At 43.8% G+C, this 72,089-nt stretch overlaps 10 pseudogenes; 1 reads left to right on the top strand and 9 right to left on the bottom strand.

Annotated features, from left to right (window-relative positions):
- Positions 1-38,171: 38,171 nt before the first annotated feature.
- Positions 38,172-38,290, bottom strand: LOC134947429 (5S ribosomal RNA; annotated as a pseudogene).
- A 1,016-nt stretch (positions 38,291-39,306) lies between these two features.
- LOC134949150 (5S ribosomal RNA) lies at positions 39,307-39,425 on the bottom strand (annotated as a pseudogene).
- A 108-nt stretch (positions 39,426-39,533) lies between these two features.
- On the bottom strand, positions 39,534-39,652 carry LOC134945239 (5S ribosomal RNA; annotated as a pseudogene).
- Positions 39,653-39,758: 106 nt separating this feature from the next.
- LOC134949100 (5S ribosomal RNA) lies at positions 39,759-39,877 on the bottom strand (annotated as a pseudogene).
- Positions 39,878-39,984: 107 nt separating this feature from the next.
- LOC134944116 (5S ribosomal RNA) lies at positions 39,985-40,103 on the bottom strand (annotated as a pseudogene).
- Positions 40,104-40,210: 107 nt separating this feature from the next.
- Positions 40,211-40,329, bottom strand: LOC134949193 (5S ribosomal RNA; annotated as a pseudogene).
- Positions 40,330-40,436: 107 nt separating this feature from the next.
- Positions 40,437-40,555, bottom strand: LOC134945766 (5S ribosomal RNA; annotated as a pseudogene).
- Positions 40,556-40,666: 111 nt separating this feature from the next.
- LOC134948823 (5S ribosomal RNA) lies at positions 40,667-40,785 on the bottom strand (annotated as a pseudogene).
- Positions 40,786-41,966: 1,181 nt separating this feature from the next.
- Positions 41,967-42,086, top strand: LOC134946553 (5S ribosomal RNA; annotated as a pseudogene).
- Positions 42,087-42,700: 614 nt separating this feature from the next.
- On the bottom strand, positions 42,701-42,819 carry LOC134951165 (5S ribosomal RNA; annotated as a pseudogene).
- Between the last annotated feature and the right edge of the window lie 29,270 nt (positions 42,820-72,089).

The raw sequence follows: 72,089 nt of genomic DNA, 5'->3' as shown, positions 1-72,089 counted from the left end.
AACTGGTGTCAAGCCGTGTGTTGCCTTTGTCAAGCTGTAATAAGTAGGGGTAAGGACGTTAACCACCTCGGAACATCCTCCCTTACACGTCACCTGCAGCGCATTCATAATAAGTCAGTGACAAGTTCAAAAACTTTGGGCGACAGCGGAAGCAGTCCACTGACCAGTAAATCCCTTCCTCTTGTAACCAAGCTCGAGCAAACCACCCCACCAACTGCCTCAGTGTCAATTTCCTCCTTACCCAGGAAAGCCAATAGTCCTGCAGGCGATGTCACTGGCAAGTCTGACGAGTCTTCTCCTGCCTGGGATTCCTCCAATGCATCCTTGAGTGTAACGCCTACTGCTGCTGGCGCTGCTGTTGTTGCTGCTGGGAGTCGATCGTCATCCCAGAGGGGAAGTCGGAAGACCACTTGTACTACTTCCAGTAAGCAATTGACTGTCCAACAGTCCTTTGCGAGGAAGATGAAATATCACAGCAGTCATCCTGTTGCAAAGCGGATAACTGAGGCCTTAACAACTATGTTGGTGTTAGACGTGCGTCCGGTATCCGCCGTTAGTTCACGGGGAACTAGACAATTACTTGAGGTAGTGTGCCCCCGTTACCAAATCCCATCTAGGTTCCACTTCTCTAGGCAGGCGATACCGAGAATGTACACGGACGTCAGAAAAAGAGTCACCAGTGTCCTAAAAAATGCAGTTGTACCCAATGTCCACTTAACCACGGACATGTGGACAAGTGGAGCAGGGCAGACTCAGGACTACATGACTGTGACAGCCCACTGGGTAGATGTATTGTCTCCCGCTGCAAGAACAGCAGCGGCTGCACCAGTAGCAGCATCTCGCAAACGCCAACTCGCTCCTAGGCAGGCTACGCTTTGTATCACCGCTTTCCAGAATACGCACACAGCTGAAAACCTCTTACGGCAACTGAGGAAGATCATCGCAGAATGGCTTACCCCAATTGGACTCTCCTGGGGATTTGTGGCATCGGACAACACCAGCAATATTGTGCATGCATTACATCTGGGCAAATTCCAGCACGTCCCATGTTTTGCACATACCTTGAATTTGGTGGTGCAGAATTATTTAAAAAACGACAGGGGCGTGCAAGAGATGCTGTCGGTGGCCAGAAGAATTGTGGGCCACTTTCGGCGTACAGGCACCGCGTACAGAAGACTGGAGCACCACCAAAAACACCTGAACCTGCCCTGCCATCATCTGAAGCAAGAGGTGGTAACGAGGTGTAATTCAACCCTCTATATGCTTCAGAGGATGGAGGAGCAGCAAAAGTCCATTCAAGCCTATACATCTGACCACGATATAGGCAAAGGAGGTGGAATGCACCTGTCTCAAGCGCAGTGGAGAATGATTTCAACATTGTGCAAGGTTCTGCAACCTTTTGAACTTGCCACACGTGAAGTCAGTTCAGACACTGCCAGCCTGAGTCAGGTCATTCCCCTCATCAGGCTTTTGCAGAAGAAGCTGGAGGCATTGAAGGAGGAGCTAAAACAGAGCGATTCCGCTAGGCATGTGGGACTTGTGGATGGAGCCCTTCATTCGCTTAACCAGGATTCACGTGTGGTCAATCTGTTGAAATCAGAGCACTACATTTTGGCCACCGTGCTCGATCCTAGATTTAAAACCTACGTTGGATCTCTCTTTCCGGCAGACACAAGTCTGCAGAGGTTCAAAGACCTGCTGGTGAGAAAATTGTCAAGTCAAGCGGAACGCGACCCGTCAACATCTCCTCCTTCACATTCTCCCGCAACTGGGGGTGCGAGGAAAAGGCTACGAATTCCGAGCCCACCCGCTGGCGGTGATGCAGGGCAGTCTGGAGCGACTGCTGATGCTGACATCTGGTCCGGACTGAAGGACCTGCCAACGATTACTGACATGTCGTCTACTGTCACTGCATATGATTCTCTCACCATTGAAAGAATGGTGGAGGATTATATGAGTGACCACATCCAAGTAGGCACGTCAGACAGTCCGTACGTATACTGGCAGGAAAAAGAGGCAATTTGGAGGCCCTTGCACAAACTGGCTTTATTCTGCCTAAGTTGCCCTCCTTCCAGTGTGTACTCCGAAAGAGTGTTTAGTGCCGCCGCTCACCTTGTCAGCAATCGGCGTACGAGGTTACTTCCAGAAAATGTGGAGAAGATGATGTTCATTAAAATGAATTATAATCAATTCCTCCATGGAGACATTCACCAGCAGCAATTGCCTCCAGAAAGTACACGGGGACTTGAGATGGTGGATTCCAGTGGGGACGAATTAATAATCTGTGAGGAGGGGGATGTACACAGTGAAAGGGGTGATGAATCGGACGATGATGATGAGGTGGACATCTTGCCTCTGTAGAGCCAGTTTGTGCAATGAGAGATTGATTGCTTCTTTTTTGGTGGGGGCCCAAACCAACCAGTCATTTCAGTCACAGTCGTGTGGCAGACCCTGTCGCTGAAATGATGGGTTCGTTAAAGTGTGCATGTCCTGTTTATACAACATAAGGGTGGGTGGGAGGGCCCAAGGACAATTCCATCTTGCACCTCTTTTTTCTTTCATTTTTCTTTGCGTCATGTGCTGTTTGGGGAGTATTTTTTTGAAGGGCCATCCTGCGTGACACTGCAGTGCCACTCCTAGATGGGCCAGGTGTTTGTGTCGGCCACTAGGGTCGCTTAGCTTAGCCATCCAGCGACCTCGGTGCAAATTTTAGGACTAAAAATAATATTGTGAGGTGTGAGGTGTTCAGAATAGACTGGAAATGAGTGTAAATTATGGTTATTGAGGTTAATAATACTATGGGATAAAAATGACCCCCAAATTCTATGATTTAAGCTGTTTTTTAGGGTTTTTTGAAAAAAACACCCGAATCCAAAACACAACCGAATCCGACAAAAAAAATTAAGTGAGGTTTTGCCAAAACGCGTTCGAACCCAAAACACGGCCGCGGAACCGAACCCAAAACCAAAACACAAAACACAAAAAATTTCCGGTGTACATCACTAATATATATATATATATATCATATACTGTATAATAATAACGGACCTGGTGGACACTGTCAGCAGACTGCTAAACTAGTATGAAGAAAAAAAAAGCCACCACAGGTATACAATGTAGATGGATGGATAGTATAGTATTATATTACTTATGGAGGACGAGTGCACTGACGACACAGAGGTAGGTACAGCCGTGGCCTACCGTACTGCTATATATATATATAATATACTGTATAATAATAATAACGGACCTGGTGGACACTGTCAGCAGACTGCTAAACTAGTATGAAGAAAAAAAAAGCCACCACAGGTATACAATGTAGATGGATGGATAGTATAGTATTATATTACCTATGGACGACGAGTGCACTGACGACACAGAGGTAGGTACAGCCGTGGCCTACCGTACTGCTATATATATATATATATAATATACTGTATAATAATAATAACGGACCTGGTGGACACTGTCAGCAGACTGCTAAACTAGTATGAAGAAAAAAAAAGCCACCACAGGTATACAATTTAGATGGATGGATAGTATAGTATTATATTACTTATGGACGACGAGTGCACTGACGACACAGAGGTAGGTACAGCCGTGGCCTACCGTACTGCTATATATATATATATATATATATATATATATATATAATATACTGTATAATAATAATAACGGACCTGGTGGACACTGTCAGCAGACTGCTAAACTAGTATGAAGAAAAAAAAAGCCACCACAGGTATACAATGTAGATGGATTGATAGTATAGTATTATATTACTTATGGACGACGAGTGCACTGACGACACAGAGGTAGGTACAGCCGTGGCCTACCGTACTGCTATATATATATATATATATATATATATATATAATATACTGTATAATAATAACGGACCTGGTGGACACTGTCAGCAGACTGCTAAACTAGTAGTATGAAGAAAAAAAAGCCACCACAGGAGTATTTTTCAGGCAGACAAACGTATACTGGACTGGTGGTCACTGTCAGCAAAACTGTGCACTGTACTCCTGCTATAACTGCTCCCCAGTCCCCACAATTAGGCAGTGTGAGCAGTGCACTCAGCACAGATATATCATGCAGCAGTGCAGCACACTGAGTGAGCACAGATATGGTGGAGTATTTTTTTCAGGCAGAGAAACAACGGATTAAACTCACTGGTGGTATTATAATCAAAACCCTGCACTGTACTCCCTAACAGCTGCTCCCCGTCCCCAATCCTCCCCACAATTATAACTAAGTCACTCAGTCTTTTCTACTATAACGGAGAGGACGCCAGCCACGTCCTCTCCCTATCAATCTCAATGCACGTGTGAAAATGGCGGCGACGCGCGGCTGCTTATATAGAATCCGAATCTCGCGAGAATCCGACAGCGGGATAATGACGTTCGGGCGCGCTCGGTTTACCCGAGCCACACGGGAGAATCCGAGCACGGCTCGGACCCGTGTAAAAAGGCTGAAGTTCGGGTGGGTCGGTTTCCGAGAAACCGAACCCGCTCATCACTAGTATAAAGTACATGAAAAATACAAAGAATATATAATAAATTTTTTCTTTGTATTATTCTAATCATTTTTATAGCCAAAGCTCTGGAGTAAAAAGTAGGGGTGTGCACCGGGCCATTTTTCTGGGTTTTCTGTTTTTGTTTTGGATCTGGATCTCCTTTGTGTTTTGGATCTGGATTGGTTTTGCCAAAACCACCCTTGCTGGTTTTGGTTTTGAATCTGGATTTTATTTGAAAAAATCATCAAAACAGCTAAAATAACAGAATTTGGGGGTGTTTTTGTTCCTACAGTATTATTAACCTCAATAACGTTCATTTCCACTCATTTCCAGTATATTCTGAACACCTCACAGCTCACAATATTGTTTTTAGGCTAAAGTGTTGCACCGAGGTAGCTGGATGACTGAGCTACTGTAAGCGACAGAAGTGCGTGGCACAAACACGTGGCATTGCAGTGGCAGACAGGATGGCAGTTTTATAAACTATGCCCAAAAAATGCTCCTAAGAGCACATAATGCAAATAAATAAGGTGCAAGATGGGTTTGTCCTTGGGCTCTCCCACCCACCCTAATGTTGTTTAAACAGGACATGCACAGTTTAACAAACCAATCATTGTTACACCTGTGGCTGAAATTATTAGTTTATTTGGGCCCCCACAAAAAAAGAAGCATTTGATCTCTCTCTGCACAAGCTGGTTCTACAGAAGCAAGATACTGTCATCATCCTCCGATTCCTCACCCCTATGTGTGTGTACATCATAGACTTCACAAACTAATAATTCGTCCCCACTGGAATCCACCATCACAGATCCCTCTGTACTTTGTGGAGGTAATTTCTGGTAAGGGTCTTCCTCGTGGAATTTGTAATTAATTTTGATGAACATCATCTTTTCCGCATTTTGAGGAAGTAACCTCCTATGCCGATCGCTGTCAAGGTTCCCGACTGTGCTAAAAACTCTTTCTGAGTACACACTGGAGGAAGGGCAACTTAGGTAAAACAAAGACAGTTTGTGCAAGAGCCTATATAGTGACAGTAGACATGTCAGTAGTTGTTGGCAGCTCCTTCAGTACAGACCAGATGTAAAAACTTGTTCCTGACTGATCTGCATCACCGCCAGTGGGTCCCTTAGGAAAATTATGTTTTTTCCTTACAACCGCAGTTGCCGGTGAAAATGATGGAGGACATGTTGCCGTGTCACCTTCTGCTTGAGCTGACAATTTTCTCACCAGCAGGTATTTGCACCTTTACAGATTTGTGTCTGCCAGAAACAAAGATACAACATACGTTTAAACCTAGGATTAAGTATGGTGGTCAAAAATAGTGCTCTGATTTCAACAGATTGATCACCCTTGAATCCTGGCAAAGTGAATGAAGGGCTTCATCCACAAGTCTGGCATACTTAGCAGAATCGCTTCAATTCAGCTCCTACTTCACTTTCTACAGCTGCTTTCGCAAAAGCCTGATGAGGGGAATGACCTAACTGAAGCTGGCAGTGTCTGAATTAACTGCATGTTGGCAAGTTCAAAGGGTTTGAGAACTTTGCACAACATGGAAATCATTCTCTACTGTGCCTGAATCAGGTGCATTCCCACTCCTTTCCTTATGTCATAGGTGGATGTGTAGGCTTGTATGGCCTTTTGCTGCTCCTCCATCCTTTGAAGCATATAGAGAGTAGAATTCCATCTCGTTACTACCTCTTGCTTCAGGTGTTGGCATGGCAAGTTCAAGAGTGTTTGCTGGCACTCCAGTCTTTGACACGCAGTTGATGAATGTTGAAAATGGCCACAAATTTTTCAGGCCACCGACAGCATCTCCTGCACACCCATCATTTAAAAAAAAATCTGCACCACCAAATTAATTGTGGTGAGTAAAACATGGGATGTGTTGGAATTCACCCAGATGTAAAGCTTTCACAATATTGGTAGCATTGTCAGATATCACAAATCCCGGTAAGAGTCCAAGTGGGGTAAGCCATTGTGCATTGATGTACCTCAGTTTCTCTAAGAGGTTCTCAGAGGTGTGCCTCTTACTGAAACCAGTAATACACAGCGTAGCCTGCCTAGGAACAAGTTGGCATTTGTGAGATGCTGCTGTTGTTGCTGCGGAAGGCAATATATGTCTGTGGTTAAGTGGACAGTGGGTACAATGGCATTTCTGAGGGCACTAATGACACTTTTTGTAATGTCCTTGTACACTTTGGGAATTGCTTGCCTAGTAAAGTGGAATCTAGATGGGATTTGTTGTCAGGGACACAGTACGTTCATCATCTGTCTAAATCACATTGCACTAATGGCGGGTACTGGACACATGTCTAACACCAGCATAGTTGTTATGGCCTCAGTAATTTGCTTTGCAACTGGGTAACTACTGTCATACTTAATTTTCCTCGCAAAGGACTGTTTAACAGTCAATTGCTTTGTTACAGTAGTACAAGTGGTCTTCCTGCTCTCCTTCTGGTATGAAGATCAACTCCCAGCAGCAACAACAGCAGCAGCAGCATCAGCAGCAGGCGTAGCACTCAAGGATCCTCCAGAGGAATCCCGGATAAGAGAGGAGCCAGTCATGCCTATGACATGGCCTACAGAAATACCTCCAATCCTGATTGAGGAGGAAATTGATGAAAAGGGTTTTGGTGGTGTGGATTGCAGGCACTTGGATACAAAAGAAGAAAGGGAGCTCGGTTTCCCTGGTCTGGTGACACTCCTAGCCAAAGTTTCCTAACTTGACAATGACTTGATGAATGCTCTGCAAGTGATGTATAAGGGAGGATGTTCCTAGGTGGTTAACATCCTTACCCCTACTTATTATGGATTGACAAAGGCTACACATGGCTTGACACTTGTTGTCCGGATTTACTGAGAAATAATTCCACACGAAGAGGTGGATAATTTAGTATTTTCCCCAGGCATGACAATGGGCTTTTTCATCCCATGGCAAATAGCTGTCTCCACTTGTGCCTTATTCAAACAAACCACATCACCATCAGAATCCTTATCTTCAACTTCCTCCTCAGCGCCATCTACATCAATATCCTCCTCATCCTGATGTATTTCTACAGTGACATCCTCAATCTCAATGTTAGCACGTGGACCGGTGCTGCTCCTCTCAGCACTTGCAAAGGGCATGAAAATGGAGGAAAGAGCCTCCTCTTCAGGTACAGTACGGTTAGACATGGCAACCGTAGACCCACTTGGACTCTCCTTGGGAATTTGTGATATTTTTGAATGCATACTTGGTTCCTGTGCCTTTACAAGTTTCCTTTTTTTTAACTCTTATACAGGGAGGAGGGCTTATATTATCAATATGAGCTGCAGAACCACCAGTCATAAATATTAGCCTTTCCTTGCCACTTCGTGTAGTGAATGGCATATTGCCATTTTTATGTTTCTCTTCAGCTAACTTTAATTATTATTTTTTTATCACCTTCAAATATTTATTCTTTGACTGTACGCCATTGGTCAATGGCCTTAGCCGATGACGGAATTGCATTGTTATCATGACTAGTGGCAGCAGCTTCAGAACTAGTAGTAGTAAGTGGTTCCTTATATTTCACTTATTTTACCTCCATTTCTCACGCACTGAGTGATGCACCAATTGAAAAATATTTTTTGCTCTGGATCACACACAGAGGTTATATAGCAGTAGTGTATGGCAGCCACTGTAATTGTAGTCATAGAGACACACCAACTGAAATATATTTTTTGCTCTTGATCACACACAGAGGATATATAGCAATAGTGTACGGCAGCTGCTGTAAAGGTAGTGAGAGTGACACACCAATAGATATGCTGTATATTTTTTGCTTTGGACCACACACAGATATATAGCAGTAGTGGATGGTAGTACTTGTAGTCGTCACTGAGTGACGCATCAATAGAAATATATTTCTTTCTCTAGATCACACACAGAGGATATATAGCAGTAGTGTATGGCGGCCGCTGTACTAGTAGTCAGAGTGACACACCAATAGAAATAGATTTTTTGCTTTGGGTTCACACACAGATATATAGCAGTAGTGTACAGCAGTACTGGTAATCGTCACTGATTGACGCACCAATAGAAATAAATTTTTTGCTCTGGATCACATACAGAGTATACAGTATATAGCAATAGTGTACAGCAGTACTGGTAGTCGTTACTGAGTGGGCACCAACAGAAATATATTTTTTGCTCTGGACCACACACAGGATATATGGCAGTAGTGTATGGCAGTACTGGTAGTCGTCATTGAGTGACGCACCTATAGAAATATATTTTTTGCTCCGATCCACACACAGAGGATGCATAGCAGTAGTGTACGGCAGCCACAGTACTAGTAGTCAGAGTGACGCACCAATAGAAATATATTTTTTGCTTTGGATCACATAGGATATATAGCAGTAGAGTACAGCAGTACACAGCCCCTTATAGACAAGGAACAACACCTGGTCCTATGCACAGCCACAGTTTGCTATATGCAGTGCACTGTGTACTATACAGAGCCCTAACACAGTGATAGTCACATCACACCTACACAAGCAGCACCCCAGGTAAACTCAACTCTCCTGATACAACCCCTCTACTCTCTCCTGCTCCCCTTCCTTAACCTGCCTATCGGATTACAGCACAGAATACAGCACAGAAGGAACATGTCCTTAATGTGCACTCTCCAAGTCCGAAGTGAAGATGACGATGATCACCGGGACTATATATAGAATCCAAAACCCGTGAGATCCGTCAGCGTGATGATGACGTTTTGCCTCGTTTTCAGATCCGAGTGAGGTGCGAAAGCCGAGTCTGACTCGGAACCAGGCACGAATCTCAAAGTTCAAGGGGGGGGGGGGGGGGGGGGGGTTCGGTTCTCAGAGAACGGAACCCGCTCATCCCTAGTAAAAAGTCTACGGCAGGTGAGGCAGTGTCTCCCCTACCTACCCTTTATGCACATCTCTGATCAAAACTCACCAAATATACAGGAGTTTATACTGCTGCACCTGTGTATAATGCCCAGTTGGGGTGTGGTATGGTAGATAAAATAGACATACAGTAGGTCGACAGTGTCTAGGTCGATCACTATTGTTTGACAGTAAGTAGGTTGACATGGTTTTTAGGTCGACAGAGACTGTAGGTCGACATGTACTAGGTCGACATGAAAAAAAGTCGCCATGAGTTTTTTACAATTTTTTGGTGTCATTTTCGTAGAGTGATGAGGAACCCCAATGAGTGCACCGTGTCCTCTCGCACCGTGTCGCTTCCGGCAGGGTGCCTCGCTCCGGTACCGATGCATTTGGCACAGGTTCCCATTCCCAATTGTAGTCCACGTGGATCGTAAAGTATGAAAAAGTTCAAAACATGAAGAATTTTTTTTTTAAAAAACTCATGTCGACATTTTGTTATGTCTACCTAGCACATGTCGACCTTGAAGCCATGTCGACCTACTTATTGTCGACCACTAGTGGTCGACCTAGACACTGTCGACCTAAGTCTTGTCGACCTAAAGACCGGATCCCGCCCAGATGTACCCTTTGGCTCATATATTGCGTGTAAATCTGGCTCGAGCACTAGCTAGTGCCTCCTGAGCTATTTAGCTCACCTCACATCCCTGGTGTGTCCAGTGCACATGGACCCTCGGGGTTCAGGGGGGCCCACACCGCACACCCTGCACCCATTATTTTCAATATTTACTGATAATGTCGATATTATCTTAAACCATAAAGCTATACCTTTAAACACACTTTTACCATGGAGCCGCTGCGGCCGCTAGACTTAATACACATGCTACGTACTTTGTACGCTACTTGCGTACAGAGTCCTGTACCGTGTACGGACTTAGCGTACAAAACGCTGTGCTGGGGGTACAAAGTACACACAGCGTGCACACACTCTCGATATACTTTAAAGCTTATTAGTAATGCAATGTAATGATATTATTACACTCTAAACCTTATGCAGCAAAGCACTGCAATGATGTTACACCTTAAACCTTATGCAGCGCTGACGGTACAAAGTACCCGCAGCGCGTACACACCTTATCAATACACTCTTAAACCTTATACAGTTAGGCAATGTAATACGCTTTAAACCCTAGCAGGGAAAAGAGGACACAACACCGATTTGTAGTTAAACACTGGGCTCCTACACCTCAGCGTATATATCTGGAAGGGGATAACAATCCAATTTATACACTACAATACAACAGAGTAAATGGCCACAGTCAATGTACATACGTGAGAATATTCGCTTGCGCAACCTGGTCCAGTCTTCCGCTAATCAGGTAGATAGCGTTAAGAGTCTTCTGACCGGCCAGGCAGCAACAGGCTTTTTATACACTACTTCCAAAAGCGATACAATGGATACTGTAATCCCTTTGTCCATTGGACACAGAGATGCATCTTTACATTACAGGAGAGGTCATAGGTTGATTTGAAAAGGTAGGCGATGTCTTTCTCAACTGCTCTTGTGGGTGGTCTCCTCTGGATTCCTGCCGCATACATAATATACAGTAAATACAGTTTAAACCTATATTCTACTTCTGCACATAACTATATGCAGGAACATGCGATCTTCCTCTAACCAACACCGGAATGTTACCCTTAAAATACCCTACAGCTGGATACCAGACATCACCTTAAAACCTTAGTCTGTCCCTTCCTGTCATGCAAAGGCGAATCCCTTAGTCCTGGAATCATTTAAACTGTTGATACTTGCTGATGTGGTGCGGGGGGGCTATGTGTACAATGTGCACTATATGGATTAAATATGTAAAGTTTTGATAACCCTCTATGCGCTCACAAACTCCGCCGTAAATACCCATACCACGCTCAGGACCGCGGGAGCGACCATTCGCAAATTGCGGATATGTGCACGCACGGCGGAACAAGTGCACGCGCAGCGGGCATGTGCGTGTGGTTAGTACGTAATGTGTGTACTGGAATATTTTTCGACTTTGACAGTCCACCCTTTGGCAGTCAACAATATCTAAACACTAAACAGAAAAATATATATAATACAATATCTACAGATGATTGGATGGTAGGAGGAGAAGTGTAGGCAGGAAATGTATGACCTAGTGGGATAGTAAAAGCATGTATGTATGAATCCATGTCTGAGGGGCATGTATCATCGTGCCGTATATTTTCTAGATAAGCTTCGAGGTATTGCGAAGTATACATTAAATCCTTCTTATCCCGTATTAAGGGTCTGTAAGTGGGCCAACAAACACTACCGAGCTCTTTTCGGCTTCTTGTTCCAACAAATGGGGTGCACATTTAGTCGATGATACATGGAGGGGGAACATATGTCAGTGCTAATATATGTGGATATCACCTGTCGACTATGTGTGTCACTAACTGAAGGTTGTAGAGATGAAGATAAGACACATATCTAAAATACATTCCCATAACACTTTCATAAACATTCTTGGGTGTAGTCGATGTCTTTTCCGGATCGATGTATCTGGGCAAAGGGGGAGACAAAGGAAAAACGAGTGAAAGAAACGGGCCATGGAATTCATTTGCAATCCTTAACATAACATTGTCTCTTTGGATGGGTCGTAAATTAAATCTGCTGCTGTAACAATGCCCCCGCTCCTTAAACTCATCAAATTTGTGCCGTGCTTGCGCTGCATTAGAATTCGAACACACCTGAATATCAAGCCAATAATTATGACGACTTCCAGGATACAAAGGAGAAACTTTCCTACACTCATAATAACATTTTGAGCCCACTCTTCTAATCCTGAGAACCAATTTCGTGGGTTCAACCATGAGACCCAGCCGGTCAGTTCATTACTCACAGCAGTCAGGGTAAGGTTGTGTCTCCTTCGGAACTCCCACTTCAACTGCAATATATCATCTATCTTTTGATCGATAATTTCTGTGGGGTTGTCAGTGCTGTTTGTAATATACATGCAGCACTTCACACCATATTGAGTTGCCAAAGTGACACAGTACCCACCTGTCACAGCTGTGATATAATTAAGGACCATCCTGTGCTGGATCAGTTCCGTTTTGTAAGCTTGCAACTCCCTACCCGTATACCTGAAGGTGTCGTCATACATCTCAGTGATATTATCTATCAAGTTCGCTAGCTCATGGATATACCTATAATTTATAATTCCTCTGGCAGTACGGGTGATGTCTAATGCGAGAAGGAATTGAATCCCGGTGGATTCGTGGATCAAATCAGAGGCTACGTGCTCTGTCCTATCTATGAGGTGTCTCTTGACGATGTGTTCCTAGTGAGTATGAGTATAAGGAGCCTGAGCACTGCAGTGAACGTCTTTCATCTTATCATGGGTTATGGTCATGACCTCTGGCAACACTCTTCCAACATAACACAATCCCTCTGAGTTTGGGGCAAGCCACTTATACGCCTTCCTCCCACATATGAAATAGGCATCATCGGGGAGAACATATGGGACAGAATATGACATTACCATATTACAAACTTTCCAAGTGAAAAACCCAATCCCTAGTTATCCCATCTACTCAGTACAAGTATCAGGCTGGATGATATGAGCACAGTACCCTGGTGATACTTCTCCAACCCACATGGTCTGGCTTCCCCGAGTATATCTATACCGAAAATACCTTCCACTGTTGGCTATTTGGCGTACAAGTTGCGAGTCTATGGGTATCTTATCATCTCTATGCGAAAAGGCCATGGTCTGGTTATTCCATGTCACCTCCCAATTTCCTGGTTTTCGGTAATTGGAAATGTTGAAGCATAATAAGGATCTATCTACATGATACTGGTGGAGCTTCAAACTAGGTGGCCTAGAAATATTAAATTTCTTGTCCACCGGTCTGCCACCCCGTAATTTGAGTACCTCATCTATTGCTAAAGGGTACGGTACTAATCCTGACTTGCTCTGACCTTGAGGTACTTGTGAACACACCCAGCATTCTGTTTAGTTTAAAACCTTACCCACTAGTGAGTGGTAATCACTTAATGGATGATGGTCCATGTTGATATTAAGGCTGGACTGACATCTCTGGATGCACCCATCCTCAACTATGTTCTCACAATTCCTACAAATGCAATTTTCCTCAGCCAATAACCCTTCACAGTGCTTCCGAGCTCCCTGACTACCAGATCGTTTTATGATACTCGCCTTTGCTCGAGTGATGTGTTGCTCTTGGAATTCTACAAATCCGTCCTCGCTATCAGAACCCATTCCAGATCCTTTCTAGACCTCTCTGGGACTCTCACCGAAACAGACTGTTCTGGTCAACAACAGGGTTAACAGGAAAACCCGGAACGCAGTCTCTTGTGGTAGTTCCATCTTGTTAAGGGAAGAAAAAGGAAACAAGAAGGGGGGGGGGAAAGGGAAGGAGAGAAGGAGGGTAGTGGGAGATGGAGAAAATAATAAAAAAGATAAACTGGTGCGACAACCGCCTCTTGGTTTTGTTGTTCTCTGTGCTCAGGTGCCGTGACAACAGTCCTGCCTCTCAACTTTCCCGGAACAGACACTCCAGTGATACGATGTTCTCTACACTCTGCTCTTTGTCACGGGTTCTCTCTGGGTCAGCGACCTTCTTACAGTGGGACGAGTGGACCCAAGTCTCTCTTTCGGCAACCTTTAATGCTGTCGTGCTGGTTAGTAAGACTTGGTACGGTCCTTCCCACCTGTCAATGAGGCAACCTGAGCGTAGAAAATTTCGAATCATTACGTAATCCCCAGGCTCAATGTCATGACAATTACTGTTTGGCAGGTCAGGAATCACCAGCTTTAGATTTTTGTTTTGATTCCTCAGCTTTTGGCTCATCTTAACCAAATATTTTACAGTCACTTCGTTATTGCATTTCAAATCATCCTGGGGGTCTATCATTACATAGGGCTGTCGACCAAAAAGAATCTCAAAGGGTGATAGGTTAAGGTGGGACCTGGGAGTGGTTCTGATGCTGTACAATACTAGTGGCAAAGCTTCTGGCCACAACAATCCAGTTTCAGCCATCACTTTGCTCAGCTTATTCTTAATAGTGCTGTTTACTCTCTCCACCTTCGCACTCGCCTGTGGGCGGTACGGAGTGTGCAGCTTGCTATTAATTCCCACCAGTTTGCACATAACCTGAAAGACTTCACCTTTAAAATGGGTACCCCTATCGCTTTCAATTATTCTAGGGATACCATATCTACACACAAATTCCTGCACAATTTTCTTTGCAGTAAACGTGGCAATATTTGTGGCAGCAGGGAATGCTTCTACCCAATTGGAAAACACATCAATACAGACTAACACATATTTTAAATTCCTACAGGGTGGTAACTGTATGAAATCAATCTGTATTACCTGAAAAGGGCCGTCTGTCGGTGGGATATGGGATGGTTCTGTTGGTATTGACTTTCCAATATTCTTCCTCAAGCAAATAAGACATGTCATTGTTTTCTTACCCGCATGAGAAGAGAATCCTGGCGCACACCAGTAGGCTCTCACCAGCTTACACATACCCTCTTTACCCAGATGAGTCAGACCGTGTGCCGCCTCAGCTAAGCTTAGAAGATATGCTCTGGGGGCCACTGGCTTACCCTGTCCCTCTGTCCAGAGTCCTGAGGACTCCTGGCCATATCCCTTTGACCTCCAGACCGCCTTTTCCTGTGGAGAACACAAATTTTGCATTTCACTTAATCTTTGTGTGTTGATGGTGTTGAATATCATCAGTGATGTGATATCTGTTTGTATGGGGGTGCTGGCTGCTGATTTAGCAGCTTCATCTGCCCGGCTGTTACCAAGTGAGATTGGATCTTGGTTGTAAGTATATGCTTTACACTTGATAACAGCCACTCTGTCTGGTTCTTGTATCGCTGTTAGAAGCCTTTTTATGTGGGATGCATGCGCTACAGGAGTGCCAGCTGCCGTCATGAAATTTCTGAGGCGCCATAGGGCCCCGAAATCATGCACTACTCCAAAGGCATACCTAGAATCTCTATATATATTGGCTGACTTACCCTTGGCCAATTCACACGCTCTGGTTAAGGCGACCAGCTCAGCAACTTGTGCTGAGTGCGGTGGGACCAGGGGTTCAGCTTCTATGATACCTCTGTCATCTACGACTGCGTATCCAGTACACAAGTCTCCCGAGTCTGTCTGTCTCTGGCAACTACCGTCAGTGTAAAAGGTAAAATCTACGCCTTCCAGTGGGTTGTCACTAATGTCGGGTCTTGCAGTGAAAGTCTGGTTCAGATATTCCATACAATCATGCGTGTCAGTATCTGCACTAAATCCTCCTTCACCATCATTCTCATCCTCCACCCTTTGTGCCTGTCCAGGCACACCCGGCAGATAAGTTGCAGGATTTAGTGCGCTGCATCTCTTTATGGTGAGGTTTACAGGAACCATTAGTGCTAATTCCCACCTTGTAAACCGCGCTGATGAGACATGTCTGGTTTGGGCGGAGTTCAGTAAGGCTGACATTGCATGAGGCGTATGGACTGTCAGGTTGTGTCCTAACACTACGTCTTCGCCTTTACTCACTAGCAAAGCTATCGCTGCAACACTTCGCAGGCATGTGGGGAGAGACCGTGCTACGGTGTCCAACTGTGCACTGTAGTAAGCTACCGGCCTGCTGGCATCACCATGTCTCTGGGTTAGGACACCTGCCGCACACCCAGCACTTTCCGTACCGTACAATTCAAAGGGTTTCCCATAATGGCATGCCTAATGCAGGTGCCTGTGATAGGCACTGTTTGAGTCTCTCAAATGCCAGTTCGGACTCATCTGTGTGCGAGATCCGATCTGGTTTGTTTGAAGAGACCATTTCTTGCAAAGGTAAAGCCAGTATGGAGAACCCTGGGATCCAGTTTCGGCAGTACCCACACATTCCAAGAAAAGTGCGGATCTGTTGCTGGGTTTGTGGCAGAGTCATGTTGCGAATCGCCTGTATTCTATCAACGGTAAGGTGTCTAAGGCCTTGCGTCAAGCAATGCCCCAAATATTTTACCCTGGTCTGGCACAACTGCAACTTATCCTTTGAAACCTTGTTTTCCGTATTAGAAAGGTGAAACAGAAGCTGTTTTGTGCCTTTCAAGGACGATTCGAGTGAATCAGAACACAGCAGTAAGTCATCTACATACTGTATTAATACTGATCCGCTCTCAGGTTGAAAGGATTGTAAACAGTCATGCAGAGCCTGGGAGAAAATACTTGGGCTGTCAATGAAACCTTGGGGTAGGCGAGTCCAGGTGTACTGTACTCCCCTGTATGTGAATGCAAACAGGTATTGGCTGTCAGGGTGCAGAGGGACGGAAAAGAAAGCAGAACAGAGGTCAATGACAGTGAAAAATTTTGCAGTAGGGGGAATTTGCATGAGGCTATATAAAAAAGGATGGGTGTGGGAAATGGGCGCTGAAATGAAAAGAAAACTGGTGGCTGATGATTCAGCCAGGGATGTTTATTGTTGGGTAAGAACTTGGTGAATACTTATCTGGATGGTGGATCCGATGGAATTCTGAGCATTCCTAGGAAGATGTTTCTCTCCAGAATAAGTGGATGCGTGAACCAAAATGATATAAAAAACAAAAAAATAATATTTTGAGTTATGGTTTCTCAAAAATATATGTATATGATTTATATTCCTGATATTGGAACAAAATGGATTGTATCAGCATATATGATCATACCTCACTTACATATAGTGAGTGAGGTTTTAAACGCATAAAGGTTTCTTTTGAAATATGGTACCGTCTGATTTCTAGCGTACCTAACTTACAGTAAAAACAGCAAGTTAGGTACGCTAGAAATCAGATGGTACCATATTTCAAAAGAAATCCACTTATTCTGAAGAGAAACATCTTCCTAGGAATGCTCAGAATTCCATCGGATCCACCATCCAGATAAGTATTCACCAAGTTCTTACTCAACAATAAACATCCCTGGCTGAATCATCAGCCATCAGTTTTCTTTTCATTTCAGCGCCCATTTCCCACACCCATCCTTTTTTATATAGCCTTGTTTAGTTTTTGGATTTTTCTTGGGATTAATCCAGGTGTGTTGGGGATAGGCAGCAGGAAGTCCACATTCCAAGGAGCGCCTCATAGATTCTACCAAACCCTTTTTGTTCGGAATTTGCATGAGGATGACAGCTGGATTTGGCACTACTGGGAATTGGCTCTCAATTATTTTGTTTATCCCTCTTAGATCCTGCACTAGCCTGTAACCCCTCCCCCCACTCTTTTTCACAGGGAAGATGGGACTAATGGCAGTGCTGGATGTCCTGACTAGGATTCCCTGTTGTAGCAAGCACTCTATGACTGGGTACACTCCTAATTCCACCTCTGGCTTCAGAGGATACTGTGGGATTTTTGGAGCTATCCTACCATCTTTTATTTGCACTACTACGGGAGCTACATTCGCCATCAATCCAGTGTCTTGTCCATCTTTGGTCCAGAGGGATCCCGGTATTTGTGAGATAATTTCCTCCACCTTGGATGAGCACCTGTCTATACCAGCAGAGTGTGACATTAGCCTTTGTGGGGTGTCTAACATATCCTGCACTTCCTGAACGTGATTCTCGGGTATATCCAAGAAGACACCCTCAGGAGTACAATATATGACACACCCCATTTTACACAATAGATCTCTTCCCAGTAGATTAGTCGGAGCCGATGCAGCTAACAAAAAGGAATGCTTGGTCTGCAAAGGCCCTATCGTAATCTCCGCAGGTCTACTCGAAGGGTAGTGTTGTACTACTCCTGTTACTCCAATTGCCGAATTTGTTTTACCCGTGGTTTTTATACCTACCGTTGAATTTAACACTGACCTGGCCGCCCCTGTATTTACAAGAAAAGGTAGTGATCTACCAGCTACATCAACTGTGACCTCAGGTTCACTACCAAGGCTAGCAATCAACTTCACTGGCTGCAGACTACAGGTGTGGCCCAACCCCTATTGTATATTGTGACCCTCCCGCAGCGCACTGGCAGCTACAATATGTGAGGGGGGTAGCTGAGAATTTTCAGAGGTCTGCCAGTCCCTCCTAGGTGGGTACCTCCTTGTTTCCCCTGCATGCGGCTCATAACTTCTCCTATGCGATCCCTGATCCCTATCATGTGTATTATAATGTGGTTCATATCCTGGTCTAGGGGGTCGATATACCTTATGTGTGCTTTTATAACTGCAGTTCCGTGCAAAATATCCTTCCTTCCGGCAGTTATAGCATACTACTACATGCGACTTACCATCAGGGGTCTGGGGTTTTGGCTGATGCGGTTTGGATGTAAGGGCATTTATACTTACTGTCATCAGCTTATCCCCCTGTGACTCCCTGTGCTTAATGACGTTCCGATCGTGCTCGATAGCAGACTCTCTTAATGCAGCCACCGAGATACCTCTCCAGTTAGGTAGAGTGGTTTGTACCCTTGTTCTTAATGTCTCTTTTAACCCGTCCATTAATACTGACACAGCTACCTCCCTGTGATGTACATTTTCCTTAATGTCCTCGACCCCAGTGTATCTAGCCATTTCCTGCAGTGCCCGGTGGAAATATTTAGATGCCGTTTCACCTTCTTTTTGTCTTATGGAAAAGATTTTATTCCATTTGACAACAGTAGGGAAATATACTCCTAATTGCAGATTGATCTGTCGTACATTCTCCTGAGTGTACTCATCAGTGAGAGGTACTTCTACATCTAATTTACAATCAGTAATGAATTTCGCGGGGTCAATATTGGAAGGTAAACATACTCGTAGCACTGTTCGCCAATCTTTGTTTGTGGGTTCAGTGGCGTTACCTAATTCTTTAATAAACCTCTGGCATGCGACTAGATCCTTTCTGGGATCGGGAAATTCAGACATAATTGTCCTCAATTCTGTCCGGGACCAAGGACAATGCATAGCAATGTTCCTGATGGGAGTGACTCCCTGAGCGTCAGTCTTCCCATTGGGGATTGCGATCACCCTGACAGGATTTAATTCATTTACATCATTCTGAGTTGACTCCACAACCTGAGGTGCTGTTTTCTCTGCATAATGTATGGTACCGTACTTACCTGTGGACATGACCTCACTTATCCCTCCGCTAGGGGGCCTTACAACTGATCTTACTGGTTGGGCCGTGCCCACCTGAGTGTTCTGTATGGTGGCTGCTAGAGACAGTGCCGATATCGTGCCGGGCTCATGTTCTTGTTCACAGCCCTGAGGAAAGTTTAAAATGGGATACAACTTGCACGGGTTAGCATTAGCATTAGTATTTTTATCAACTATACTCTTATCAGGTACCAATATGCCATTGTCTGTAGCCACTTTCTCCCCTACAATATACGGTGGTGGTGGTGCGGTAGCCATCATTTTCCTGCTAGGTTTGGAACCTGCTGCGTAAGCTAGTTCCCTTTGCATATCGCCCTCTTGCTGCCATAAATTTAAACAATCTGTATGTCTAATCCTTTGTTTTCTGGATTTTATTAGACATATCCTACTCCTTAAATTCTGCAATACCTCTGGTTCAAAACTACCTATCCCAGGAAATGCTTTATCCCCCACAGTCATTCGTGTCCATTCATCACAAAAGGTCTCAGTGTGGGGACCATACTTCCCCCACATTACCAACCAAGCTGACCCCCTGGGTCTCAATTCTGCTGTCCGAACCCTGACTGAGGAACGTCCCTGTGTTGTGCACTTGGCTCCCATTGTGGACCCTTTTAACACGGGAACATTTCCTAAAATGCTCCAAACACAGTAGTTTAACGGTGGAAGTCCTCAAAGTTCTTCCACTAACTTCTTCTGCTCCGAGTACCACGGATCCACCCTTTTTAGCAGACACGTGTAGCCAATGCAGGCCCTACTTCGGCCTATATCCCCTGGGCCTTTAGGAGTAACTTACCGTACCCAGTGAATATCTGCCTAAAAGACAATTTTTACACAAATCACGCTTGCATGTGCTCTACACAACGCGTATGATGATGAGATTTATGCACAAATATGCAAAACTTTGTATCACGTTGCGCCACGTATTGCTCACACAACCGTGCGGTCCAATCGTACCGCTTATAGACACTTGCTATCTATAAGTTGTAGGATCACTGGAGTCTTCACACTGTGCTCCAAAACAGCCGGAGTGTAATACCAAGAAAACAACACCTTTAAAAAGCTTTATCACACTCCGTTGCATGTATTCACCTAGACCGTGCTCACCAAGTTCACTGAGTTCACCGAGTTCACCAAGCGGGGTTCAATACATTCACACCTTTTTTTTCAGCCCACACTAACACTCTATAGTTTTCTGATCAGAAAAATATCATTTCCTGTTAACTGATAGCTTTCCCCAGAGGTAATACAGTAGAAAAGGTTTTATTTAAACTAACTTTTGGATACCGAGCAATTTGTGCTATTGTAGCGTGGCTACTGTCCTGCCCCTAAACTAAACAATGCTATTGTGTAATTTGTACTTAGCCGTCGTACCCTTACGCACGTTGCGTAAACACGCGACCGTGCGTATTTCTTTACGTTGCGTATGCAGTCCCGTACTTTGTCCGAGACATGTGTACCAAAACCGTACGTCCGCAATAGTACAAATCCCACACTTCTATAAATGTAAGCGATATTACCTATAATCGCTCACTTAACACAACACAGTTTCTTTCTGTATAAACCTGTTTAACTAGGCCAGACTGTATTTGTGTTTTACGTTTACTTCCTTAATATTTAGTCTATATTTTAACTATATAGCAACAAATTTCTCCGTACAGGTCTAAATGAATCTAGTAATCAGTATTTATGGCAACAATGCGAGCAGGTATACAAATACAAAGTACAGGTATATGCTTGTGTTGTGTTCGCATTTGGCACCAAACAGAAATTCACAGACCTTTTAAAAAAAAAATGAATAGCTTTGCGTATTTACTTTACGGGTCCCACCAGCATCCTTACAAACCATGCAGAGCAGACACCATCTAATCAGCAATAAGATAGGGTTTCCAGTGTATCCACCAACCAGGAGAAGGCTTACGTGGGATACCTGTCCGCCCTTTGCTGATAAAGTCAGCTTTAACCTGCTAGGCTGCGGGTATGAGGAAAAACCGGACGATGCCCCCAATTGATAATGTCGATAATATCTTAAACCATAAAGCTATACCTTTAAACACACTTTTACCATGGAGCCGCTGCGGCCGCTAGACTTAATACACACGCTACGTACTTTGTACGCTATTTGCGTACAGAGTCCCGTACCATGTACGGACTTAGCGTACAAAACGCTGTGCTGGGGGTACAAAGTACACACAGCGTGCACACACTCTCGATATACTTTAAACCATATTAGTAATGCAATGTAATGATATTATTACACTCTAAACTTTATGCAGCAAAGCACTGCAATGATGTTACACCTTAAACCTTATGCAGCGCTGACGGTACAAAGTACCCGCAGCGCGTACACACCTTATCAATACACTCTTAAACCTTATACAGTTAGATAATGTAATACGCTTTAAACCCTAGCAGGGAAAAGAGGACACAACACCGATTTGTAGTTAAACACTGGGCTCCGACACCTCAGCGTATATATCTGGAAGGGGATAACAATTTATACACTACAATACAACAGAGTAAATGGCCACAGTCAATGTACATACGTGAGAATATTCGCTTGCGCAACCTGGTCCAGTACTCCGCTAATCAGGTAGATAGCGTTAAGAGTCTTCTGACCGGCCAGGCAGCAACAGGCTTTTTATACACTACTTCCAAAAGCAATACAATGGATACTGTAATCCCTTTGTCCATTGGACACAGAGATGCATCTTTACATTACAGGAGAGGTCATAGGTTGATTTGAAAAGGTAGGCGATGTCTTTCTCAACTGCTCTTGTGGGTGGTCTCCTCTGGATTCCCGCCGCATACATAATATACAGTAAATACAGTTTAAACCTATATTCTACTTCTGCATATAACTATATGCAGGAACATGCGATCTTCCTCTAACCAACACCGGAATGTTACCCTTAAAATACCCTACAGCTGGATACCAGACATCACATTATGACCTTAGTCTGTCCCTCCCTATCATGCAAAGGCGAATCCCTTAGTCCTGGAATCATTTAAACTGTTGATACTTGCTGATGTGGTGCGGGGGGGGGGGGGGGGGAGCTATGTGTACAATGTGCACTATATGGATTAAATATGTAATGTTTTGATAACCCACTATGCGCTCACAAACTCCGCCGTAAATACCCATACCACGCGCAGGACCGCGGGAGCGACCATATGCAAATTGCGGATATGTGCACGCACGGCGGAACAAGTGCACGCGCAGCGGGCATGTGCGTGTGGTTAGTACGTAATGTGTGTACTAGAATATTTTTCGACTTTGACATTACTCTCCGGAGTTCCGCAGCACAGCAGCAGCGCTGCAGAAGTCACAGGGGAAATAATTTGGTGCCCAGAGCTACAGTGCAGTTGGCTAGAGAGGAGAGGGCCCAGATGGATCCTGCACATGGGCCTCCTGCTCTCTAGATGCGTCCCTGACTCTAAGAATTCAGTTTGAAACAGTATATATCATATAACAGTATGGGCAATATTAAAAATTAATAGCAAATGTAAAAGAGCATGATATATTATCTCCTAATAACATAAAATGCATAGTTTCACATGAAATATTCCAAAACATGATCTTTATACTGTAGGTATGCTCCTGATATTTGTTCCTTCAGACTAATGTTCCTAGTTATTTTCTATACTGTATTTAGATTTTTCCAGTTTTCTCAAGAGGTAAAAGAGCAGCCTGGGTGATTCTTGCAATAATAGCTGCAAGTTTTCAAATTGATTTACTTTAATTTATATCTACAGAAACACATCATGGGACCACAGAAATATTACAGTTAGGTTTTTGGAATTTATGCTTTACAATTACACATTCCTCGAAAATGTAGAATAACGTGAAGAACAATCATGTCATTAATTGAGGTCAAGCCACAAGAATAATAAAAAATCAAATCCGTAAACCTATAAATAAACATACACAGAAAGATTTCTCAGCAGAACATTAAGAACATTTTATGCAGCTACTTGCTGTCAGCAAAATAATTTAATAGTGTATTTATTAGAATTTCTTATATATCCCCATCATAATCTGCAGCACTTTATTATCATTATTTTTATTATCTTGTATTTATAAACTTCTAATATACTACTCAGTGTTGTACTGTACATTGAAGATTGTGGCGGGTGTGCGTCATAGAAACAAATAGCATGCAATGGCATTAAACAGAAGGTAAAGCAATAATCTCACAATCTGAGAGGCTGGGGAATACTTTATTCATAAGGTACAGTAGCGGAATAACAATTGGTGGGGATAGATAATTATAGATACAGTCACCATACTAATTCTTGGCTTCAGGTAGTTGGTGGATACAGTTACTGTCCTAGGGCAGTTGATACTCATAGGAAAACTGTCAGAATCAGACAGTTTATAACCATACTGTATGTAAAGTGCTCTGGACATGTTGTGATTACAGGCAGCGTGCTACCTCCCAGATATGTTATGATCTCAGGCACTGTGCTTAAATCTCGAGCCAAGCAGTCGGTAATTGCAAGCACATCTCAAGTTCCTGGTTTTAGACAGATGGTAACTTAATTGTGTCACTTTTGCACTAGGTTGACATGGGCATTAGGTCGTCATGTACTAGGTCGACAGGTGAAAAGGTCGACATAAGTTTTTGGACTTTTTTGGTGTTGTTTGCTTCATAAAGTGATGGGGGACCCCAATTAGTGCACCGTGACCTGGCAAGTAAATCTCCGGGTTTCACACCTAGAGCTATTTAACAAGACTGCCTACTCCCCGCACGGTAAACCAGGGGTTTACATGGGCTAACCCATTGTTTCCATGTAATATGTAGAATTAATAGGTTTCCCAGTACCGTAAACCCCAATGAGTGCCTTTTATCTTGGACTTTTTCACACAGCTCCTGAATCTACATGAAAAAGTCCACATCTGGCTCTTTATGCACTTGGTAAATCCTGCTAATTGAATTTACTGATGTGGATAATTACCACGTGGCTAATTGGATTCCCCCCTATACAAGGGCGTAGCTACCATAGGTGTGGCCAGTGCAGCTGCTATGAGGCCCAGCACTGAGAGGGCCCCCCCTGCCCTGTCAAAGTTACATGTGTTATATAAATGTTTCACCATTGGGTGGTACATAGGGGCCCTTACAAACGTTTGCCTTGGGGCCAACATTATATCAAGGTATGTCCCTGGACCTGCTCATTGTAATGTGGAAATGAACTTGAGGGCATTATAATGTTACATAATATGAACTGGGGCACTGTAATATGGCACAGTATAAAATGGAGGCACTGTAGTGTGGCATAATATGAACTGGGGAATGTGGATTGGGGGCACTGTGTAATGTGCTGTGTACTGGCAGACCTACAATGTGACATAGTCAGGGCCGGTTCTAGACCTTGTGGCATCCAGGGCGAAAGTTTCCATTGGAGTGCCCCCCCAATAGACAAAACAGGGTTAGTACACGCTGTAGACGTGTGCCAAAAATAGGGGCGTGGCTTCATAGGTCATAGGGAAGGGGCATGGCCACAGTTGTGCCCCCTGTATCTGTGCCCTCAGTAGATTTGCCCCCTGTAGCTGTGCCCTCAGTAGTTGTGCCCCCTGTAGTTTTGCCCTCAGTAGCTGTGCCCCCTGTAGTTTTGCCTCCTGTAGCTGTGCCCTGAGTAGATTTGTACCCAGTAGATTTGCCCCCTGTAGCTGTGCCCTCAGTAGTTGTACCCCCTGTAGATGTGCTCCATGTAGTTTTGCCCCCAGTAACTGCGTCCTCAGTAGTTGTGCCTCCAGTAGTTTTGTCCTCAGTAGATGTGCCCCCCTGTAGATGTGCCCCTAGTAGCGGCTCTTAATAAAAAAAAACAATACTCACCAGCCACGCTCCTGTTTCCCGACCGCTGCTGCTGTCCTCCGTCTCCGGCCACCGGTCCTCGGATCTATGGGAGAGACGTCATGACGTCTCTACCATAGCACCGCACACTGCACAGACACTAGAGGTCAATTATGACCTCTAGCATCTGCGGCTGCTCCCACAATGCTGTGCGCGATAATGTCAGGTGCACAGCACCAGTAGCGGCTCTTTCCAAGGCAGCGGCAGTGCCCTTAGAACAGCGGCGCCACAGGCAAAAAGTCTGCTTGCCCGTGGCAAGAGCCGCTACTGGACATGTAAACGGGCACTACTATGGTTCATAAAATAAACTAGGGGACTACTAATGGGTATATCATTAACTAAGGCACTAATATGGTTCAGAAAATGAACCAGGGCACTATTATGGAACATAATAATTAATTCCTGCTTCGAAGAGGTGTTTCTCTAGAAGCATTGGGACAGGTGCCCCTTCAAAATTTTGCAAGGGTACCACAAAGTTCTGTCTACACCCCTGCCTCTATATAGCCATTATTTGTATATTACTCTATAGCTTGATGATAGAGTGGATGTAAACACTTTCAGTGGAACCTATGTTTGAATATATTGAGCAATCATTCTGAAAACACACTGATTTTTATATATAATAGTGGATGTAATTATGCCCCCCAAATGATTTAATCATAAATTTTTTAAGTGATATACATTGAAATGTGTCACACTGCTACATGCTAGATTCCAAATGACAGTAAAATTCAAAACTTACAGGTCCATGTACTAAGAGGAGAAAAGGGAGAAAATCTCTGAATGCAGAGAAAATCCCTGTACATACTGTACCGCTTCTCAGTACTGTACTAAAGGGTTTTCTGTGTCTGCAAACTGCTAGTTTTAATAGTAGGTTGTAATGGGTGTGGTATGTTAGATAGACTAGACTTAGGTCGACAATGTCTAGGTCGACCACTTTTGGTTGACAGTAAGTAGGTCGACAGGGTTTCTAGGTCGAAGGGGACTCTAGGTCAACATGAAAAAAGGTCGACATGAGTATTTAAAAAAAATTTCTGGGGCTTGGCGGTGATGCCCTCCACGCAGGACAGCCTGGCCTGTGACTCAGCCACCAAGTTCCCGGTGCCCGCTCATGCCGGCAGATGGGTGGCCCCGATCCCTTTGGGGAACTGCTCGTGTAGGAATAAGATCCGACACGCCACCCTGCACAACGCATCAGCCCTGCTCATCTATAACGTGGGCTTTGGCAATGACACCATCACCATGTCTCACCCAGGTCAGTGTGTGAGTGCTTATGTTCAGCGCCAAGAACATGTATGTATTCCAGCCTGTATTCTGTCACCAGTTACAGCCTTGCACATACACTACTTCTCCCTGTGTACTGGAAACTGCACCAAGTCTGGATGAGCACATTTTACACAGGACAGGACACACTGTCAGCTCTGGATGTGCACATTATACACAGGGCACACTGTCAGGTCTGGATGTGCACATTATACACAGGGCACACAGTCAGGTCTGGATGTGCACATTTTACACAGGACAGGACACACTGTCAGCTCTGGATGTGCACATTATACACAGGGCACACTGTCAGCTCTGGATGTGCACATTATACACAGGGCAAACTGTCAGGTCTGGATGTGCACATTATACACAGGGCACACTGTCAGGTCTGGATGTGCACATTATACACAGGGCACACTGTCAGGTCTGGATGTGCACATTATACACAGGGCACACTGTCAGGTCTGGATGTGCACATTATACACAGGGCACACTGTCAGGTCTGGATGTGCACATTATACACAGGGCACACCTTCAGGTCTGGATGTGCACATTATACACAGGGCACACTGTCAGGTCTGGATGTGCACATTATACACAGGGCACACTGTCAGGTCTGGATGTGCACATTATACACAGGGCACACTGTAGGTCTGGATGTGCACATTATACACAGGGCACACTGTCAGGTCTGGATGTGCACATTATACACAGGGCACACTGTCAGGTCTGGATGTGCACATTTTACACAGGACACACTGTCAGGTCTGGATGTGCACATTATACACAGGGCACACTGTCAGGTCTGGATGTGCACATTTTACACAGGGCACACTGTCAGGTCTGGATGTGCACATTATACACAGGGCACACTGTTGGTCTGGATGTGCACATTATACACAGGGCACACTGTCAGGTCTGGATGTGCACATTATACACAGGACAGGACACACTGTCAGGTCTGGATGTGCACATTATACACAAACCACACTGTCTGGTCTGGATGTGCACATTATACACAGGGCACACTGTCAGGTCTGGATGTGCACATTATACACAGGGCACACTGTCAGGTCTGGATGTGCACATTATACACAGGGCACACTGTCAGGTCTGGATGTGCACATTATACACATGGCACACTGTCAGGTCTGGATGTGCACATTATACACAGGGCACACTGTCAGGTCTGGATGTGCACATTATACACAGGGCACACTGTCAGGTCTGAATGTGCACATTATACACATGGCACACTGTCAGGTCTGGATGTGCACATTATACACAGGGAACACTGTCAGGTCTGGATGTGCACATCAGGGCCATAACTAGGTGTTTGCCAGCGGTGCTTTGCCCACAGCGCATAAGCACTGTAGGTGCAGAACTGCCGGCAACACCACCCCAGCACACGCTGCCGCCACCAGCTACAGCTACTTCTAACATAGGTAGCCGTGCAGTGGGCAGCGCTGCAGCTGAACTTCCATAGCTATGTCATGCTACACCACTCCCTGCTTAATTTTCTGTGTCCATCCCTAGCCCGTCCACATTACTGTGCAGTGAACTTGTGTAAAGAGCCACAGCTTTTGGGCAGCCCTGTGAGGCAAATGAAGACACTAAGCAGCAGGAAACAGTGTGAAGATCCGAAGCGGTGGGCGGCCGCAGGAGGCAAAGGAGGACATTAGGCAGCATAAGGACACAGTGCAAGTCAGCCTCTCCCTCCCTCTCTCCCTCTTCTCACACAGACACAACACCCTAAGGGGGGGGGGGGGCTGGGGTTTTAACAGGGGTTTTAAGAGGCTCTACCTGGCATAATGTGTAGGTACTCTTCCTGGAATGATGTGTATAAGGGGCTCCCTGTTCTAATGTGCAAAAGGGGCTCTACCTGACGTAATGTGTATTAGGGGCTCAACCAGGCGTAATGTGTATAAGGGACTCTACCTGGCATAATGTGTAAAATTGGACTCTACCTGTTGTGATATGTAAAAGGAGACTCTACCTACCGTATTGAGTAGAAGGGGACTTTACCTGCCGTAATGTGTAAAAAAGGACTCTCCCTGCTGTTATGTGTAAAAGGGGACTCTACCTGCTGTACTGTGTAAAAGGGTACTCTACCTGCCGTAATGTGTAAGAGGGAGCTCTACCTGGCGTAATGTGTAAAATGGCACCCTACTTGCTGTAATGTGTACAAGGGGCTCCACATGGCATGATGTGTGATAGGTGCTCTACCTGGCGTAATGTGTAAAAGGTGCTCTACCTGGTGTAATGTGTGTAAGTGGCACTACTGTGCAGCATAATTTGAATAAAGGAAGTACTATACAGCGTAACATGAATTGGTATTATTTTGTGGCCACGTCCCTTCCCCATATATTTTTGCACACGCCTGCGGCACATACTGGCCCTATTTTAAATATGGGGGGAGGCGTCGCTGATGCTGTTTCTTGCACACAGCACTAAAATGTATAGTTACAGCACTGCTGTTTTTATATATATATATACACACGCACACATTATATATATATATATATATATATATATATATATATAGATTCTTGTAAGTAGGCACTCTCCAGTCCATAAATGTGCTTTAAGGAAATTTATTATATCATACTCACAAAGATATAAATGCAAGGCTTCATTATATGCATGTAGACAGAATCACAGCGACGTTTCGGTCCATCAGGACCTTTGTCAAGCGTGTCAGCAATACAAGCCACCAGCATAACAACATAGCAGAGTCATTGCAGCAGAAGTCACATACCTGTTCCCTGGAGACCTCTTATATACCCCCATTACAAATGGCTAGCACAATGTCCTGCTCATTGCAGGAGATGCGCTCCACCTGCGCCGGTCACGGCTTGCGTTCCAGTGCCGCATGTCCGGACCCGGCATGCGTTCCATTGCCGCAAATGCGGAAACGGCTGTGCCAGTACTTCCGGTTCAAAGATATCTCAACAACAGTTTCCCTAGCGACGTCGTCAGACATAGCAACGCTTCCACATAGCAACGCGCAAACAGTGCAAAACACTAAGCCAAACTCATCAGAAGTATACCTATATTATAATGGCTACAGAGCAACAAATGCTAAGGTGGACAAATAATCTAAATAAGATATGATCTCCACTGCCAGGGAGACTAGTATTACTTGATCACATCAGATACATCTAATACATGTAGCCCACCAGCCACCTTTAAAAATTAGGTATACTATATATTTTTTATTCTAAACCATTTCATGGGGTAATCCAAGAGGAATCCAGGTAAAACCTATTTTTACAACAACACACATCACTATAATCATTTAAAAAAGACAAACAACACAAATGATCATGGCGTATAGTGCAATTAACCCATGGCCAAATAAAGTGCGTGCGCGAGCACCCATATAAGAACCTCGGTTCTACATAGTAGGAACAAGTGCACACACAGATAGCCCAGGTTCTTGCTCACAACACCATAACCAGTGAACTAGGTCATTAAAATACAATGAAAGACAGTGGAAAAAATCCACAATGGTATGATGGAGCAAAAACTATTTTATCTCAAAAAATTATTTAGGACAAGCTGTTCATTCAGTCCTCTTGGGGAAATAGTGTCCAACCTAAAGATCCATTCAGACTCTCGTTTATGCAATTTTAATAAGCGGTTGCCACCTCTGATGAACGGTGGAATCCAGTCAATAATGCGACAACGTAACATAGGAATTTTGTGTCCAGCCTCAACCCAGTGTCTGGCAACTGGCTTATCCGAACTTCCTGACTCCAGGGCCTGTCTAATTGAACATCGATGGTTTGCCATCCGATCTCTAAACCGCCGTTTAGTGAGTCCAACATACACCAGTCCGCATGGACAAATAATAAGGTAAATCACATGATCCAAAAGACAATGTAGACGGTGTTTAATCGCAATAGGTGCCCCACTATGTGGGTGTGGGAAAGTGGATCCTGGTATTATTGATCGACACGTTGTGCAATCTAAGCACTTGAAACATCCTTTCTTCGAAGATCTTAACCATGTACCACTTGTTCCCTTGGGTGGACCAGCAAAAGGTCGCATCAGCATCTGTTTTAAATTTGCACCTCTGCGATATGCCATCATAGGCTGTTGCTGGAACTCTCTACCAAATTTAGGATCGGAGGAAATAATGTTCCAATTTTTGTTGAAAGCACGCTTTACATTCAATGCTTTGTCATCATATCTACTGGTGTATATCATTCTGTTCGCTGTTTTAGCTCTGTTAGTAGAAGCCTGCATTGTAATCTTTTGGCGTGCTGTTTTCAACCACCCCTCAATGTTCTAATGAGAGTAACCCCGCTCTTTCAGTCTGTTCTTAACCTCCAGAATCTGTTGTTCAGCCAAAGATTCATCTGAGTTGATTCTCAAAACTCGCATAAATTGAGAAGTTGGTAAACTTGCTTTTAAACTTGGCGAGTAATGGCTAGTCGCATACAATAACGAATTCCTATCCGTCTCTTTCCTATAAAGTGTGGTATTTATACGGTTATCCTTTATCTGGACCGTCACATCTAAGAAGTCGATTGTATCCTTATCAATCTTAGCTGTCAATTTTATTGGTGTCTGTAACTCATTTAGAGTCTCCACCATCTGCCAAAACCCAGTTTCAGTGCCATTCCATAGTAGGAAAATATCGTCTATAAACCTATAGTACTGTACAATGTTGTTTCCAAATGCAGGAAGGATATATTTAGTCTCAAACCAGTGCATATAGATATTAGCATAAGCAGGTGCCAGGTTAGACCCCATTGCGGTCCCTGACACCTGCCTCTACAAACCACCTGCATACAAGAAATTATTATCCTTCAATACCAGACCTAATAGTTCGATCAAAAACTCAATAGGTGGACCAGTGTGTCCAAAGGATATTAAAGCATCACGTATAGAATTCATCCCGGTCTCATGCGGTATTACCGTATATAATGACTTTACATCAAGAGATGCTAAATAAATACCGTCATAATTCACAGTCTGATCACGTCTGATTTTTTCAAGAAAGTCATATGTGTCCCTCAAATAACTGGGAATCTTTAATACTATTGGCTGCAAAAATGCATCAATAAACTTAGCAATTGGCTGTAACACAGACCCTTGCGCCGATATAATCGGCCATCCGGGAGGGTCCACTAAGGTCTTGTGGACCTTAGGTAATGTGTAGATGTAAGGACACACAGGAAACTCAACTGTCAAAAAATCAGCCTTGTCTTGATCAATCCAACCACTACGTACACCTCTATTAATAGCTGCATCAACCCTAACTTTGATTTCACTAATCACTTTAGCAGAGCAAGGTTTATACGTTGAAACATCAGACAACTGTCTTCTTATTTCACTATCGTATTTGTCCCAGTTTTGTAGTACAATTGCCCCGCCCTTATCTGCGGGGCGTATGACCAGATTGTTGTTCTCACGTAATGATCTCAAAGCTAATCTCTGACCTCTAGACAGATTATCATATCTATTGAAACTATCATCATTCCTAATATCAGCTTCCATCACCCGTGAAAAGGTTTTTATACCAGGGTTAGTTGAGGGGGGGTCAAATAAGCTAGGAAATTTAAATTTATTACTACTAGCAGGTTCACTATGACCACAGGGTCCAAAGAATTCCCTAAGCTGAAGTTTACGACTAAACTTAAACTGGTCCACACAAATTTCAAAGGGATCATGTCTCACTGTAGGGATGAAGTTCAAACCAAGTGCCAAGAGAGATGTCTCATCAGGTGTTAATTGATGGTCAGATAGATTAAATATCAATCTCATCTCTGTTTCCTGCGACCTCTTCTCTTTATTACCGCTCCTCCTTGAGTGCGGTCTTCTCCTCTTGGGTATAAGGCCTCTGCCCCACTCTGTACCCCTAAAAAACCGCTCGGTGGGCAATTTCCTGAATGATCAGAGTCAGAAGTGGTAGCAGAGGAGGTAGTATCAAGTGGCTGTTGAAATCTCTGACCACGATTTCTCCTGAATCTTATGGCACTTCTATTATTGCCACTACTATCGCCACTCAGCCACCTGTACACCTGGTGATTTTTATAATCAATCTCAACCATGTTCAACTTCTTCCTCTTAAATGAGACTAGTTCACTTTTATAAGTATCAATCTGATTTTGTAATTTAGTACACCAATTTTCAACTTTATCATTATTTAACTGAGGTAGAGACTGCTGTGGTACATGGTTAAGATCTTCGAAGAAAGGATGTTTCAAGTGCTTAGATTGCACAACGTGTCGATCAATAATACCAGGATCCACTTTCCCACACCCACATAGTGGGGCACCTATTGCGATTAAACACTGTCTACATTGTCTTTTGGATCATGTGATTTACCTTATTATTTGTCCATGCGGACTGGTGTATGTTGGACTCACTAAACGGCGGTTTAGAGATCGGATGGCAAACCATCGATGTTCAATTAGACAGGCCCTGGAGTCAGGAAGTTCGGATAAGCCAGTTGCCAGACACTGGGTTGAGGCTGGACACCAAATTCCTATGTTACGTTGTCGCATTATTGACTGGATTCCACCGTCCATCAGAGGTGGCAACCGCTTATTAAAATTGCATAAACGATAGTCTGAATGGATCTTTAGGTTGGACACTATTTCCCCAAGAGGACTGAACGAACAGCTTGTCCTAAAGAATTTTTTGAGATAAAATAGTTTTTGCTCCATCATACCATTGTGGATTTTTTCCACTGTCTTTCATTGTATTTTAATGACCTAGTTCACTGGTTATGGTGTTGTGAGCAAGAACCTGGGCTATCTGTGTGTGCACTTGTTCCTACTATGTAGAACCGAGGTTCTTATATGGGTGCTCGCACGCGCACTTTATTTGGCCGTGGGTTAATTGCACTATACACCATGATCATTTGTGTTGTTTGTCTTTTTTAAATGATTATAGTGATGTGTGTTGTTGTAAAAATAGGTTTTACCTGGATTCCTCTTGGATTACCCCATGAAATGGTTTAGAATAAAAAATATATAGGAGTATACCTAATTTTTAAAGGTGGCTGGTGGGCTGCATTTATTAGATGTATCTGATGTGATCAAGTAATACTAGTCTCCCTGGCAGTGGAGATCATATCTTATTTAGAATATTTGTCCACCTTAGCATTTGTTGCTCTGTAGCCATTATAATATAGGTATACTTCTGATGAGTTTGGCTTAGTGTTTTGCACTGTTTGCGCGTTGCTATGTGGAAGCATTGCTATGTCTGACGACGTCGCTAGGGAAACTGTTGTTGAGATATCTTTGAACCGGAAGTACTGGCACAGCCGTTTCCGCATTTGCGGCAATGGAACGCACACCGGGTCCGGACATGCGGCAGTGGAACGCACGCCGTGACGGGCGCAGGTGGAGCGCATCTCCTGCAATGAGCAGGACATTGTGCTAGCCATTTGTAATGGGAATATTTAAGAGGTCTCCAGGGAACAGGTATGTGACTTCTGCTGCAATGACTCTGCTATGTTGTTATGCTGGTGGCTTGTATTGCTGACACGCTTGACAAAGGTCCTAAAGGACCGAAACGTCGCTGTGATTCTGTCTACATGCATATAATGAAGCCTTGCATTTATATCTTTGTGAGTATGATATAATAAATTTCCTTCAAGCACATTTATGGACTGGAGAGTGCCTACTTACAAGAATCTATATTTATCAGAAATCACCCATTTAGGGGATCATCTGTGTAGAAGTTCCCCAAAGATGAACTTTTGATGAGAGTGCAGGACTTCCCCATTGGATATATATATATATATATATATATATATATATGTAAAGGAAATCAGAGGGCACTGTGACCTTAATGAAAAAGTCCGAAGTCCGTACAGTTTGTCAGTGAAAGTCAAATGTTCAAATGTAATTCCAACAGGTCTTGATAGAATCCCAATATGGAACTGTTGTTCAATGGAGCTTGAGCCATCAGATATTACACTCAGCAAGGTAATGACCTGGAATATACCCTCTTACCAGAGAAGACACCCAAAACAGCACCAGAGGCCTTTTATTATTAGAATATCTGAAATGTATTCATGACATTCAAAAAAAATATTGAAATTCAATCTTAAATCAAAAAATAGGTGTTACATAGAGCCATCGTTATACTGGAACAAATGTGTTAAATTTCCACCAATCATCCTTGGGTGTGAGCTCAGTGGTGGAAGTCCCAATGTATACAAAAATGGATTCAATCACCAAATACCCTACGTGTTTCATCATTTACACACGACTTCCTCAGGGGTAATATAATCTTAAAAAAGAAATGAGGGGGTGTCATGAAGCTTATTATTCAAATTGTTCTTATAGTGGAGGGTGTGATTCCACATAAAGTGAATATAATACATACCCCAATTATTAATAGATAATAGATTTAAAAAAAAGTTCACTAGTAGAATCCACTGGCTTATAACATCCCTTAGTGGATCAATGAGAACCTATACATGAAAAAAGAAAATAGCAGTGTGACCGGACGGTCCCGTACGAGAGCCCTCACCGCTTTGCGTCCTGTACCCAGTCACAGAATGGAGTTTTAGGTCACACCGGACCTGGCCACATAGGGGATTCCCGCTTAAGGTCAGTCACCGCCTGCTACTGACTCCACCCACAGTGCAGTGGGTGGGTACTATGTTGCCACCACCAGACTCCTGGTAGCCGTGGCGTCTGGAACCATGGTTCTGCTCTGTATGCGTCAACACACTGTCTTGCTACCCCTGTGTGGTGTTGACGAATCCCCATTACTCACTTGACTAGACCTCTACCCAGTAGCAGGCGGTAGGCAGAGCTTGGAGACGCTGGGTATACCCTGGACAGACGGAAAATGGAGCTAGGTTTTGCCTAGCCCTGCAGGTCACAAGATGAAGCGGTTGTCTTGAGGCAGAATATTTTTATTTGCCCAAATAGATCTGAAAAAAAACTCCAACAATACAGCAGATGTTTACAGCAGAAGAAAATGGTGTAATACACCTCTGAAGCTCACAGGCCTCCTCTTTATATACAGTAAAACCACAATGCATTTCAGGGGGTAGTCCCCCCACCCCCCCACCCCACCCCTGTGAGTCCTTTCCATCCAATCAGAATATCTTACAAAATATAAATAAATAAGTTACATTTTAAAAGGATATAACTGCAAAAAAGCTATTTCCTTCTCCCTGTCACACACAGACAAAGTTCTTGTAATTTGAACATAAATCTACATCCTACATAATGCAGCGTAGGAAATCTTAGATCAAACTGTTATTAAACGAAACCCACTAGTTTGCCTTCATAAAACACAATCTGATTAACATATTCCTGTCTCAATCACATCTCCATGCAAACCCAGTTTTTGGGCTTACAACAGGAAAGGCTGAAAACACAAACAGTCTTCTTCCCTAACCTTAGTTTGTATTTCAAAGAAAATGTTTGGCCTGCTAATTGACACTTACTTGTACATAGCAAGTCTAGAGCTGGGACAATTACCATATGACTTGCTATGTACAAGTTGCTGAAGAACAATTGTCAAAGCCCTTTGAATCAAAATAACTCATACTGTACTTTTTACACAAGTGCCCTGTCCATGCAGTTCTATACCTGTACAGTCCATCATTCTCCAACTACGCACAGTGCAGTAATATAACATATTAAGACACATTATTAAACATGCATTTAGTCATGTATAGTGCATGGTACCTGGAACCAAGTGTTCCTTTTTAAAATGGCACCTATTGCCCATTGTCCAATTAAAATGGCGTCTGGCAGCTGAGGGTTAACCCCTTCAGTGCCGTGGCTGGCATTATCCATGTGGCTGGGGGTATTAGAATTGTATAGTATTGCTTTCCCTATTATATTGTGTAATAAATGGTCTATTGTTCAAGTCTCTATTCTCAACAACGACAGATCTCTCAGTTAGCAATCCCTCTCATCGGCAGGTGGTCCTGTACATGGCCCTGTAATTAGAGCAAACAGCTCTGTAATAGCCTCCCCAAACTTGGTGATCACATGGGGATTTCCAAGCTACAGTACTTCTAATAATAAAGTGAACTGGTCATTTGCGGTTACAGTATAAGCTTAACAGTTTGGTTCTATTAGAAGTTCACACACATTTCCTACAGGAAATTATGTCACAATCCATAGGGTATACATATCCAACAAGGGGTTGGATATGTATACCCTATGGATGATCAGTGACTGATCATTTCAACTGCAGTCACTGAAGATGTAGGAACTCTGCTGACTCACATGCTCTTAGATGGATCTTATGTAAGCATGTTCTTTGTTTGGAATTCTTATTATGGTTCATATTGTTTAGTATACTCTGTAAAATTGTGATAATAATTTTGTCTTTATAATGTTTACAATTTGGTGTTTTGATTTTATTTTTTTAATATATACACTTACATATAATTACTAGGTGATTCATCGCGCCCTACGGGTGCTCTTCACTCTGTCATAAGGGGCTACACCTGCAGCCTAGGGGTGAGGGATAGGGGAGGGGACAGAAGGTGTTGCGCTTGGTGGAGTTGTGGGTGTGGGGGGCAGGGGGATGGGGGAGGGTGTCCGAAGGTGCCATGGGTGGGGGAGGTCCATATTGGGTTGGTGAGTGGATGGGGGAGGGTAATGGGGGGTGTGGTGTGTGCATGAGGGAGGGAGGCAGGCGGATGGGGAATGTTGTGTTGAGGTGCAAGGGGTGGTGGAGGGGTGGTGTATTTGTGGAAGGTGGATGCCAGGTATGGGGCTAGCTTGGTTGGGGGATGGCCTCGTGGGGTGCAGCGGGTGTTGCACAGATGGGTGCGTTGTCGTGGTGAGTGGGGTTCATTGTCTGGTAGAGTTGTGGGTGTGTAAGGGTTGTGTTTGTTGCTGTGGTGTGAGGGTTAGGGGTCCATGAGGCATTGCAGTTGGGTGGGGGGTTTGCACAGACGAGGAAGGGGTTTTGTGTGTTCAGGGGGTAGGGGAGGGTGTGTGCATGTTGTGGTGGGAGAGGGGTGGGTGGAGTGTTCGTCTGTGTGAAGGAGAAAAGGGTGCAGTGGTGGGGTGGATGGTGGAGGCTCAGGTGTGGTGGTGTGGCTGATGTGGCAGGTGCGCTTCCCGTCTTCATGACTGTAGCATATGCAGGTACTGGTGTGTGCAAACTCACTGCCTATTGTGTGAGATAATGAGTCAGCTGCAGAGGGAGGGAGCTCCGGCTCTGCAGCAATGTGCTGGGAGCATTGTCCCGTCCTGTCCCTGTTCCGCTGCACCTGGTCTGCCCCTTGTAAAGGGCGGCATGCCTCCACACTGTGTGCCTGTTTCAGGTGATTTGAATCTGGATCAGGCACTCGTGTCCCCAGCCCTGCGGACTGGCTGCCAGCTGCCAGGCATAGCGCTGAGCGGCAGGCAGTGAAGAACATGTTCAGCGGGACGGCGCACGTATAACACACTCACCAATCACCATTGCTGCTCTGACGGAACTCCCTCTGACTGCACTGTTCTACTTCTAACTACTGGTTACATAAATGAATATGTTTCAAAATGGAATGCATCAAGAGAATGGTGTTGGTAGTTTAAAAATACAGACAGCACCTGGTATTCCCAGGTGGTCTCCCATGCAAGTACTAACCAGGCCCAACACTGCTTAGCTTCCAAGATCAGGTGAGATTGGGCATATCCAGTGTGGTTTGGCTGTAGATATGCTTTCTGGGTTCTGTTAGAGCTCTTCTACTTCTAACTACTGGTACATAAATGAATAAGTTTCAAAATGGAATGCATCAAGAGAATGGTATTGGTAGTATAAAAACATCTACAGCACCTGGTATTCCCAGGTGGTCTCCCATCCAAGAACTAAGCAGGCACAACACTGCTTAGCTTTCAGCATCAGATGAGATTGGACATATTCAGTGTAATGCGGCTGTAGATGATTTTTGCTGTTTCTGTTAGAGCTCTTCTACTTCTAACTACTGGTACATAAATGAAAAAGTTTCAAAATGGAATGCATCAAGAGAACAGTGTTGGTAGTATAAAACTACCTACAGCAACTGATATTGGCAGGTGGTATCCCATCCAAGAATTAACCAGGCCCATCAATGCTTAGCTTCCAACATCAGGTGAGATTGGGCATATTCAGTGTGGTGTGGCTGTAGATGAGCGTAGCAGTTTCTGTTAGCACTCTTCTACTTCTAACTACAGGTACAGACTGTAAATGAATACATTTACAAATGGAATATACTAAGAAAATGGTGTTGGTAGTATAAAAACACCTACAGCATCTGGTATTCCCAAGCAGTCTCCCATCCATATATTAACCAAGCCTAATACTGTTTTGCTTCCAAGATCAGATGAGATTGGGCATATCCAGTGTGGTGTGGCTGTAGATGATCTTGGTATTTTCTGTTAGAGCTCTTCTACTTCTAACTACTGGTTACATAAATTAATACGTTTTCAAATGGAATGTATCAAGAAAACAGTGTTGGTAGTATAAAAACAACTGCAGCAACTGGTTTTCTGAAGCAGTCTTCCATCCATGTATTAACCAAGCCCAATACTGCTTTGCTTCCAAGATCAGATGAGATTGGGCATATCCAGTGTGGTGTGGCTGTAGATGAGCTTTGTGGTTTCTGTAGAGCTCTTCTACTTCTAACTACTGGTACATAAATGAATAAGTTTCAAAATGGAATGCATCAAGAGAACGGTGTTGGTAGTGTAAAAATACATGCAGCACCTGGTATTCCCAGGTGGTCTCCCATCCAAGTACTAACAAGGCCCAACACTGCTTAGTTTCCAAGATCAGATAAGATTTGGCATATCCAGTGTTGTGTGGGTGTAGATGAGCTTGATAGTTTTTGTTAAAGCTCTTCTTCATCTAACTACTGGTTACATAAATGAATATGTTTCAAAATGGAATGCATCAAGATAATGGTGTTGGTAGTATAAAAATACAGACAGCACCTTGTATTTCCAGGTGGTTTTCCATCCAAGTACTAACCAGGCCCAACGCTGCTTAGCTTCCAAGATCAGGTGAGATTGGGCATATCCAGTGTGGTGTGGCTGTAGATGAACTGGTGATTTCTGTAAGTGCTCTTCTACTTCTAACTACTGGTACTTAAATGAATAAGTTTAAAAATGGAATGCATCAAGAGAACGGTGTCGGTAGCATAAAAATACCTACAGCACCTGGTATTCCCAGGTGGTTTCCTATCTAAGTACTAACCTGACCAAACACTGCTTAGCTTCCAAGATCAAATGAGATTGGGCATATTCAGTGTGGTATGGCTGTAGATAAATTTTGTGGTTTCTGTGAGAGCTCTTCTACTTCTAACTACTGGTACATAAATGAATACGTTTAAAAATGGAATGCATCAAAAGAACAATGTTAGTAGTATAAAAATACATATAGCACCTGGTATTCCCATGTGGTTTTCCATCCAAGTACTAACCAGGCCCAAAACTGCTTAGATTCCAAGATCAGATAAGATTGGGCATATCCAGTGTGGTGTGGCTGTAGAGCAGCTTTATGGTTTCTGTTAGAGTTCTTCTGCTTCTAACTACTGGTACATAAATGAATAAGTTTAAAAATGGAATGCATCAAGAGAACGGTAATTGTAGTATAAAAACACCTACAGCTCCTGGTATTCCCAGGTGGTCTCCCATCCAAGAATTAACCAGGAACAATACTGCTTAGCTTCCAACTTCAGATGAGATTGGACATATCCAGTGTGATGCGGCTGTAGATGATTTTTGATGTTTCTGTTAGAGCTCTTCTACTTCTAACTACTTGTACATAAATGAATATGTTTCAAAATGGAATGCATCAAGAGAACGGTGTTGGTAGTATAAAACTACCTACAGCACCTGGTATTCCCAGCTGGTCTCCCATCCAAGAACTAACCAGGCCAAACACTGCTTAGCTTTCAAGAGCAGGTGAGATTGGGCATATCCAGTGTGGTGCGGCTGTAGAAGAGCAGTGGTTTCTGTTAGAGCTCTTCTACTTCTAACTACTGGTTACGTAAGTAAAAAAAATAAGTTTAAAAATGGAATGTATAAAAAAAACGGTGTTGGTAGTATAAAAACACCTACAGCACCTGGTATTCCCAAGCATTCTCCCATCCATGTATTAACCAAGCCCAATACTGGTTTGCTTCCAAGATCAGATGAGATTGGGCATATCCAGTGTGGTGTGGCTGTAGATGAGCTTTGTGGTTTCTGTTAGAGCTCTTCTACTTCTAACTACTGGTACATAAACGAATACGTTTCAAAATGGAATGCATCAGGACAATGTTGTTGGTAGTATAAAACTACCTACAGCACCTGGTATTTCCAGGTTGTCTCACATCCAAGTGCTAAACAGGCTCAACACTGCTTAGCTTCCAAGGTCAGGTGAGATTGGACATATCCAGTGTGGTGTGGCTGTAGGTAAGCTGATGTTTTCTGTTAGAGCTCTTCTACTTTTAACTACTGGTACATAAATAAATAAGTTTAAAAATGGAATGTATAAAGAAAATAATGTTGGTAGTATAAAAACACCTAAAAAAAACCAACAAAAAAGAGTTGGAAAGTAGACTCTTGTGTGGGAGCACTCAATTCAGAGGATTGGATATATATTAATCAATTCTGATAAAACATAATTTTATTAATTCATTATTAAAATATGATTATAGGAGTAAATTGTACGTAAAATAGTGTAGCCCAAATAGGCTATTAATTTGCCTTAAAATATTTAGATGCTGCCTATATATATGTGTGTGTGCATTACATAATGTAACCAATTCCATGCACTGTTTCTATATGTCTATCAATGATAAGCCTGAGTTTTATAGCTATCTGATTATCAAAGTGCATACACATATTCCGACTGCTCCAAAAGGTGCTGGACTTATATGGTATCTAATAGGTATTGGGAGGTAACTAGTATATTTCTAAATACGGCAGATTATTGCACGAAGAATCCCAAAGAGGTTTACTGGCAGTAAACCTGCAGCAAATTGCTACTTAATTATTCCTATGTGCATTATCTTCTACTGTGGTGTGTGTGATATAAATTATTAGAGGCCACATATACTATATAGTGTTTACAGCAACAGGTTTGCTATAATTGTCGCCTGATTATTTATCATCATCATATCCCGGCTATGCAAGTGGACGCCCTTGCATAGAATTTTTGTATATGCTAACTGTCCGCATTGTAATTTTGTCTATATGCACAGTGGACGCCCCTGTGTATAATTACTGCAATTGATTAATATTGCTATGATTTCATTTCTATGGGCATAATATAAATTTAGACACTGAACACACGACTGATTCAGTTCACCTCTGATATACAACTCTGGCAATATGGGTATTGGGATTGACTGAACGGGCAGATTAAGAAATTGCGGACATACCCCGCTGGAGATGCCCGATCTCGTCTGATCTTGGAAGCCAAGCAGTGGAGGGCCGGGTCAGTACTCGGATGGGAGACCACCCTGGAACACCCTGGTACTGCAAAAAATTATTCTGCCCGATCTAGAGTGATCCTCAATAATACCAATTGGCATTCGGTTCCGTATGACCTATGATTTAATTCTCTACGACTAATTAATCCTGAATAGGATTGTTGTAGAATAAATGATGGTCATATATTATACAAAGGTGTTACTGTGATTTCAGTAAAACCTATAGCCCAAATATTTGATTTCTGATTTCCGGTTTTTATTGTGGTATTGAAAACCACCTGAATTGCACTTAATACAGTGTTATATTTTCGCGTAGCTACACTATTTTACGTACAATTTACTCCTATAATCATATTTTAATAATGAATTAATAAAATTATGTTTTATCAGAATTGATTAGTATATATCCAATCCTCTGAATTGAGTGCTCCCACACAAGAGTCTACTTTCCAACTCTTTTTTGTTGGGTTTTTTTAGTTGATACTCTTCTTGACTCTAGGGAGCACCACTGATAGCAACAAATATTTGCAAAAAGGATTTTTTCCATATGCACAAAGTTGCTGTATCCATAACGCAATTTAGCGTCATAAATCAGTCTTTCAGAGGGCATTAGAAATTTATTGTAAGACTAGTGCGGTCCCAAAAAAAGCTTTTTTCTCAGTATAAAAACACCTACAGCATCTGGTATTCCCAAGCAGTCTCCCATCCATGTATTAACCAAGCCCAATATTGCTTTGCTTCCAAAATCAGATGAGATTGGGCATATTCAGTGTGGTGTGGCTGTAGATGAGCTGGTGGTTTCTGTTTGAGCTCTTCTACTTCTAACTACTGGTACATAAATAAATACGTTTAAAAATGGAATGTATCAAGAAAACGTGTTGGTAGTATAAAAACACCTACAGCATCTGGTATTCCCAATCAGTCTCCCATCCATGTATTAAACAAACCCAATACTGCTTTGCTTCCAAGTACAGATGAGATTGTGGTGTGGCTGTAGATGAGCTCTGTATTTTCTGTTAGAGCTTTTCTACTTCTAACTACTGGTACATAAATTAATAAGGGTCTGATTTTTTAAACCTGGTGAAGTGATAAATTGATTGGTGATAAGTACCAGCCAATCAGCTCCTAACTGACATGTCACAGGTTGGGTTTGAAAAATGACAGTTAGGAGCTGACTGGCTGGTTCTTTATCACTTTTCACATTATCAGTTCACTAGGCTTAATAAATCTGCCCCAATGTTTCAAAATGCAATGCATCAAGAGAACAGATTTGGTAGTGTAAAAATACATTCAACACCTGGTATTCCCAGGTGGTCTCCCATCCATGTAATAAGCAGGCACAACACTGCTTAGCTTCCAAGATCAGGAAAGATTGGGCATATCCAGTGTGGTGTGGCTGTAGATGAGCTGGTGGTTTCTGTTAGAGCTCTTCTACTTCTAACTACTGGTACATAAATGAATAAGTTTAAAAATAGAATGCATCAAAAAGACGAGAAGAGGTGGCTCCTTCTACCATTTGCACGCCCTCTGCAAGTGCTTGAAGGAGCACCCACAGTCCAGTTTCTGATATTCAAATTGAAGATGTCACTGTTGAAGTACACCAGGATGAGGATATGGGTGTTGCTGGTGCTGAAGAGGAATTTGACGATGAGGATTCTGATGGTGATGTGGTTTGTTTAAATCAGGCACCGGGGAAGACACCTGTTGTCCGTGGGATGAATAAGCCCATTGTGATGCCTGGGCAAACTACCAAAAAAGCCACCTCTTCAGTGTGGAATTATTTCTCCACAAATCCAGACAACAGGTGTCAAGCCGTGTGTTGCCTCTGTCAATCTGAAATAAGTAGGCGTAAGGATGTTAACCACCTAGGAACATCCTCCCTTATACGTCATCTGCTGTGCATTCAGCGGAAGTCAGTTTCAAATTGTGAAACTTTGGGAAAGAGCATAAGTAGTCCACTGACACCTAAATCCCTTCTTCCTCTTGAACCCAAGCTCCTGCAAGACACAGCACCAACTCTCCCAATGTCAACTTCCTCCTCAATCAGGAACGTCAGTACTCCTGCAGTCCTTGTCACTGGCAAGACTGAGGAGTCCTCTCCTAACCAGGATTCCTCCATAGGATCCTTGAGTAGTACGCCTACTGCTGCTTATGCTGCCGCTGCTGTTGCTGCTGGGAGTCGATCGTCATCCCAGAGGGGAAGTCGGAAGACCACTTGTACTACTTCCAGTAAGCAATTGACTGTCCAACAGTCCTTTGTGATGAAGATGAAATATGACAGCAGTCATCCTTTTGCAAAGCGGATAACTGAGGCCTTATCAGCTATGTTGGTGTTAGACGTGTGTCCGATATCCGCCATTAGTTCAGTGGGACTTAGAGAATTGTTTGAGGTAGTGTGTCACCGGTATCAAATCCCATCTAGGTTCCACTTCACTAGGCAGGCTATACCGAGAATGTACAGAGACGTCAGAAAAAGTGTCCACAGTGTCCTAAAAAATGCAGTAGTACCCACTGTCCACTTAATCACGGACATAAGGACAGGTGGAACAGGGCAGACTAAGGACTATATGACTGTGACAGCCCACTGGGTAGATGTATTGCCTCCCACAGCAACAACAACAGCGGCACCAGTAGCAGCATCTCGCAAACGCTAACTCATTCCTAGGAAGGATACGCTATGTATTACTGCTTTCCGTATGAGGCACACCACTGACAGCCTATTATAGAAACTGAGGGACATCATTGCACAATGGCTTACCCCAATTAGACTCCTGGGGATTTGTGATATTGGACAACGCCACCAATATTGTGCGTGCATTACATCTGGGCAAATTCCAGCATGTCCCATGTTTTGCACATACAATTAATTTGGTGGTGCAGAATTTTTTTTAAAATGACAGGGGCGTGCTGTAGATGATGTCGGTGGCCCGAAAAATTGTGAGCCACTATCGACATACAGCCACCACATGTTGAAGACTGGAGCGCTATCAAACACAGCCATCACCTGAAGCAAGAGGTTGTAACGAGGTGGAATTCCATCTTGTGCAAGGTTCTTGCCACACGTGAAGTCAGTGCAGACACTGCCAGCTTGATTCAGGTCATTCCCCTCATCAGGCTTTTGCCGAAGCAGCTGGAGAAATTGAAGGAGGAGCTAAGAAGTAGCGATTCTGCAAAGTATGTGGGACTTGCGGATGTAGCCCTTCATTCGCTTTGCCAGGATTCAAGGTTGGTCAATCTGTTGAAATCAGAGCACTACATTTTGGCTTTCATGCTCGATCCCAGGTTTAAAGCCTACATTATATCTCTCTTTCCAGCAGACACAAGTCTGCACAGGTTCAAAGACCTGCTGGTGAGAAAATTGTCAACTCAAGCGGAACGTGACCCGTCAACAGCTCCTCCTTCATTTTCTCCTTCAACTGGGGCTGCGAGGAACAGGCTATGATTTCCTAGCTCACCCGCTGGCGGGGATGCAGGGCAGTCAGGAGCGAGTGCTGACATCTGGTACAACTGAAGGACCTGCCCACGATTACTGACATGTCTACTGTCACTGCATATGATTCTGTCAACATTGAAAGAATGATGGAGTATTATATGAATGACAGCATCCAAGTAGGCATGTTAGACAGTCTGTACGTATACTGGCAGGAAAAAGAGGCAATTTGGATGCCCTTGCACAAACTGGCTTTATATTACCTAAGTTGCCCCCCCCCCCCCCCCCACCAGTGTGTACTCCGAAAGAGTGTTTAGTGCAGCCGGTAACCTTGTCAGCGAACGGCGTAGGAGGTTACTTACACAAAATGTGGAGAAGATGATGTTCATCAAAATGAATTATAAATTCCTCCAAGAAGACCTTGACCATCAATTGCCTCTAGAAAGTACACAGGTACCTGTGATGGTGGATTCCAGTGGGAAGAATTAATACTCTGTGAGGAGGAGGATGTACACAGTGAAAGGGGTGAGGAATCGGAGGATGAGGTCGACATCTTGCCTCTGTAGAGCCAGAGTACAGACACAGGCGCTCCATTTATCTTTCTTCCTGTTGCTGAAATGATTGGTTTGTTAAAGTGTGCATGTCCTGTTTATACATCATAAGGGTGGGTGGGTGGGAGGGAGGGCCCAAGGACAATTCCATCTTGCACCTCTTTTTCTTCTTTGCATCATGTGCTGTTTAGGGTCTAGTTTTTTTAAGTGCCATCCTATTTGACACTGCAGTGCCACTCCTAGATGGGCTAGGTGTTTGTGCCGCACACTTGTGTCGCTTAGCTTAGTCATACAGCTACCTCATTGCACCTCTTTTACTTCTTTGCATCATGTGCTGTTTAGGGTCTAGTTTTTTTAAGTGCCATCTTGTCTACAACTGCAGTGCCACTCCTAGATGGGCCAGGTGTTTGTGCTGCACACTTGTGTCACTTAGCTTAGTCATACAGATACCTCATTGCACCTCTTTTTCTTTTTTGCATCATGTGCTGTTTGGGGCCTATTTTTTAAATCTGCCAATCTGTATGCCACTGCAGTGCCACTCCTAGATGGGCCAGGTGTGTGTGCAGCACACCTGTGTCGCTTAGCTTAGTCATACAGCCACCTTGGTGCAACCTTTTGGCCTAAAAACAATATTGTGAGGTGTTCAGAATAGACTGGAAATGAGTGGAAATGAATATTATTAAGGTTAATAATACCGTAGGAGCAAAAGTACCCCCAAATTTTGTGATTTTAGCTGTTTTTATGTTTTTTTAAAAATCATCCAGATCCAAAACCAAAACCAAAACTCAAAAGGGTGGTTTTGGCAAAACCAATCCAAATCCAAAACACGAGCGAGGAATTAGAACCAAAACCAAAACACAAAACACGAAAAGGGCCCGCCACACATCTCTAATATACATCCAAAAAAATGGTAACCCAGTAGACCACATCGGGCTATACAAAATATATCCATGCCAATAAGAAGAGGTGCACTCACCAGGGACTTTTCAGTAGGTTTCTTTTACTCAAATCACCAGTGTAGGCAAAAACATAACGTAACCTTTCTCAAGACATCCCACCAGTAGAAGAGACAGGACATGTACACTGCTCAAAAAAATAAAGGGAACACTAAAATAACACATCCTAGATCTGAATGACTGAAATATTCTTATTAAATACTTTGTTCTTTACATAGTTGAATGTGCTGACAACAAAATCACACAAAAATTATCAATGGAAATCAAATTTATTAACCCATGTAGGCCTGGATTTGGAGTCACACTCAAAATTAAAGTGTAAAAACATACTACAGGCTGATCCAACTTTGATGTAATGTCCTAAAAACAAGTCAAAATGAGGCTCCGTAGTGTGTGTGGCCTCCACGTGCCTGTATGACCTGCATTGTCTTGCATTAGGAGGAACCCAGGGCCAACCACACCAGCATATGGTCTCACAAGGGGTCTGAGGATCTCATCTCGGTACCTAATGGCAGTCAGGCTACCTCTGGCGAGCACATGGAGGGCTGTGCGGCCCCCCAAAGAAATACCACCCCACATCATTACTGACCCACTGCCAAACTGGTCATGCTGGAGGATGTTGCAGGCAGCAGAACGTTCTCCTTGGCGTCTCCAGACTCTGTCACGTCTGTCACATGTGCTCAGTGAGAACCTGCTTTCATCTGTGAAGAGCACAGGGCGCCAGTGGCGAATTTGCCAATCTTGGTGTTCTCTGGCAAGTGCCAAACGCCCTTCACGGTGTTGGGCTGTAAGCACAACCTCCACCTGTGGAAGTCGGACCCTCCTACCACCCTCATGGAGTCTGTTTCTGATCGTTTGAGTAGACACATGCACATTTGTGGCTTGCTGGAGGTTATTTTGCAGGGCTCTGGCAGTGCTCCTCCTGTTCCTCCTTGCAAAAGGCGGAGGTAGCGGTCCTGCTGCTGGGTTGTTGCCCTCCTACGGCCTCCTCCACATCTCCTTATGTACTGGCCTGTCTCCTGGTAGAGCCTCCATGCTCTGGACACTACGCTGACAGACACAGCAAACCTTCTTGCCACAGCTCGCATTGATGTGCCATCCTGGATGAGCTGCACTACCTGAGCCACTTGTGTGGGTTGTAGACTCTGTCTCATGCTACCACTAGAGTGAAAGCACTGCCAGCTTTCAAAAGTGACCAAAACATCAGCCAGAAATCAAAGGAGCTGAGAAGTGATCTGTGGTCACCACCTGCAGAACAACTCCTTTATTTGGGGTATCTTGCTAATTGTCTATCATTTCCACCTGTTGTCTACTCCATTTGCACAACAGCATGTGAAATTGATTGTCAATCAGTGTTGCTTCCTAAGTGGACAGTTTGGTTTCACAGAAGTGTGATTTACTTGGAGTTACATTGTGTTGTTTAAGTGTTCCCTTTATTTTTTTGAGCAGTGTATATGTGTGTGTATGTATATATATATATATATATATATATATATACACAGGTTGAGTATCCCATATCCAAGTATTCCGAAATACGGAATATTCCGAAATACAGAATTTTTTGAGTGAGACTGAGATAGTGAAACCTTTGTTTCCTGATGGCTCAATGTACACAAACTTTGTTTAATACACAAAGTTATTAAAAATATTGTATTATAAGACCTTAAGGCTGTGTGTATAAGGTGTATATGAAACATAAATGAATTGTGTGTATGTACACAAACTTTGTTTAATGCACAAAGTATATTATAACATTGGCTAAAATTACCTACAGGCTGCGTATAAGGTGTATATGAAACATAAATGCATTCTGTGCTTAGACTTGGGTCCCATACCCATGATATCTCATTATGGTATGCACTGATTCCAAAATACGGAAAAATCCGATATCCAAAATACTTCTGGTCCCAAGCATTTTGGATAAGGGATACTCAACCTGTATATATATATTACACACATGAGACAGAGACATATATATATTACACACACTTATATATACATACAGTATATACTGTACATATACACATATATATATATATATATATATACACAGTATATATTGTTAAGTTTGATTAAATTACAAGGGAAAGCAACACATACGTACACTGTGGTTTGAGCCGCTACGGCCGCTAATCATATACATATAACCGCTATATTGTTTATATACATTGCATATACACGCCGATCCAGGACTCAGTCAGTCTTGGCAAGATGATCTCAGAGTATAGAGACTGAAGCCTGGATCAGGAGACCTCTCTTTTATACAGTTTGTCCAAATACAGTACAATGGGAAATGTAAGCTCTTCTTTCATAGGTCAGAGGGCAAGTTATTTACAGTACATGAGGGGTCATAGGTTGGTTTGTATCAGTGGGCGATGCTTGGTCCAGGGTGCACGTGCAGATGTTCGTCTCTGGTTTCCCACCGAATATCATGAGTACAGTATAATAGCAGTTTGTGAATATTCCCATTCTGCATATATCTATACGCAGAAGTATGTGATATACTTGAAACAGCCACCGGAATGTAGATCATAAAATACTGCAGATCTGGATACCAAACACTAAGTCCTAACACTGCTCCATCCCCTCACAGCATGTAGAGCTGAATAGCTCCGTTGCTTTACCTTTAAAATGTATGCAAGTCGCTGACAATGTATATGGAGACTATGTGTAAATTATGCGCTATATGAATAAGATATTATATATGTTTTTGTGGCTTTTCTGTGCGAATGCGTATGCTACCGTATATACTCTTGCCATGCGTTTATATGCAAGGTGCGTAAACCTGTGTATATAACTTGCGTGTATGCATACGCATGGCGGTAATGCACACGAACAGAGGCCACTATGTTTGGAGTTTGTATGTTGTGTGTATGTAATTCTTTTGACTCTGACAGTCCACCCTTTGATAGTCATCTAAAACTATCACTAAACAATTCATTATTCATATTTCATTTTTCGTATGCACAACATTTGAGTACCTTTCAAGAGGAGGAAGAATTGTAGGTGGGAATATATCTAATTTGTACGACCTAGTGGAATAGGTAAAGCATGTATGTATGGGTGTGTGTTTGAGAGGAATGTATCATCGTGCCGTATAAGTCTTAGTTCTACAAAAGCTTCAAGGTCATACAAAGTATTCATTTATTCCTTCTCATCCCGTATTACGCGTCTTTAAATGGTCCAACAAACATTTACCGAGCTTTTCCAGACAAGGGCATTCCTTGCTGCCCTCATCTTGTTTGTGTTATTAATAAATGGGAAGCACGTTTACCTGAAGATACATTTTGGGAGATGTATGTGTATGCCATTATGTGTGGATAATGTTCCTGCATCAGCTATGTGTATTATTAACTGGGTATTACAGAAATTAGGGTAAGTCAACATGTATAAAGCCTATGATGTCTGTCCTGGACAATTAAATACATACACATTCACCTACATCAGGGTACACTGATGTCATATCCGGTTTGAGATTTTGAGGGGAAAACACAAACAAATGGTGAAATAAACAGACCATGAAATTCATTTACATTCCTATCACAGTACTGTTTCTATCATTGGATCGCATACTAGATCTGCCGCATTTACAATGCACCCACTCCTTAGACTCATCAAATTTGCATTGTGATTTGTTCTTGTTCGCCGTGTCAAAATCTGAACACATTTAAATATCAGGCCGATAATTATGACGACACCCAGGATACAGAGAAGAAGCTTTCCCACATTTGCGATTATCCCTTGTGCCCACTCTCCTAACCCCAAGAACCATTTGAGTGGGTTCGATCATGAGGCCCATCCGGTCAGTTCATTACCCACAGCCGCTAAAGTGAGATTGTGTTTCTTTCTAAACTCCCATTTTAACTGCAATATCTTGTCCATCTTTTGATCAATGATCTCTTTTGGATCCTCAGTACTGTTCGTAATATACGTACAGCACTTCACACCATACTGAGTTGCTAAAGTAACACAATACCCACCCATCATGGCCGTGACATAGTTTAAGACCATTCTGTGTAGTACCAGTTCCTTTTTGTAGGCCTGTAGTTCCCTACCCGTATACCTGAAGGTGTCGTCATACATCTCGGCGATATTGTCTATCAAATTCGCTAGCGCTTGGATATACCTATAATTTATGATTCCTCTGGCAGTATGGGTGATGTCTAATGCGGGAAGAATCTGTATCCCGGTGGATTCGTAAATCAAATTAGAGTCCGCGGGCTCTCCCCTGTCTATGAGGTGTCTCTTAAAAATGTGTTCGTAGTGGGTGCGAGTATAAGGAGGCGGATAAATGTGGTGAATGTCCTTCAATTGGTCATGTGCAATGGTCATGATTTCTAGTAGTACTCTGCCTATGTAACATAACCCTTCAGAGCTCGGAGTTAGCCACTTGTACGCCTTTCTTCCACATATGAAATAAGCGTCATCTGGGAGCACATAGGGGACAAAATGCATTACTATCATGTCACAGATAATTCTCACAAAGAAACCTGTCCCCAGTTTTTCCATCTGTTTGACACAAGTATCAGGCTGGATGATGTGCGTACAATATCCCCGTGACACTTTTCCAGCCAACATGGTTTTGGTCCCACATGTATACTTGTATCGGAAGTACCTCCCACTTGTAGCTATCCTATGTACAAGTTCAGAGTTGATGGGTTCCTCATCAGCTCTGTGTGAGATGGTCATTGTCTGATTGTTTCAAGCCACTTCCCAATTTCCTGGTTTCCCGAAATTGGTTACATTGAAACAAAGTAGGGATCTGTCTATGTGGTACTGGTGGAGCTTTAGGCTAGGGGGTCTAGATATATTGTATTTTCTGTCTACCGGTCTCCCCCCATGCAGTACCTCATTTACTGTTAATGGGTATGGCACTAACCTCGATTTACTCTGTCCTTGAGGTACTTATGAGCATACCCAGCATTCTGTTTGGTTTAAGACCATACCCACTAGTGAGTGATAGTCACTCAAAGGATGTCCGTCAATATCGATATTATCGTTTGACTGACATCTCTGGATGCACTCATCTTCAACTCTGGGGTCGCAGTACTTACATATGCAGTATTCATCAGACAACAACCCCTCACATTGCTTCCGAGCTCCATGACTACCGGATCTCTTACTTATACCAGCTTTGACCAAAGTGATGGACTGATCCTGGGATCCTATGAATTCATCCTCTTCATCAGAACCCATTCCAGATCCTTGCTCAACTTCTCAGGTGCCCTCGCAAAAACAAATTGTCCTGATCAAAAATAGAGTCACAATCAAAATTCGGAATAGGGATAATACAGTCTCTTGATGCAAATCCATTTTGAAAAGAAAAGGGGGTGGGGGTGTTGGAGAGAAGACAAAATAAGATAACAGTCGTTGATCTTGTTTTCACCACGCTCAGGTGCAGTTCAACAGTTTTGCCTTTCAGCTTTCCCGGAACAAATTCTCCAGCGAAATAAGGTTTTCTTCACCTTTCTCTTTCTCACAAGCTTTATTCGGGTTAGCGAGCTTCTTGCAATGGGATGCGTGGACCCAAGTCTCTCTTTCGGCAACCTTCAGTGATGTCGTGCTGGTCAACAAGACTTGGTACAGTCCTTCCTACCTGTCTATTAGGCAACCTGAGCGTAGAAAATTTCGAATCATCACATAGTCCCCAGGTTCAATTTCATGACAGTTACTGTTTGGTAGGCAGGACTCGCCAGTTTCAAATTCCTTTGCTGATTTCTCAATTGCTGGCTCGTCCTAACCAAGTATTGCACAGTCATCTCATTGTTGCATTTCAAATCATCCTGGGTATCTATCATTACGTGGGGCTGTCGTCCAAAAATAATTTCAAAGGGTGGTTAAGCGGTGACCTGGGAGTGGTTCTGATGCTGTACAGCACTAGTGGCAGCGCCTCTGGCCACAACAGTCCAGTTTCAGCCATAACTTTGCTCAGCTTGTTTTTAATAGTGCTGTTCATTCTTTCCCCCTTCGCACTAGCCTGTGGTCAGTAGGGAGTATGACGTTTGCTACTAATACCCATAAGTTTGCACATAACCTGAAAGACTTCACCTGTAAAATGGGTACCCCTATCACTCTCAATGATCTTAGGGATACCATATCTACACACAAATTCCTGCACAATTTTCTTTGCGGTAAACACAGCAGTATTTGTAGCAGCAGGGAATGCCTCTACCCAGTTTGAGAAAACATCAGTGCATACCAATACATACTTCAAATTCCTACAGGGTGGTAGCTGTATAAAATCGATTTGTATTACCCTGACAGGTCCATCTGTAGGAGGAATATGGGATGGCTCCATTGGTATTGTTTTACCAATGTTCTTCCTCAAGCAAGTAAGACATGTCATTGCTTTCTTGCTTGCCTCAGAAAAGAACCCTGGTGCACTCTAGTAAGCTCTTACCAATTTGCACATACCTTCCTTGCCCAGATGAGTCAGACCATGTGCCGCTTCAGCAAGGCTTGGGAGATATGCCCTGGGGGCCACTGGCTTACCTTGTCCATCTCTCCAGAGTCCTGAGGACTCCTGACCATATCCCTTCACCTTCCATACTGCCTTCTCCTGTAGGGAACACAAATCTTGCATCTCAATTAACTGTTGTGTATTTACTATATTGAATGTCATCAGTTGTGTGGTAGTAATTTGTGTAGTGGTGCTTGCTGCACTTTTAGCAGCTTCATCTGCCTGGCTGTTACCAAGCGAAATTGGGTCTTGGTTGTAAGTGTGTGCTTTACACTTGATAACAGCCACTCTGTCAGGTTCCTGTATGGCCATCAGCAGTCTTCTGATGTGTGACGCATGCACCACAGGTGTGCCAGCTGCTGTCATGAAATTTCTGGGACGCCACAGGGCCCCAATATCATGCACTACTCCGAAAGTATATCTAGAGTCTGTGTTTATATTAGCTGACTTACCCTTTGACAACTCACATGCTCAGGAAAGTGCCACCAGCTCAGTGACGTGTACTGAGTGAGTTGGGCCAAGGGGTTTAGCTTCTATAATACTTTCATCATTTACAACTGCGTATCCAGTGCACAGGTCTACTTACTACATCTATCTGTGACAACTACCGTCCGTGTAAAAGGTAAGGTCTACGTCTTCTAGTGGGTTGTCACTGATATCAGGTCTCGCAGTGAAGGTTTGGTTCAAGTATTCCATACAGTTATGTGTATCAGTGTCTGTACCAAATCCTCATTTACCATTATTCTCATCCTCCACCCTTTGTGCATGACAAGGCACACTTGGCAAATATGTTGCAGGATTTAGGGCGTTACACCTTTTTATGGTGATGTTTACAGGGGCCATCAGTGACAGTTCCCATTTTGTAAACCGAGCGGATGAGACATGTCTGGTTTGGGTGGAGTTTAGCAAGGCTGACACTGCATGAGGTGTATGGATCGTTAGGTCATGCCCGAGCACTACGTCTTCACTCTTACTTACCAACAAAGCTATTGCTGCAACACTTCGTAGGCAAGTGTGGAGAGACCGTGCTACAGTGTCCAACTGTGCACTGTTGTAGGCTACCAGTCTGCTGGCATAACGATGTTTTTGTGTTAGGACCCCTGCCGCGCACCCAGCACCTTCGGTACCATATAATTCAAAAGGTTTCTCATAATCTGGCATCCCCAATGCTGGTGCTTTTGACAAGCACTCTTTCAGTCTCTCAAATGCCAGTTCGGACTCCTCAGTATGATAAACCCGTTCTGGTTTGCTTGAAGAGACCATTTCTTGCAGTGGTAGTGCCAAAATAGAGAAACCCAGAATCCAATTCCGACAATATCCACACATTCCTAGAAATGTGCGAATTTGTTGCTGAGTCTGCGGCAGAGTCATGTCACGGATGGCCTGTATCCTGTCTGTGGTCAGGTGTCTTAGTTCTTTTGTCAAGTAATGTCCAAAGTATTTAACCCTTGTCTGGCACAACTGTAATTTATCCTTAGAAACCTTGTGTGCTGTCTGGGAGAGGTGAAACAGAAGCTGTTTAGTATCTGCCAGGGATGACTCAAATGTATCAAAGCATAGCAACAAGTCATCAACAAATTGTATCAGCACTGACCCATTCTCAGGCTGAAAGGATTGCAAACAGTCATGTAGGGCCTGGGAGAAAATACTTGGGCTGTCAATGAAACTTTGGGGGAGACGGGTACAGGTGTACTGTACTCCCCTGTAAGAGAAAGCAAAGAGGTACTGGCTGTCGGGGTGAAGAGGAACAGAAAAAAAAGCCAAGCAGAGGTCTATTACAGTGAAGTAGGTAGAGGGAATCTGCATGAGAATGACAGCTGGATTGGGCAATACGGGGAATTGGCTCACAACTATTTTGTTTATCCCCCTTAAATCCTGCACTAGCCTGTAACTCCTTCCCCCACTCTTTTTCACAGGGAAGATGGGATTATTGGCTGTGCTGGACGTCCTGACTAGGATTCCCTGCTGTAGCAGCCATTCTATGACAGGGTATACTCCTAATTCCACCTCTGGCTTCAGAGGGTACTGGGGGATTTTTGAAGCTATCCTGACATTTTTTATTTGCACAACTACTGGGGCTACATTTGCCATCAATTCAGTGTCCTGTCCATCTTTAGTACATAGTGAACCCGGTATTTGCAAGATAATTTCCTCTACCTGCGACGGACATATGTCTAGAACGGTAGAGTGCAACATTAGCCTTTGAGGGGTGACTAACATATCTTGTACTTCCTGTGAATGGTTTTCATGGATATCTAAAAACACACCCTCAGGGGTACAATATATAACACACCGTATCTTACATAATAAGTCTCTGACACGTAGGTTCGTTGGGGCCGCTGCAGCCAACAAGAATGAATGTTTGGTATGCAAGGGCCCTATCGTAACCTCTGCAGGTCTAGTCAAAGGATACTGCTGCACTTTTCCCATTACTCCCATTGCCGAAACAGTTTTGCCCGTGGTCATTTTTCCTTTTGAAGAGGTTAATACAGATCTGGCTGCCCCTGTATCTATAAGGAAGGGTTGTCTTGTGCCAGCTACATTGACCATGACCTCAGGTTCGTCTCTAAGGCCAGTAGTCAATCTTACTGGCTGCAAAACACAGGTGTGATCTGACCTCTATTGTGGATATTGGCCTCCCCAGCGAGCATTGGCAGATATTATGTGTGGGGAAAATATTTGTGACATTTTGGAGACCTGCCAGACCTTCCTTGGTGGGTACCTCTGTGTTTCCCCTCTGTGTGTTTCATAATCCCTCATATATGTTCCCTGGTCTCGTCTATGTGTATGATATCGTGGCTCGTGTTCTTGTCTAGGGGGTCTATACTTACTATGTGTCCCTGTGTTCCTACACTATCTGGCAAAATGTCCCTCCCTCTGGCAAATATAACATTTTGATGACTTTTTTCTATTCTCTTCAAATGTCTGGGGTTTTGGTTGGGTGGATATCCCTTCAAGTGCCAGTATACTCACCACCATCAACCTCTCCCCCGTTTCTCCTTTCGTTTCAAAATGTTTTTGTCATGTTCCACTGCGGATTCCCTAAGGGCATCCACAGTTACCCCTCTCCAATTAGGCAGAGAAGTCTGTACCCTGACTTTTAATGCCTCTCTGAGTCCGTCCATTAAAACCGAGACAGCCACATCCCTATGATTCACCTCGTTTTTGATATTCCCGATCCCAGTGTACTTAGGCCCTCATTCCGAGTTTAGCGTTCTCTTGGTTATATTCATCAGTTATAGGTTCATCTTTCTCTATTTTGCAATCATTTATGAATTTTTGGTGGTCAATATTTGGGGGAAGGCATGCTCGCAACACAGTCCGCCAATCTTTGTTTGTGGGTTCATGGGCATTACCCAGATCCCTAATGAATTTTTGGCATTTCTTTCTAGGATCGAGGAATTCTGTAATGATTGACCGTAGTTCAGGCATGGTCCACGGGCAATACATTGCAATATTCCTCATGGGGGTTACTCCATCCCTTTCAGTTCTCCCATTGGGGACAGCTATTATGCGGACAGGATGTAGCCCAGCTATATCACTCCTTTCTGAATCAACATGGGGATACACTGTCTTTTCATAATGGACGGACCCAATACTTACCGGTAGCTCTGATCCTGGCCGTCTCACCTGAAGAGGAAGCAGTTGTTGCTCTCACTGGTTGGGCTTGCCCCACCTGGGTTTCCTGCCTGAGAGAGGGCTGAGATCAGGCTAGGCTCGTCATCCTCCTCTGAACTATAATCCTTGAAAGAACTTAGTACAGGGTACAATTTGCAAGGGTTAGGGTTAATACATGTTACAATTGCATTTCTACTGTTTTCTAGTATGCTATTGGTTGTAGCAGCCTTCTTTCTATCGACATATGGCAGTGGTGGTGCACTCGCATTCACATTCCTGTCTGGTTTTGACCTTGCTGTGTGAGCAAGTTCCCTTTGCGTTTCTCTTTCCTGTTGCCATATGTTTAAACAGTCATTATGTCTGATCCTCCGTTTCCTGGATTTGATCAGGCATATTCTATTTCTAAAGTTTTGCAGCACCTCTGGGTCAAAACTACCAACCCTAGGAAATGATGCCCTATCTTCAACAGTCATTCGCACCCATTCATCACAAAAAGCCTCCGTGTAAGGACCATACTTCCTACACATAATATAACCAACGGACCCTTTTCGGCCCCTGTCCTCCAGCCTGAACCCTGGCTACCGAACGTTTCTTGCTTGTGCATTTGGCTCCCATCATGGGCCTTTTAACACGATCACCAAATGAACAACAGGAGCAAATGGTGAAAGTCAGAAATGTGTTAAGTTGCTGCTCTTGGATAAAAAAGCTGCTTTCTTGGATGGATCAGCACTTTAATTATATTTAGCGCTTTCCATTGTATTTCATCAAATGGTGAAAGTCCTCTGAGTTCTTTCACCAACTCCTTCTCTACTGAGTATGCCACGCCCCACCGACTGATGATGCGCGTACATCAGAGAGGACCCTATCAGACCCCTTAGGCACTGGGAGAACTAAATTTATTAACAGAGTAATATCACGCCTTTCCAGTGGAGGTTACAGGCCTGCTACTCTTGGGTTTCTATCCACTGGAATTCCGTGTGGGAAGTGTCACCACACGATCCAATGAATGTCCACCAAGAATCTTCCTGGGAGAGCAGCAAAGTTTTTTTTAACTCTTACTCAATCACCTCTGCGTATGCTAACACACCATGTATGATGACGCTATTTGCGCAAAATGACGCAAAAACCGTATCACGTTGTGACGCGTATCACTCAAGCAGAGATGCGGTCAAATTGCACAATTCAAATACTCGTGCGATTATGAAGACAATTTTACTTTTTTTTTCAGTAGTCTATGTTTCCGTCACCTAGAGTGATTTATAAATGGGCTAACTCCACCAGGGCCGTAACTACGTATGTGCCAAGTGGGCTTGGCACACAGCGCAGTTGCCCTGAGGGCGCACAGCCAGCGGCATGCAATGAGTCAAATTGACTCATTACATGCCGTCTGTTCTGTACTGTGTGCCGCCACGCTGTGGAGGGAGAAGAGAGCAGCACCGGGCAGGTGAGAAGGAGGAGGAGGGAGGGGGACTGGAGCCGCAGCAGCGCTATTTCATTGGTAGTAAGCGCCGCTGCAGCAGCCCCCTCTCCTTCCGTATTGGCTGCCTGGCGCTGCTGTGGATGCTGGGATGTGGTTCCTCCATCCCAGCATCCACAGCAGCGCCAGGCAGCCAATAAGGAAGAAGAGGGGACTGCTGCAGCGGCGCTTACTACCAATTACATAGCACTGCTGCAGCTCCAGTCCCCCTCCCTCCTCCTCCTTCTCACCTGCCTGCACCGAGGAAGCTGCACGAGGAGCCTGTCAGCGGGGAGATGGTAAGTATCTCTCACTCTCTCTCTCTCTCTCTCTCTCTCTCTCGGACACCATCTGCCATAATGTGTAAAAAGGGGGCCTGGCTGCCGCAATGTGTAAAAAGGGGGACTGGCTGCCGCAATGTGTAAAAAGGGGGCCTGGCTGCCACAATGTGTAAAAAGGAGGACTGGCTGCCACAATGTGTAAAAAGGAGTACTGGCTGCCGTAATGTGTAAAAAGGGGTACTGGCTGCCGTAATGTGTAAAAAGGAGGACCGGCTGCCGCAATGTGTAAAAAGGGGTACACCATCTACTGGAATATGTAAAAAGGGGGCCTGGCTGCCGCAATGTGTAAAAAGGGGACTGGCTGCTGCAATGTGTAAAAAGGGGAACTGGCTGCCGCAATGTGTAAAAAGGGGGATTGGCTGCCGCAATGTGTAAAAAGGGGGATGCTGGCTGCTGCACTGTCTATAAAGGGGAACACCATCTGCCGTAATGTGTAAAAAGGGGGACGCTGTCTGCCGTAATGTATAAAAAGGGGGACTGTCTGCTGTAATGTGTAAAAAGGGGGACGCTGTCTGCTGTAATGTATAAAAGGGTCTCTACCTGGTGTAGTGGCGCTACTGTGCCTGTGTAATTTGAATAATGGAGACTACTGTGCACCGCAGTATGAATTGCTATTATTTTGTGGCCACGCCCCTTCCCCATAAAGCCACGCCCTACATATTTTTCACGCGCCTACGGCGCGCACTGCCCCTATCTTACATGGGGGGGGCGCGCCAATGTCCTTTCTTGCACACAGCGCTAAAATGCCTAGTTATGGCACTGAACTCCACACCTGGACGGTTTACCATACCTGATCTGAACAGAACCTTACTTTGTTCTATACTTAATGTGTGGGTGCGAGCCGCCATGCCACTCAAGCATCTCCTTCCTGAGTGTCACTCTAATGGATCCTGCTTTCCGGGGTTCAATCTACTCACACTTACTTTTCAACAACCCACACTTTTATATTATCTGTACAGAAAAAAATAATTCCCTTTGATTGATAACTTGCCCCAGAGGTAGTATAATATAATAAGATTTTCTGTAATCTGTCTAAAATCAGATAGTCTTTTATCCTGCCTTAAAATTAAATTCTATTGAGTGGCAAACTTGCGCTCGCTAATTTACGCAATTTTTGCGTAATTACGCAACCATGCACGTAATCGGGTACACATACATGTCCCCAAACGCACGCTTCACGGAACTTTGTATTGTGCCACGTGTGTACCGTGCGTTCGCAATTGCGTATTCCTGTATATATGAATATAAGCATCAACCACTATATATATCAATCAATGTAAGCAATAAAACAAAACTTGTGCTTCTATTGCTGTTGATTAATACACACTAGTTCCTTTGTTCCCCACAAACACACTGAAAGTCACCCATGTGGATAAGTTCTGTTGAGTGCTGCCCAAACTTTTAGACAGGAACCGAGTTTTGTATGTGATTTACAAGTAACCACTAAACAAATACAAGTAATGTATAACAAATAACTTATCCGCTTCTATGCAGATCTATAATGACTACTACACCCTATGGCAACAATGCATGAGAATATATGCAAAATATCTGTATGCTTATGAGTTTATTTTTGTGCCAACAGACCCAGACCCAAAGAAAATGGCTTTTTTTTTGTACCTCGGTTCGCACCAGCACCTCTGAGACTATACAAGACGGACGTGGTTTAACAACATTAGGTAGTTTTAACACAAAACAAAATTGTTTTACTTTAGACACGTCCTCCATCCTTTGTTGTTAGACCAATGTCTGAAAGGCCCTGCAAGTTCGCGAGTGCGAGATGAACCGTACAGAACCCCAAACTGTTAAGTTTGATTAAATTACAAAGGAAAGCAACACATACATACACTGCGATTTGAGCCGCTACGGCCGCTAATCATATACATATAACCGCTATGGTGTTTATATACATTTGCATATACATGCCCACACGTTATGCGGACAATATAGCGATGCATGTGGCTGTATACAATTTACCCCAAACAGGAAGGAATGAGACACCAGTAGTTAAATGTAATGTTGTGGTCCAATGCATCAACAGTATTTACTTGAGAATGTACAGATAAAAGGTACAACAATATACAGAGAAGAGCTACATTTACGCGAGCGCTCCTGGATCCAGGACTCAGTCAGTCTTGGCAAGATGACCTCAGAGTATAGGGACTGAAGCCTGGATCAGGAGAACTCTTTTTTATAAGGTTTGTCCAAATATAGTACAATGGGAAATGTAAACTCTTCTTTCATAGGTCAGAGGGCAAGTTATTAACAGAACATGAGGGGTCATAGGTTGGTTTGTATCAGTGGGCGATGCTTGGTCCAGGGTGCACTTGCAGATGTTCGCCTCTGGTTTCCCACCGAATATCATGAGTACAGTATAATAGCAGTTTGTGAATATTCCCATTCTGCGTATATCAATATGCAGAAGTATGTGATATACTTGAAACAGCCACCGGAATGTATATCATAAAATACTGCAGATCTGGATACCAAACACTAAGTCCTAACACTGCTCCATCCCCTCACACCATGTAGAGCTGAATAGCTCTGTTGCTTTACCTTTAAAATGTATGCAAGTCGCTAACAATATATATATGGAGACTATCTGTAAATTATGCACTATATGAAGTAGATATTATATATGTCTTTGTGGCTTTTCTGTGGGAATGCATATGCTACCGTATATACTCTTGCCATGCGTTAATACACAAGGTGCGTGAACCTGTGTACGTAACTTGCGTGTATGTGTACGCAGGGTGGTAATGCCCATGAACAGAGGCTACTCTGGAGTTTGCATGTTGTGTATGTAATATTTTTGACTCTCACTATATATATATATATATATATATATATATATAGCCTTGGAAGCAGAGGCACTCGACAGACTAGTAAATGAACATACAGCCTTTATTCCGGTACAGACCGGAATAAAGGCTGTATGTTCATTTACTAGTCTGTCGAGTGCCTCTGCTTCCAAGGCTATATACAGGACCTAGATTATATCCTCAGATGGCACCACAGCAAGTATTCTCTCCCTTTTAAGGAGTGCCGAGCCTGACCGCTGCTTATATATATATATATATATATACGCAAGCAGGCCAGCTGGACGGCACTCAGGGAGACTGGATATAATCAACAAACAGACAGCTGAAGCTGAGTGCCGTCCAGCTGGCCTGCTTGCGTATATGGTGTGTCCAGGTCGGGCACCGGAGCGTGCTGTGTCTTTCAGTCAGGTGGAGTGCCGAACATTTTTGGTCTTTATATATATATATATATATATATATTAGAGATGTGCACCGGAAATTTTTTTTGCGTTTTGTGTTTTGGTTTTGGATTTGGTTTCGCGGCCGTGTTTTGGATTCGGACGCATTTTGGCAAAACTTCCCTGAAAATTTTTTGTCGGATTCGGGTGTGTTTTGGATTCGGGTGTTTTTTGAAAAAAACCCTCAAAAACAGCTTAAATCATAGAGTTTGGGGGTAATTTTGATCCCTAAGTATTATTAACCTCACTAACCATAATTTCCACTAATTTCCAGTCTGTTCTGAACACCTCACACCTCACAATATTATTTATAGTCCTAAAATTTGCACAGAGGTCGCTGGAAAAAGAGGTGCAATGAGGTAGCTGTATGACTAAGATAAGCGACCCAAGTGGGCGGCACAAACACCTGGCTCATCTAGGAGTGGCACTGCAGTGTCAGACAGGATGGCACTTAAAAAAATTAGCACCAAATATCACATGATGCAGAGATAAATAAATAAAAAAAGAGGTGCAAGATGGAATTGTCATTAGGCCCTCCCACCCAACCTTATGTTGTATAAAATGGACATGCACACTTTAACAAACCCATCATTTCAGCCACAGGGTCTACCACACGACTGTGGCTGACATGACTGGTTGGTTTGGGCCCCCACCAAAAAAGAAGCAATCAATCTCTCCTTGCACAAACTGGCTCTACAGAGGCAAGATGTCCACATCCTCCTCATCGTCCAACTCATCACCCCTTTCACTGTGTACATCCCCCTCCTCACAGAGTATTAATTCGTCCCCACTAAAATCCACCATCTCAGGTCCCTGTGTACTTTCTGGAGGCAATTGCTGGTGAATCTCTCCACGGAGGAATTGATTATAATTCATTTTGATGAACATCATCTCCTCCACATTTTCTGGAAGTAACCTCGTACGCCGATCGCTGACAAGGTGACCGGCTGCACTAAACACTCTTTCGGAGTACACACTGGAGGGGGGGCAACTTAGGTAAAATAAAGCCAGTTTTTGCAAGGGCCTCCAAATTGCATCTTTTTCCTGCCAGTATACGTACGGACTGTCTGACGTGCCTACTTGGATGCTGTCACTCATATAATCCTCCACCATTCTTTCAATGGTGACAAAATCATATGCAGTTACAGTAGACGACATGTCAGTTATCGTTGGCAGGTCCTTCAGTCCGAACCGGATGTCAGCACTCGCTCCAGACTGGCCTGCATCACTGCCAGCGGGTGGGCTCGGAATTCTTAGCCTTTTCCTCGCAGCCCCAGTTGCGGGAGAATGTGAAGGAGGAGCTGTTGACAGGTCACGTTCCGCTTGACTTGTCAAGTGTCTCACCAGCAGGTCTTTGAACATCTGCAGACTTGTGTCTGCCGGAAAGAGAGATACAACGTAGGCTTTAAACCTAGGATCAAGCTCGGTGGCCAAAATGTAGTGCTCTGATTTCAACATATTGACCACCCGTGAATCCTGGTTAAGCGAATGAAGGGCTCCATCCACAAGTCCCACATGCCTAGCGGAATCGCTCCATTTTAGCTCCTCCTTCAATCTCTCCAGCTGCTTCTGCAAAAGCCTGTCAAAGTCAGAAAAATATCACGCTACACATTGCCATATTTGCACCTCATGCGTGTCCCCGCTGCGCGTGCATGGGCTCTCCCGTGCGTGCGCATACTCGCTGTTGCGTGCACCCGCAGGCGCACGGTATGCGCATTTACGGTAGAGTTTGTATGCGTCTAGCGTGCGACTCAATCGTAACATATTTTAACCATGTAATGTATTTTGTAGATTATGGTCCCTTTGATAGAATCTGAAAGTTTAGTTAATGTAGCATGTTCATAGACAAAGAGATCCCTCTTTGTTTGATACGAAGGGTCAGACAGGGATTATACAGTGGTGTTTAGTATCCATCGGAAGAGTATTTAATTAGCAATATTCCGGTGTTGGTTTGAAGCGGATAACTCGCTCGTGCGAATAGTTATGGACATAAGAAGTTTATGGACATTTACTATTATTTGCACTTTATTATCCGTGCGGCGGGAAACCTAGTTTCCCACCCACCTGAGCAGTTAGAAATAGTCACAGCCCACCTGTATGAATCAACCTATGACCTTTTGTTATAATACGAAGACGAATTCCTGTGTCCAATGAACAATAAGAATATAGGGACCATTGTACTGTATTGTGTGTAGGGTATAAAAGGACAAGCCGATCTGGGCCAGCTCTCTATTCTCTTCAACGGTACTCATTGCTGATAATCGGGAGCTGGATATCCAGAAGGCGCATGCGATTGTTTCCCTTTGTGCGTAAGTTTCTCTACAATCATATTGTCTTTATTGTTATAAGCCATTCTCTCTCATTCTCTCTCACTTTCTCTCTCTCTCTCCCCTTTCCCCCTCTAAAAGTAATTGTATCTTTATTGTATTTTATGTGTAGTTACTTGGTTAGATATTCTATGTTATTTTGGTAGTGTATAACTTGTATTGTATTATTCTTTTTGAACGTTCATTCATTTCCTTAAAAGGCGTTGGACCCTTAGACCGGTATTGTGTGTTCATTATATTGCAGAGGGTAATAGGAGCGTCTCTATCGCTCAAACAGCTTTAGTGTAAACAAGGTTACACTGTGTTGCATTTACATCTTATCACTGCACAAGGGTTTACAGTATATGTACATTGTTTATGGTATAGTTAAAAAGGTTTAACACTGTGAGCGTCAGCGCCGCTTGTGATCTCCTCGTGGTCCCAAGCATCCGCTACGCTGATAGCGTATCATTACGTTAGTTGGCAGCCTATAGCGTGCTTGCCTGTACGCTCTAAGCCGTGAGCGAACGTGCCGCTCGTGCGTCTCGACCACGGCTAAGCGTTAGATACGCAACGTGCATACCCTTAAGGTATTCCATACGCCAATAGCGTACTGTGTTCTTTAACCTTTTAGAAGGGTTTTCAGTAAGATAAATATTAGGCTTTATCAATTGGCGGCTCGTCCGTCCTTCACATATCTGCTAGAGATGAGCGGATTCGGTTCCTCGGAATCCGAACCCGCCCGAACTTCAGGTTTTTTTACACGGGTCCGAGCGACTCGGATCTTCCCACCTTGCTCGGTTAACCCGAGCGCGCCCGAACGTCATCATCCCGCTGTCGGATTCTCGCGAGACTCGGATTCTATCGCGAGACTCGGATTCTATATAAGGAGCCGCGCGTCGCCGCCATTTTCACACGTGCATTGAGATTGATAGGGAGAGGACGTGGCTGGCGTCCTCTCCGTTTATAGAGAAGAGAGTGAGACTAGAGTAGAGAGAGACACAGTATTTACTTTAGTAATTTTGGGGAGCATTAGGAGGAGTACTACTATTTGCTGAAGTGATAGTGTGACTGTATATCTGACTTGTGGGGGAGACAGTGGGGAGCAGTTAGAGTCTGAGAGCAGGAGTACATATTTTAACGTACAGTGCACACTTTTGCTGCCAGAGTGCCACACTGCCATTGTGACCACACTGACCACCAGTATATATTGTGATTGTCTGCTTAGGAGTACTACTTGCAAGTTGCTGATAGTGTGACCAGTGACCTGACCACCAGTTTAATTAATCACCACCAGTTTAATATATATATATATATATATATATATATAAAATTGTATATAATATATATATAATTGTATACCACCTACTCGTGTTTTTTTTTCTTCTTCTTGATACATACTACTATAGTAGCTTACTGTAGCAGTCTGCGGTGCTGCTGAGCTGACAGTGTCCAGCAGGTCCGTCATCAGTCATTACATAATAAATATATATACCTGTCCGGCTGCAGTACTAGTGATATTATATATATATATATATTAATTTCATCTCATTATCATCCAGTCTATATTAGCAGCAGACACAGTACGGTAGTCCACGGCTGTAGCTACCTCTGTGTCGGCAGTCGCTCATCCATACATAATTGTATACCACCTACCCGTGGTTTTTTTTTTTCTTTCTTCTTGATACATACTACTATAGTAGCTTACTGTAGCAGTCTGCGGTGCTGCTGAGCTGACAGTGTCCAGCAGGTCCGTCATCAGTCATTACATAATAAATATATATACCTGTCCGGCTGCAGTACTAGTGATATTATATATATATATATATTAATTTCATCTCATTATCATCCAGTCTATATTAGCAGCAGACACAGTACGGTAGTCCACGGCTGTAGCTACCTCTGTGTCGGCAGTCGCTCGTCCATCCATAATTGTATACCACCTACCCGTGGTTTTTTTTTTCTTTCTTCTTGATACATACTACTATAGTAGCTTACTGTAGCAGTCTGCGGTGCTGCTGAGCTGACAGTGTCCAGCAGGTCCGTCATCAGTCATTACATAATAAATATATATACCTGTCCGGCTGCAGTACTAGTGATATTATATATATATATATTAATTTCATCTCATTATCATCCAGTCTATATTAGCAGCAGACACAGTACGGTAGTCCACGGCTGTAGCTACCTCTGTGTCGGCAGTCGCTCATCCATCCATAATTGTATACCACCTACCCGTGGTTTTTTTTTTCTTTCTTCTTGATACATACTACTATAGTAGCTTACTGTAGCAGTCTGCGGTGCTGCTGAGCTGACAGTGTCCAGCAGGTCCGTCATCAGTCATTACATAATAAATATATATACCTGTCCGGCTGCAGTACTAGTGATATTATATATATATATATTAATTTCATCTCATTATCATCCAGTCTATATTAGCAGCAGACACAGTACGGTAGTCCACGGCTGTAGCTACCTCTGTGTCGGCAGCCGCTCGTCCATCCATAATTGTATACCACCTACCCGTGGTTTTTTTTCTTTTCTTTCTTCTTGATACATACTACTATAGTAGCTTACTGTAGCAGTCTGCGGTGCTGCTGAGCTGACAGTGTCCAGCAGGTCCGTCATCAGTCATTACATAATAAATATATATACCTGTCCGGCTGCAGTACTAGTGATATTATATATATATATATATTAATTTCATCTCATTATCATCCAGTCTATATTAGCAGCAGACACAGTACGGTAGTCCACGGCTGTAGCTACCTCTGTGTCGGCAGTCGCTCGTCAATCCATAATTGTATACCACCTACCCGTGGTTTTTTTTTTTTCTTTCTTCTTGATACATACTACTATAGTAGCTTACTGTAGCAGTCTGCGGTGCTGCTGAGCTGACAGTGTCCAGCAGGTCCGTCATCAGTCATTACATAATAAATATATATACCTGTCCGGCTGCAGTACTAGTGATATTATATATATATATATTAATTTCATCTCATTATCATCCAGTCTATATTAGCAGCAGACACAGTACGGTAGTCCACGGCTGTAGCTACCTCTGTGTCGGCAGTCGCTCGTCAATCCATAATTGTATACCACCTACCCGTGGTTTTTTTTTTCTTTCTTCTTGATACATACTACTATAGTAGCTTACTGTAGCAGTCTGCGGTGCTGCTGAGCTGACAGTGTCCAGCAGGTCCGTCATCAGTCATTACATAATAAATATATATACCTGTCCGGCTGCAGTACTAGTGATATTATATATATATATATTAATTTCATCTCATTATCATCCAGTCTATATTAGCAGCAGACACAGTACGGTAGTCCACGGCTGTAGCTACCTCTGTGTCGGCAGTCGCTCGTCCATCCATAATTGTATACCACCTACCCGTGTTTTTTTTTTTTCTTTCTTCTTGATACATACTACTATAGTAGCTTACTGTAGCAGTCTGCGGTGCTGCTGAGCTGACAGTGTCCAGCAGGTCCGTCATCAGTCATTACATAATAAATATATATACCTGTCCGGCTGCAGTACTAGTGATATTATATATATATATATATATTAATTTCATCTCATTATCATCCAGTCTATATTAGCCGCAGACACAGTACGGTAGTCCACGGCTGTAGCTACCTCTGTGTCGGCAGTCGCTCGTCCATCCATAATTGTATACCACCTACCCGTGGTTTTTTTTTTTCTTTCTTCTTGATACATACTACTATAGTAGCTTACTGTAGCAGTCTGCGGTGCTGCTGAGCTGACAGTGTCTAGCAGGTCCATCATCAGTCATTACATAATAAATATATATACCTGTCCGGCTGCAGTACTAGTGATATTATATATATATATATATTAATTTCATCTCATTATCATCCAGTCTATATTAGCAGCAGACACAGTACGGTAGTCCACGGCTGTAGCTACCTCTGTGTCGGCAGTCGCTCGTCCATCCATAATTGTATACCACCTACCCGTGGTTTTTTTTTTTCTTTCTTCTTGATACATACTACTATAGTAGCTTACTGTAGCAGTCTGCGGTGCTGCTGAGCAGACAGTGTCCAGCAGGTCCGTCATCAGTCATTACATAATAAATATATATACCTGTCCGGCTGCAGTACTAGTGATATTATATATATATATTAATTTCATCTCATTATCATCCAGTCTATATTAGCAGCAGACACAGTACGGTAGTCCACGGCTGTAGCTACCTCTGTGTCGGCAGTCGCTCGTCCATCCATAATTGTATACCACCTACCCGTGTTTTTTTTTTTCTTTCTTCTTGATACATACTACTATAGTAGCTTACTGTAGCAGTCTGCGGTGCTGCTGAGCTGACAGTGTCCAGCAGGTCCGTCATCAGTCATTACATAATAAATATATATACCTGTCCGGCTGCAGTACTAGTGATATTATATATATATATATATTAATTTCATCTCATTATCATCCAGTCTATATTAGCAGCAGACACAGTACGGTAGTCCACGGCTGTAGCTACCTCTGTGTCGGCAGTCGCTCGTCCATCCATAAGTATACTAGTATCCATCCATCTCCATTGTTTACCTGAGGTGCCTTTTAGTTGTGCCTATTAAAATATGGAGAACAAAAATGTTGAGGTTCCAAAATTAGGGAAAGATCAAGATCCACTTCCACCTCGTGCTGAAGCTGCTGCCACTAGTCATGGCCGAGACGATGAAATGCCAGCAACGTCGTCTGCCAAGGCCGATGCCCAATGTCATAGTACAGAGCATGTAAAATCCAAAACACCAAATATCAGTAAAAAAAGGACTCCAAAATCTAAAATAAAATTGTCGGAGGAGAAGCGTAAACTTGCCAATATGCCATTTACCACATGGAGTGGCAAGGAACGGCTGAGGCCCTGGCCTATGTTCATGGCTAGTGGTTCAGCTTCACATGAGGATGGAAGCACTCAGCCTCTCGCTAGAAAAATGAAAAGACTCAAGCTGGCAAAAGCACCGCAAAGAACTGTGCGTTCTTCCAAATCCCAAATCCACAAGGAGAGTCCAATTGTGTCGGTTGCGATGCCTGACCTTCCCAACACTGGACGTGAAGAGCATGCGCCTTCCACCATTTGCACGCCCCCTGCAAGTGCTGGAAGGAGCACCCGCAGTCCAGTTCCTGATAGTCAGATTGAAGATGTCAGTGTTGAAGTACACCAGGATGAGGAGGATATGGGTGTTGCTGGCGCTGGGGAGGAAATTGACAAGGAGGATTCTGATGGTGAGGTGGTTTGTTTAAGTCAGGCACCCGGGGAGACACCTGTTGTCCGTGGGAGGAATAGGGCCGTTGACATGCCTGGTGAAAATACCAAAAAAATCAGCTCGTCGGTGTGGAAGTATTTCAACAGAAATGCGGACAACATTTGTCAAGCCGTGTGTTGCCTTTGTCAAGCTGTAATAAGTAGGGGTAAGGACGTTAACCACCTCGGAACATCCTCCCTTATACGTCACCTGCAGCGCATTCATAAAAAGTCAGTGACAAGTTCAAAAACTTTGGGCGACAGCGGAAGCAGTCCACTGACCAGTAAATCCCTTCCTCTTGTAACCAAGCTCACGCAAACCACCCCACCAACTCCCTCAGTGTCAATTTCCTCCTTCCCCAGGAATGCCAATAGTCCTGCAGGCCATGTCACTGGCAATTCTGACGAGTCCTCTCCTGCCTGGGATTCCTCCGATGCATCCTTGCGTGTAACGCCTACTGCTGCTGGCGCTGCTGTTGTTGCTGCTGGGAGTCGATGGTCATCCCAGAGGGGAAGTCATAAGCCCACTTTTACTACTTCCACCAAGCAATTGACTGTCCAACAGTCTTTTGCGAGGAAGATGAAATATCACAGCAGTCATCCTGTTGCAAAGCGGATAACTGAGGCCTTGACAACTATGTTGGTGTTAGACGTGCGTCCGGTATCCGCCGTTAGTTCACAGGGAACTAGACAATTTCTTGAGGTAGTGTGCCCCCGTTACCAAATACCATCTAGGTTCCACCTCTCTAGGCAGGCGATACCGAGAATGTACACGGACGTCAGAAAAAGACTCACCAGTGTCCTAAAAAATGCAGTTGTACCCAATGTCCACTTAACCACGGACATGTGGACAAGTGGAGCAGGGCAGGGTCAGGACTATATGACTGTGACAGCCCACTGGGTAGATGTATGGACTCCCGCCGCAAGAACAGCAGCGGCGGCACCAGTAGCAGCATCTCGCAAACGCCAACTCTTTCCTAGGCAGGCTACGCTTTGTATCACCGGTTTCCAGAATACGCACACAGCTGAAAACCTCTTACGGCAACTGAGGAAGATCATCGCGGAATGGCTTACCCCAATTGCACTCTCCTGTGGATTTGTGGCATCGGACAACGCCAGCAATATTGTGTGTGCATTAAATATGGGCAAATTCCAGCACGTCCCATGTTTTGCACATACCTTGAATTTGGTGGTGCAGAATTTTTTAAAAAAACGACAGGGGCGTGCAAGAGATGCTGTCGGTGGCCAGAAGAATTGCGGGACACTTTCGGCGTACAGGCACCACGTACAGAAGACTGGAGCACCACCAAAAACGCCTGAACCTACCCTGCCATCAGCTGAAGCAAGAAGTGGTAACGAGGTGGAATTCAACCCTATATATGCTTCAGAGGTTGGAGGAGCAGCAAAAGGCCATTCAAGCCTATACAATTGAGCACGATATAGGAGGTGGAATGTACCTGTCTCAAGCGCAGTGGAGAATGATTTCAATGTTGTGCAAGGTTCTGCAACCTTTTGAACTTGCCACACGTGAAGTCAGTTCAGACACTGCCAGCCTGAGTCAGGTCATTCCCCTCATCAGGCTTTTGCAGAAGAAGCTGGAGGCATTGAAGGAGGAGCTAAAAGGGAGCGAATCCGCTAGGCATGTGGGACTTGTGGATGGAGCCCTTAATTCGCTTAACAAGGATTCACGGGTGGTCAATCTGTTGAAATCAGAGCACTACATTTTGGCCACCGTGCTCGATCCTAGATTTAAAACCTACCTTGGATCTCTCTTTCCGGCAGACACAAGTCTGCTGGGGTTCAAAGACCTGCTGGTGAGAAAATTGTCAAGTCAAGCGGAACGCGACCTGTCAACATCTCCTCCTTCACATTCTCCCGCAACTGGGGGTGCGAGGAAAAGGCTCAGAATTCCGAGCCCACCCGCTGGCGGTGATGCAGGGCAGTCTGGAGCGACTGCTGATGCTGACATCTGGTCCGGACTGAAGGACCTGACAACGATTACGGACATGTCGTCTACTGTCACTGCATATGATTCTGTCACCATTGAAAGAATGGTGGAGGATTATATGAGTGACCGCATCCAAGTAGGCACGTCAGACAGTCCGTACTTATACTGGCAGGAAAAAGAGGCAATTTGGAGGCCCTTGCACAAACTGGCTTTATTCTACCTAAGTTGCCCTCCCACAAGTGTGTACTCCGAAAGAGTGTTTAGTGCCGCCGCTCACCTTGTCAGCAATCGGCGTACGAGGTTACTTCCAGAAAATGTGGAGAAGATGATGTTCATTAAAATGAATTATAATCAATTCCTCCGTGGAGACATTGACCAGCAGCAATTGCCTCCACAAAGTACACAGGGAGCTGAGATGGTGGATTCCAGTGGGGACGAATTGATAATCTGTGAGGAGCGGGAT

Source organism: Pseudophryne corroboree, chromosome 1 (genome assembly GCF_028390025.1).
Source record: "Pseudophryne corroboree isolate aPseCor3 chromosome 1, aPseCor3.hap2, whole genome shotgun sequence".
NCBI classification, from domain to species: domain Eukaryota; kingdom Metazoa; phylum Chordata; class Amphibia; order Anura; family Myobatrachidae; genus Pseudophryne; species Pseudophryne corroboree.
Note: the sequence above shows the minus strand (reverse complement) of the source record. Positions and strands in the feature narration are given on the sequence as shown.